This window comes from Sphaerodactylus townsendi, linkage group LG05 (genome assembly GCF_021028975.2).
Source record: "Sphaerodactylus townsendi isolate TG3544 linkage group LG05, MPM_Stown_v2.3, whole genome shotgun sequence".
Taxonomy (NCBI): Eukaryota; Metazoa; Chordata; class Lepidosauria; order Squamata; family Sphaerodactylidae; genus Sphaerodactylus; species Sphaerodactylus townsendi.
This window is the reverse complement of record NC_059429.1, coordinates 8126609-8192302: the sequence shown is the minus strand read 5'-3', so window position 1 is coordinate 8192302 and position 65694 is coordinate 8126609. Positions and strand designations below refer to the sequence as shown.

At 80.3% G+C, this 65694-nt stretch overlaps 1 protein-coding gene across 1 annotated transcript; it reads left to right on the top strand.

Annotated features, from left to right (window-relative positions):
• Positions 1–12994: 12994 nt before the first annotated feature.
• FSD1 (fibronectin type III and SPRY domain containing 1) lies at positions 12995–33315 on the top strand. Its single transcript, XM_048495768.1, has 11 exons — positions 12995–13123; positions 14753–14854; positions 15084–15106; positions 17405–17526; positions 19376–19585; positions 22717–22815; positions 24175–24334; positions 25265–25344; positions 26384–26635; positions 30567–30655; positions 32689–33315. Exons 1-11 carry the CDS (start codon positions 13073–13075, stop codon positions 32797–32799), a joined length of 1299 nt encoding a protein of 432 aa, XP_048351725.1. The 5' UTR covers positions 12995–13072; the 3' UTR covers positions 32800–33315.
• The last annotated feature ends 32379 nt before the right edge of the window (positions 33316–65694 follow it).

The following is a 65694-nucleotide window of genomic DNA, read 5'->3' as shown; positions in this document are numbered from 1 at the left end:
GGTGGGGGGGGGGGGGGGTGGGGGGGGGGGGGGGTGGGGGGGGGGGGGGGTGGGGGGGGGGGGGGGTGGGGGGGGGGGGGGGTGGGGGGGGGGGGGGGTGGGGGGGGGGGGGGGTGGGGGGGGGGGGGGGTGGGGGGGGGGGGGGGTGGGGGGGGGGGGGGGTGGGGGGGGGGGGGGGTGGGGGGGGGGGGGGGTGGGGGGGGGGGGGGGTGGGGGGGGGGGGGGGTGGGGGGGGGGGGGGGTGGGGGGGGGGGGGGGTGGGGGGGGGGGGGGGTGGGGGGGGGGGGGGGTGGGGGGGGGGGGGGGTGGGGGGGGGGGGGGGTGGGGGGGGGGGGGGGTGGGGGGGGGGGGGGGTGGGGGGGGGGGGGGGTGGGGGGGGGGGGGGGTGGGGGGGGGGGGGGGTGGGGGGGGGGGGGGGTGGGGGGGGGGGGGGGTGGGGGGGGGGGGGGGTGGGGGGGGGGGGGGGTGGGGGGGGGGGGGGGTGGGGGGGGGGGGGGGTGGGGGGGGGGGGGGGTGGGGGGGGGGGGGGGTGGGGGGGGGGGGGGGTGGGGGGGGGGGGGGGTGGGGGGGGGGGGGGGTGGGGGGGGGGGGGGGTGGGGGGGGGGGGGGGTGGGGGGGGGGGGGGGTGGGGGGGGGGGGGGGTGGGGGGGGGGGGGGGTGGGGGGGGGGGGGGGTGGGGGGGGGGGGGGGTGGGGGGGGGGGGGGGTGGGGGGGGGGGGGGGTGGGGGGGGGGGGGGGTGGGGGGGGGGGGGGGTGGGGGGGGGGGGGGGTGGGGGGGGGGGGGGGTGGGGGGGGGGGGGGGTGGGGGGGGGGGGGGGTGGGGGGGGGGGGGGGTGGGGGGGGGGGGGGGTGGGGGGGGGGGGGGGTGGGGGGGGGGGGGGGTGGGGGGGGGGGGGGGTGGGGGGGGGGGGGGGTGGGGGGGGGGGGGGGTGGGGGGGGGGGGGGGTGGGGGGGGGGGGGGGTGGGGGGGGGGGGGGGTGGGGGGGGGGGGGGGTGGGGGGGGGGGGGGGTGGGGGGGGGGGGGGGTGGGGGGGGGGGGGGGTGGGGGGGGGGGGGGGTGGGGGGGGGGGGGGGTGGGGGGGGGGGGGGGTGGGGGGGGGGGGGGGTGGGGGGGGGGGGGGGTGGGGGGGGGGGGGGGTGGGGGGGGGGGGGGGTGGGGGGGGGGGGGGGTGGGGGGGGGGGGGGGTGGGGGGGGGGGGGGGTGGGGGGGGGGGGGGGTGGGGGGGGGGGGGGGTGGGGGGGGGGGGGGGTGGGGGGGGGGGGGGGTGGGGGGGGGGGGGGGTGGGGGGGGGGGGGGGTGGGGGGGGGGGGGGGTGGGGGGGGGGGGGGGTGGGGGGGGGGGGGGGTGGGGGGGGGGGGGGGTGGGGGGGGGGGGGGGTGGGGGGGGGGGGGGGTGGGGGGGGGGGGGGGTGGGGGGGGGGGGGGGTGGGGGGGGGGGGGGGTGGGGGGGGGGGGGGGTGGGGGGGGGGGGGGGTGGGGGGGGGGGGGGGTGGGGGGGGGGGGGGGTGGGGGGGGGGGGGGGTGGGGGGGGGGGGGGGTGGGGGGGGGGGGGGGTGGGGGGGGGGGGGGGTGGGGGGGGGGGGGGGTGGGGGGGGGGGGGGGTGGGGGGGGGGGGGGGTGGGGGGGGGGGGGGGTGGGGGGGGGGGGGGGTGGGGGGGGGGGGGGGTGGGGGGGGGGGGGGGTGGGGGGGGGGGGGGGTGGGGGGGGGGGGGGGTGGGGGGGGGGGGGGGTGGGGGGGGGGGGGGGTGGGGGGGGGGGGGGGTGGGGGGGGGGGGGGGTGGGGGGGGGGGGGGGTGGGGGGGGGGGGGGGTGGGGGGGGGGGGGGGTGGGGGGGGGGGGGGGTGGGGGGGGGGGGGGGTGGGGGGGGGGGGGGGTGGGGGGGGGGGGGGGTGGGGGGGGGGGGGGGTGGGGGGGGGGGGGGGTGGGGGGGGGGGGGGGTGGGGGGGGGGGGGGGTGGGGGGGGGGGGGGGTGGGGGGGGGGGGGGGTGGGGGGGGGGGGGGGTGGGGGGGGGGGGGGGTGGGGGGGGGGGGGGGTGGGGGGGGGGGGGGGTGGGGGGGGGGGGGGGTGGGGGGGGGGGGGGGTGGGGGGGGGGGGGGGTGGGGGGGGGGGGGGGTGGGGGGGGGGGGGGGTGGGGGGGGGGGGGGGTGGGGGGGGGGGGGGGTGGGGGGGGGGGGGGGTGGGGGGGGGGGGGGGTGGGGGGGGGGGGGGGTGGGGGGGGGGGGGGGTGGGGGGGGGGGGGGGTGGGGGGGGGGGGGGGTGGGGGGGGGGGGGGGTGGGGGGGGGGGGGGGTGGGGGGGGGGGGGGGTGGGGGGGGGGGGGGGTGGGGGGGGGGGGGGGTGGGGGGGGGGGGGGGTGGGGGGGGGGGGGGGTGGGGGGGGGGGGGGGTGGGGGGGGGGGGGGGTGGGGGGGGGGGGGGGTGGGGGGGGGGGGGGGTGGGGGGGGGGGGGGGTGGGGGGGGGGGGGGGTGGGGGGGGGGGGGGGTGGGGGGGGGGGGGGGTGGGGGGGGGGGGGGGTGGGGGGGGGGGGGGGTGGGGGGGGGGGGGGGTGGGGGGGGGGGGGGGTGGGGGGGGGGGGGGGTGGGGGGGGGGGGGGGTGGGGGGGGGGGGGGGTGGGGGGGGGGGGGGGTGGGGGGGGGGGGGGGTGGGGGGGGGGGGGGGTGGGGGGGGGGGGGGGTGGGGGGGGGGGGGGGTGGGGGGGGGGGGGGGTGGGGGGGGGGGGGGGTGGGGGGGGGGGGGGGTGGGGGGGGGGGGGGGTGGGGGGGGGGGGGGGTGGGGGGGGGGGGGGGTGGGGGGGGGGGGGGGTGGGGGGGGGGGGGGGTGGGGGGGGGGGGGGGTGGGGGGGGGGGGGGGTGGGGGGGGGGGGGGGTGGGGGGGGGGGGGGGTGGGGGGGGGGGGGGGTGGGGGGGGGGGGGGGTGGGGGGGGGGGGGGGTGGGGGGGGGGGGGGGTGGGGGGGGGGGGGGGTGGGGGGGGGGGGGGGTGGGGGGGGGGGGGGGTGGGGGGGGGGGGGGGTGGGGGGGGGGGGGGGTGGGGGGGGGGGGGGGTGGGGGGGGGGGGGGGTGGGGGGGGGGGGGGGTGGGGGGGGGGGGGGGTGGGGGGGGGGGGGGGTGGGGGGGGGGGGGGGTGGGGGGGGGGGGGGGTGGGGGGGGGGGGGGGTGGGGGGGGGGGGGGGTGGGGGGGGGGGGGGGTGGGGGGGGGGGGGGGTGGGGGGGGGGGGGGGTGGGGGGGGGGGGGGGTGGGGGGGGGGGGGGGTGGGGGGGGGGGGGGGTGGGGGGGGGGGGGGGTGGGGGGGGGGGGGGGTGGGGGGGGGGGGGGGTGGGGGGGGGGGGGGGTGGGGGGGGGGGGGGGTGGGGGGGGGGGGGGGTGGGGGGGGGGGGGGGTGGGGGGGGGGGGGGGTGGGGGGGGGGGGGGGTGGGGGGGGGGGGGGGTGGGGGGGGGGGGGGGTGGGGGGGGGGGGGGGTGGGGGGGGGGGGGGGTGGGGGGGGGGGGGGGTGGGGGGGGGGGGGGGTGGGGGGGGGGGGGGGTGGGGGGGGGGGGGGGTGGGGGGGGGGGGGGGTGGGGGGGGGGGGGGGTGGGGGGGGGGGGGGGTGGGGGGGGGGGGGGGTGGGGGGGGGGGGGGGTGGGGGGGGGGGGGGGTGGGGGGGGGGGGGGGTGGGGGGGGGGGGGGGTGGGGGGGGGGGGGGGTGGGGGGGGGGGGGGGTGGGGGGGGGGGGGGGTGGGGGGGGGGGGGGGTGGGGGGGGGGGGGGGTGGGGGGGGGGGGGGGTGGGGGGGGGGGGGGGTGGGGGGGGGGGGGGGTGGGGGGGGGGGGGGGTGGGGGGGGGGGGGGGTGGGGGGGGGGGGGGGTGGGGGGGGGGGGGGGTGGGGGGGGGGGGGGGTGGGGGGGGGGGGGGGTGGGGGGGGGGGGGGGTGGGGGGGGGGGGGGGTGGGGGGGGGGGGGGGTGGGGGGGGGGGGGGGTGGGGGGGGGGGGGGGTGGGGGGGGGGGGGGGTGGGGGGGGGGGGGGGTGGGGGGGGGGGGGGGTGGGGGGGGGGGGGGGTGGGGGGGGGGGGGGGTGGGGGGGGGGGGGGGTGGGGGGGGGGGGGGGTGGGGGGGGGGGGGGGTGGGGGGGGGGGGGGGTGGGGGGGGGGGGGGGTGGGGGGGGGGGGGGGTGGGGGGGGGGGGGGGTGGGGGGGGGGGGGGGTGGGGGGGGGGGGGGGTGGGGGGGGGGGGGGGTGGGGGGGGGGGGGGGTGGGGGGGGGGGGGGGTGGGGGGGGGGGGGGGTGGGGGGGGGGGGGGGTGGGGGGGGGGGGGGGTGGGGGGGGGGGGGGGTGGGGGGGGGGGGGGGTGGGGGGGGGGGGGGGTGGGGGGGGGGGGGGGTGGGGGGGGGGGGGGGTGGGGGGGGGGGGGGGTGGGGGGGGGGGGGGGTGGGGGGGGGGGGGGGTGGGGGGGGGGGGGGGTGGGGGGGGGGGGGGGTGGGGGGGGGGGGGGGTGGGGGGGGGGGGGGGTGGGGGGGGGGGGGGGTGGGGGGGGGGGGGGGTGGGGGGGGGGGGGGGTGGGGGGGGGGGGGGGTGGGGGGGGGGGGGGGTGGGGGGGGGGGGGGGTGGGGGGGGGGGGGGGTGGGGGGGGGGGGGGGTGGGGGGGGGGGGGGGTGGGGGGGGGGGGGGGTGGGGGGGGGGGGGGGTGGGGGGGGGGGGGGGTGGGGGGGGGGGGGGGTGGGGGGGGGGGGGGGTGGGGGGGGGGGGGGGTGGGGGGGGGGGGGGGTGGGGGGGGGGGGGGGTGGGGGGGGGGGGGGGTGGGGGGGGGGGGGGGTGGGGGGGGGGGGGGGTGGGGGGGGGGGGGGGTGGGGGGGGGGGGGGGTGGGGGGGGGGGGGGGTGGGGGGGGGGGGGGGTGGGGGGGGGGGGGGGTGGGGGGGGGGGGGGGTGGGGGGGGGGGGGGGTGGGGGGGGGGGGGGGTGGGGGGGGGGGGGGGTGGGGGGGGGGGGGGGTGGGGGGGGGGGGGGGTGGGGGGGGGGGGGGGTGGGGGGGGGGGGGGGTGGGGGGGGGGGGGGGTGGGGGGGGGGGGGGGTGGGGGGGGGGGGGGGTGGGGGGGGGGGGGGGTGGGGGGGGGGGGGGGTGGGGGGGGGGGGGGGTGGGGGGGGGGGGGGGTGGGGGGGGGGGGGGGTGGGGGGGGGGGGGGGTGGGGGGGGGGGGGGGTGGGGGGGGGGGGGGGTGGGGGGGGGGGGGGGTGGGGGGGGGGGGGGGTGGGGGGGGGGGGGGGTGGGGGGGGGGGGGGGTGGGGGGGGGGGGGGGTGGGGGGGGGGGGGGGTGGGGGGGGGGGGGGGTGGGGGGGGGGGGGGGTGGGGGGGGGGGGGGGTGGGGGGGGGGGGGGGTGGGGGGGGGGGGGGGTGGGGGGGGGGGGGGGTGGGGGGGGGGGGGGGTGGGGGGGGGGGGGGGTGGGGGGGGGGGGGGGTGGGGGGGGGGGGGGGTGGGGGGGGGGGGGGGTGGGGGGGGGGGGGGGTGGGGGGGGGGGGGGGTGGGGGGGGGGGGGGGTGGGGGGGGGGGGGGGTGGGGGGGGGGGGGGGTGGGGGGGGGGGGGGGTGGGGGGGGGGGGGGGTGGGGGGGGGGGGGGGTGGGGGGGGGGGGGGGTGGGGGGGGGGGGGGGTGGGGGGGGGGGGGGGTGGGGGGGGGGGGGGGTGGGGGGGGGGGGGGGTGGGGGGGGGGGGGGGTGGGGGGGGGGGGGGGTGGGGGGGGGGGGGGGTGGGGGGGGGGGGGGGTGGGGGGGGGGGGGGGTGGGGGGGGGGGGGGGTGGGGGGGGGGGGGGGTGGGGGGGGGGGGGGGTGGGGGGGGGGGGGGGTGGGGGGGGGGGGGGGTGGGGGGGGGGGGGGGTGGGGGGGGGGGGGGGTGGGGGGGGGGGGGGGTGGGGGGGGGGGGGGGTGGGGGGGGGGGGGGGTGGGGGGGGGGGGGGGTGGGGGGGGGGGGGGGTGGGGGGGGGGGGGGGTGGGGGGGGGGGGGGGTGGGGGGGGGGGGGGGTGGGGGGGGGGGGGGGTGGGGGGGGGGGGGGGTGGGGGGGGGGGGGGGTGGGGGGGGGGGGGGGTGGGGGGGGGGGGGGGTGGGGGGGGGGGGGGGTGGGGGGGGGGGGGGGTGGGGGGGGGGGGGGGTGGGGGGGGGGGGGGGTGGGGGGGGGGGGGGGTGGGGGGGGGGGGGGGTGGGGGGGGGGGGGGGTGGGGGGGGGGGGGGGTGGGGGGGGGGGGGGGTGGGGGGGGGGGGGGGTGGGGGGGGGGGGGGGTGGGGGGGGGGGGGGGTGGGGGGGGGGGGGGGTGGGGGGGGGGGGGGGTGGGGGGGGGGGGGGGTGGGGGGGGGGGGGGGTGGGGGGGGGGGGGGGTGGGGGGGGGGGGGGGTGGGGGGGGGGGGGGGTGGGGGGGGGGGGGGGTGGGGGGGGGGGGGGGTGGGGGGGGGGGGGGGTGGGGGGGGGGGGGGGTGGGGGGGGGGGGGGGTGGGGGGGGGGGGGGGTGGGGGGGGGGGGGGGTGGGGGGGGGGGGGGGTGGGGGGGGGGGGGGGTGGGGGGGGGGGGGGGTGGGGGGGGGGGGGGGTGGGGGGGGGGGGGGGTGGGGGGGGGGGGGGGTGGGGGGGGGGGGGGGTGGGGGGGGGGGGGGGTGGGGGGGGGGGGGGGTGGGGGGGGGGGGGGGTGGGGGGGGGGGGGGGTGGGGGGGGGGGGGGGTGGGGGGGGGGGGGGGTGGGGGGGGGGGGGGGTGGGGGGGGGGGGGGGTGGGGGGGGGGGGGGGTGGGGGGGGGGGGGGGTGGGGGGGGGGGGGGGTGGGGGGGGGGGGGGGTGGGGGGGGGGGGGGGTGGGGGGGGGGGGGGGTGGGGGGGGGGGGGGGTGGGGGGGGGGGGGGGTGGGGGGGGGGGGGGGTGGGGGGGGGGGGGGGTGGGGGGGGGGGGGGGTGGGGGGGGGGGGGGGTGGGGGGGGGGGGGGGTGGGGGGGGGGGGGGGTGGGGGGGGGGGGGGGTGGGGGGGGGGGGGGGTGGGGGGGGGGGGGGGTGGGGGGGGGGGGGGGTGGGGGGGGGGGGGGGTGGGGGGGGGGGGGGGTGGGGGGGGGGGGGGGTGGGGGGGGGGGGGGGTGGGGGGGGGGGGGGGTGGGGGGGGGGGGGGGTGGGGGGGGGGGGGGGTGGGGGGGGGGGGGGGTGGGGGGGGGGGGGGGTGGGGGGGGGGGGGGGTGGGGGGGGGGGGGGGTGGGGGGGGGGGGGGGTGGGGGGGGGGGGGGGTGGGGGGGGGGGGGGGTGGGGGGGGGGGGGGGTGGGGGGGGGGGGGGGTGGGGGGGGGGGGGGGTGGGGGGGGGGGGGGGTGGGGGGGGGGGGGGGTGGGGGGGGGGGGGGGTGGGGGGGGGGGGGGGTGGGGGGGGGGGGGGGTGGGGGGGGGGGGGGGTGGGGGGGGGGGGGGGTGGGGGGGGGGGGGGGTGGGGGGGGGGGGGGGTGGGGGGGGGGGGGGGTGGGGGGGGGGGGGGGTGGGGGGGGGGGGGGGTGGGGGGGGGGGGGGGTGGGGGGGGGGGGGGGTGGGGGGGGGGGGGGGTGGGGGGGGGGGGGGGTGGGGGGGGGGGGGGGTGGGGGGGGGGGGGGGTGGGGGGGGGGGGGGGTGGGGGGGGGGGGGGGTGGGGGGGGGGGGGGGTGGGGGGGGGGGGGGGTGGGGGGGGGGGGGGGTGGGGGGGGGGGGGGGTGGGGGGGGGGGGGGGTGGGGGGGGGGGGGGGTGGGGGGGGGGGGGGGTGGGGGGGGGGGGGGGTGGGGGGGGGGGGGGGTGGGGGGGGGGGGGGGTGGGGGGGGGGGGGGGTGGGGGGGGGGGGGGGTGGGGGGGGGGGGGGGTGGGGGGGGGGGGGGGTGGGGGGGGGGGGGGGTGGGGGGGGGGGGGGGTGGGGGGGGGGGGGGGTGGGGGGGGGGGGGGGTGGGGGGGGGGGGGGGTGGGGGGGGGGGGGGGTGGGGGGGGGGGGGGGTGGGGGGGGGGGGGGGTGGGGGGGGGGGGGGGTGGGGGGGGGGGGGGGTGGGGGGGGGGGGGGGTGGGGGGGGGGGGGGGTGGGGGGGGGGGGGGGTGGGGGGGGGGGGGGGTGGGGGGGGGGGGGGGTGGGGGGGGGGGGGGGTGGGGGGGGGGGGGGGTGGGGGGGGGGGGGGGTGGGGGGGGGGGGGGGTGGGGGGGGGGGGGGGTGGGGGGGGGGGGGGGTGGGGGGGGGGGGGGGTGGGGGGGGGGGGGGGTGGGGGGGGGGGGGGGTGGGGGGGGGGGGGGGTGGGGGGGGGGGGGGGTGGGGGGGGGGGGGGGTGGGGGGGGGGGGGGGTGGGGGGGGGGGGGGGTGGGGGGGGGGGGGGGTGGGGGGGGGGGGGGGTGGGGGGGGGGGGGGGTGGGGGGGGGGGGGGGTGGGGGGGGGGGGGGGTGGGGGGGGGGGGGGGTGGGGGGGGGGGGGGGTGGGGGGGGGGGGGGGTGGGGGGGGGGGGGGGTGGGGGGGGGGGGGGGTGGGGGGGGGGGGGGGTGGGGGGGGGGGGGGGTGGGGGGGGGGGGGGGTGGGGGGGGGGGGGGGTGGGGGGGGGGGGGGGTGGGGGGGGGGGGGGGTGGGGGGGGGGGGGGGTGGGGGGGGGGGGGGGTGGGGGGGGGGGGGGGTGGGGGGGGGGGGGGGTGGGGGGGGGGGGGGGTGGGGGGGGGGGGGGGTGGGGGGGGGGGGGGGTGGGGGGGGGGGGGGGTGGGGGGGGGGGGGGGTGGGGGGGGGGGGGGGTGGGGGGGGGGGGGGGTGGGGGGGGGGGGGGGTGGGGGGGGGGGGGGGTGGGGGGGGGGGGGGGTGGGGGGGGGGGGGGGTGGGGGGGGGGGGGGGTGGGGGGGGGGGGGGGTGGGGGGGGGGGGGGGTGGGGGGGGGGGGGGGTGGGGGGGGGGGGGGGTGGGGGGGGGGGGGGGTGGGGGGGGGGGGGGGTGGGGGGGGGGGGGGGTGGGGGGGGGGGGGGGTGGGGGGGGGGGGGGGTGGGGGGGGGGGGGGGTGGGGGGGGGGGGGGGTGGGGGGGGGGGGGGGTGGGGGGGGGGGGGGGTGGGGGGGGGGGGGGGTGGGGGGGGGGGGGGGTGGGGGGGGGGGGGGGTGGGGGGGGGGGGGGGTGGGGGGGGGGGGGGGTGGGGGGGGGGGGGGGTGGGGGGGGGGGGGGGTGGGGGGGGGGGGGGGTGGGGGGGGGGGGGGGTGGGGGGGGGGGGGGGTGGGGGGGGGGGGGGGTGGGGGGGGGGGGGGGTGGGGGGGGGGGGGGGTGGGGGGGGGGGGGGGTGGGGGGGGGGGGGGGTGGGGGGGGGGGGGGGTGGGGGGGGGGGGGGGTGGGGGGGGGGGGGGGTGGGGGGGGGGGGGGGTGGGGGGGGGGGGGGGTGGGGGGGGGGGGGGGTGGGGGGGGGGGGGGGTGGGGGGGGGGGGGGGTGGGGGGGGGGGGGGGTGGGGGGGGGGGGGGGTGGGGGGGGGGGGGGGTGGGGGGGGGGGGGGGTGGGGGGGGGGGGGGGTGGGGGGGGGGGGGGGTGGGGGGGGGGGGGGGTGGGGGGGGGGGGGGGTGGGGGGGGGGGGGGGTGGGGGGGGGGGGGGGTGGGGGGGGGGGGGGGTGGGGGGGGGGGGGGGTGGGGGGGGGGGGGGGTGGGGGGGGGGGGGGGTGGGGGGGGGGGGGGGTGGGGGGGGGGGGGGGTGGGGGGGGGGGGGGGTGGGGGGGGGGGGGGGTGGGGGGGGGGGGGGGTGGGGGGGGGGGGGGGTGGGGGGGGGGGGGGGTGGGGGGGGGGGGGGGTGGGGGGGGGGGGGGGTGGGGGGGGGGGGGGGTGGGGGGGGGGGGGGGTGGGGGGGGGGGGGGGTGGGGGGGGGGGGGGGTGGGGGGGGGGGGGGGTGGGGGGGGGGGGGGGTGGGGGGGGGGGGGGGTGGGGGGGGGGGGGGGTGGGGGGGGGGGGGGGTGGGGGGGGGGGGGGGTGGGGGGGGGGGGGGGTGGGGGGGGGGGGGGGTGGGGGGGGGGGGGGGTGGGGGGGGGGGGGGGTGGGGGGGGGGGGGGGTGGGGGGGGGGGGGGGTGGGGGGGGGGGGGGGTGGGGGGGGGGGGGGGTGGGGGGGGGGGGGGGTGGGGGGGGGGGGGGGTGGGGGGGGGGGGGGGTGGGGGGGGGGGGGGGTGGGGGGGGGGGGGGGTGGGGGGGGGGGGGGGTGGGGGGGGGGGGGGGTGGGGGGGGGGGGGGGTGGGGGGGGGGGGGGGTGGGGGGGGGGGGGGGTGGGGGGGGGGGGGGGTGGGGGGGGGGGGGGGTGGGGGGGGGGGGGGGTGGGGGGGGGGGGGGGTGGGGGGGGGGGGGGGTGGGGGGGGGGGGGGGTGGGGGGGGGGGGGGGTGGGGGGGGGGGGGGGTGGGGGGGGGGGGGGGTGGGGGGGGGGGGGGGTGGGGGGGGGGGGGGGTGGGGGGGGGGGGGGGTGGGGGGGGGGGGGGGTGGGGGGGGGGGGGGGTGGGGGGGGGGGGGGGTGGGGGGGGGGGGGGGTGGGGGGGGGGGGGGGTGGGGGGGGGGGGGGGTGGGGGGGGGGGGGGGTGGGGGGGGGGGGGGGTGGGGGGGGGGGGGGGTGGGGGGGGGGGGGGGTGGGGGGGGGGGGGGGTGGGGGGGGGGGGGGGTGGGGGGGGGGGGGGGTGGGGGGGGGGGGGGGTGGGGGGGGGGGGGGGTGGGGGGGGGGGGGGGTGGGGGGGGGGGGGGGTGGGGGGGGGGGGGGGTGGGGGGGGGGGGGGGTGGGGGGGGGGGGGGGTGGGGGGGGGGGGGGGTGGGGGGGGGGGGGGGTGGGGGGGGGGGGGGGTGGGGGGGGGGGGGGGTGGGGGGGGGGGGGGGTGGGGGGGGGGGGGGGTGGGGGGGGGGGGGGGTGGGGGGGGGGGGGGGTGGGGGGGGGGGGGGGTGGGGGGGGGGGGGGGTGGGGGGGGGGGGGGGTGGGGGGGGGGGGGGGTGGGGGGGGGGGGGGGTGGGGGGGGGGGGGGGTGGGGGGGGGGGGGGGTGGGGGGGGGGGGGGGTGGGGGGGGGGGGGGGTGGGGGGGGGGGGGGGTGGGGGGGGGGGGGGGTGGGGGGGGGGGGGGGTGGGGGGGGGGGGGGGTGGGGGGGGGGGGGGGTGGGGGGGGGGGGGGGTGGGGGGGGGGGGGGGTGGGGGGGGGGGGGGGTGGGGGGGGGGGGGGGTGGGGGGGGGGGGGGGTGGGGGGGGGGGGGGGTGGGGGGGGGGGGGGGTGGGGGGGGGGGGGGGTGGGGGGGGGGGGGGGTGGGGGGGGGGGGGGGTGGGGGGGGGGGGGGGTGGGGGGGGGGGGGGGTGGGGGGGGGGGGGGGTGGGGGGGGGGGGGGGTGGGGGGGGGGGGGGGTGGGGGGGGGGGGGGGTGGGGGGGGGGGGGGGTGGGGGGGGGGGGGGGTGGGGGGGGGGGGGGGTGGGGGGGGGGGGGGGTGGGGGGGGGGGGGGGTGGGGGGGGGGGGGGGTGGGGGGGGGGGGGGGTGGGGGGGGGGGGGGGTGGGGGGGGGGGGGGGTGGGGGGGGGGGGGGGTGGGGGGGGGGGGGGGTGGGGGGGGGGGGGGGTGGGGGGGGGGGGGGGTGGGGGGGGGGGGGGGTGGGGGGGGGGGGGGGTGGGGGGGGGGGGGGGTGGGGGGGGGGGGGGGTGGGGGGGGGGGGGGGTGGGGGGGGGGGGGGGTGGGGGGGGGGGGGGGTGGGGGGGGGGGGGGGTGGGGGGGGGGGGGGGTGGGGGGGGGGGGGGGTGGGGGGGGGGGGGGGTGGGGGGGGGGGGGGGTGGGGGGGGGGGGGGGTGGGGGGGGGGGGGGGTGGGGGGGGGGGGGGGTGGGGGGGGGGGGGGGTGGGGGGGGGGGGGGGTGGGGGGGGGGGGGGGTGGGGGGGGGGGGGGGTGGGGGGGGGGGGGGGTGGGGGGGGGGGGGGGTGGGGGGGGGGGGGGGTGGGGGGGGGGGGGGGTGGGGGGGGGGGGGGGTGGGGGGGGGGGGGGGTGGGGGGGGGGGGGGGTGGGGGGGGGGGGGGGTGGGGGGGGGGGGGGGTGGGGGGGGGGGGGGGTGGGGGGGGGGGGGGGTGGGGGGGGGGGGGGGTGGGGGGGGGGGGGGGTGGGGGGGGGGGGGGGTGGGGGGGGGGGGGGGTGGGGGGGGGGGGGGGTGGGGGGGGGGGGGGGTGGGGGGGGGGGGGGGTGGGGGGGGGGGGGGGTGGGGGGGGGGGGGGGTGGGGGGGGGGGGGGGTGGGGGGGGGGGGGGGTGGGGGGGGGGGGGGGTGGGGGGGGGGGGGGGTGGGGGGGGGGGGGGGTGGGGGGGGGGGGGGGTGGGGGGGGGGGGGGGTGGGGGGGGGGGGGGGTGGGGGGGGGGGGGGGTGGGGGGGGGGGGGGGTGGGGGGGGGGGGGGGTGGGGGGGGGGGGGGGTGGGGGGGGGGGGGGGTGGGGGGGGGGGGGGGTGGGGGGGGGGGGGGGTGGGGGGGGGGGGGGGTGGGGGGGGGGGGGGGGGGGGGGGGCGGGGGTGGGGGGGGGGGGGGGGGGGGGGGGAGGGGGGGGGGGGGGGGGGAGGGGGGGGGGGGCAGGGGGGAAGAGGGGGGGGGGGGGTGGGGGGAGAGGGGGGTGGGTGGGGGGGGGAGGGGGGGGGGAGGGGGGTCGGGGGGGGGGGGGGGGGGGGGGGGGGGGGGGGAGGCGGGGGGGGGGGGGGGGGGGGGGGGGGGCTGGAGGGAGGGGGGGGCGGGGGGGGGGGCAGGGGGGGGGGGGGCGGAGAGGGGGGGAGGTGGGGGTGGGGGGGGGGGGGGCTTCAGAGGATCATCTTCAGAGGATCCTCTGAAGATGCCAGCCACAGATGCAGGCGAAACGTCAGGAGAGAGTGCTGCTAGAACACGGCCATACAGCCCGGAAACCACACAGCACCCAAGAGAAATTATTAATGCCCCGCTCCCGGAATGCCCAGCCACGCCCCCGTCGTGCCCCCCCAGCCCCATTGGCGCTTCGCCACTGTTTGAATCCCACCACCATGGGAACCTCTTACTAAAATTTTTGGATCCCACCACTGCTCCTGCCCCATTCCTTCCTCTCAGGCCAATTCGGACCGAGTGCAGCAGGACCTGGAATCTGAGTTTCTGTCGCTCTACACCTTGCTGGATGAGCTGAAGGAAGGGATGCTGATGAAAATTAAGCAGGACCGAGCCAGCCGGACCTATGAGCTGCAGGTAAGCACCCTGCTGAAATGAACCATGGTTCCCTCTGGTCCACTACCCTCTGACCAACAGTGCACCATGATAATGAGAGGTTTCTCTGCTGCTGTCAGAGGGCGATTCCGCACATGAGTAAAATAGGTTCGACCCAGTTCCCTGAGAAGAGTACTGACCTAGGTCGAAGCCATTGTTGTTCCCCACTGCAACCAGCTTGATCCCAGCTCGGAGGGCGGGATCATCCTGTGCCTCTTCGCCGCTCCGTTCTGATTGGCTACTGTTCTACGGCCATGTTCCATCTATCCCCACACACGTTTAAAAAAAACTGCCACAGGAATGGAGGGACGAAGGTGGCGTTTTTTGATTGGCCAGCTGTACGCATGCCCGAAACCCTCAGCTGTGATTGGCTGAATGGGGGACTCCTGGCACCAGAGATTCCGCACTTTACTGGAATCGAGCTGAGTTCGAGCGTGGTTCCCTGAAAAAGTAGTCGTTCCCAACTGGAGTCGGAAATTTGACCGTTGCACGGGGCGAAGCTGGTACAAAACCACGTCGATCCCAGTGGTTGTGCGGAGCACTTAGGTCGAACGCAGCTCGAACTTAGGTCGATAACGCAAGTGTGGAATCGACCAGAGACAGACTGCCTCTGAACATAGCAGTTCAGAACAATATCAGGACCACATCCTGTTTCCCATCATGGTCTATCTACAAGATGCCCCCGGAGAGCCCATAAGCCAGGTGGGGGAATCGTTGTCACCTCTAGGTTAGGAAAGCCCTGAAGATTTGTGAGTGGCGCCTGGGGAAGACGGGGGTTTGGAGAGGTCAGGAACATCGGTGGAGTATAACTTCTACAGAATCCACCTTGCAAAGTGGACTCTTTTTTTCCAGTGGGAACTGATGTCTAATTAATTAACTGTAATCCCGGGAGGTCTGCAGGCTGGCAACCCTACACGCAGGCCTTCTGGTTGTCCCCCGCAACACTGGTGGTCTTCAGAATTATACTGCCTCTGACAATGGAGGCTTCATTTAGTCTCCACAATTAATAGAATCATGCCGCTGGAAGAAGAAGAAGAGTTGGATTTATACCCCCCCCCCTTTCTCTCCTGTAGGAGACTCAAGGGGGTCTACAATCTCCTTTCCCTTCCCCACCCCACAACAAACACCCCGTGATGTGGGTGGGACTGAGAGAGCTCCGAAGAACTGTGACTAGCCCAAGGTCACCCAGCTGGCACGTGTTGGAGTGCACAAGCTAATCTGGTTCCCCAGATAAGCCTCCACAGCTCAAGTGGCAGAGCAGGGAATCAAACCGGGTCTTCCAGATTAGAGTGCACCTGCTCTTAACCGCTTCGCCCTTTCTGCTCCTATGAGGGGCTATGCAGACCATCTAGCCAAACCCCCTGCTCAGTGCACGATCAGCATTCTTGAAGAGTGTTCATCCATTCTCTTCTCCTGGCAAACACGGAGTAGCCCAGCCCAGCCTAGGGGACCGATGAACTGATTTCCACAATGGAAGTTAAAAGAGCTATAAAACCAAGAGTAAAACACAAGCCTGAGGAAATATAGTCCCTCACAGAGAAGGGATTTCTACGGTACATCAAGGGAATCACTGATCAAAAGGGAAAACTGATGGGAAAATATGTCTTTCAGAACCAGCTCTCTGCTTGCACCAAAGCCTTGGAGAGTTCGGAAGAACTCCTGGAAACAGCCAACCAAACCCTCCAGGGGGTGGAAAACCACGATTTCAACCAGGTAAAGCAGGGCCACCTGCTGCGGATGTTTTGCTGGGTGGGGCGGGGGACCGTGGAGGAGGGCCCACAGCGCATTCACCCCACAATTAGGGGTCCCCAACCTTTTCCGGGGTGGTAGGTGCTCTGAAACACCAGGCAAACGACACTGCAATGTGCCCTCTTTTGGATGAATTTCTGTGACGTTCCTTTCCTTTCTTTTTGTTTCCTGTCTTCCTCGCTACGTTTCAAAGGCTGCTAAACAGATCAAGGACAGGTACGTGCCACGAGGCGCCACCGCCGCCTCCTTATCCGCAGAGTTTTGACGCCACAAAAGGCAGGGCTGTTCTGTTGTTTTCGGAGACCCTGTGGGAGGCGGGGGGGAACCCCTCATATGCTGTACAGGATCCGGAAGTTCTGCTTTGTTGTTCACCCCTAAAAAGAGAGGTTGGAACTCCCCACCCCAACCCAGAAATCCCTCCTGCATGGAGTCAGTGTAGTGGAGCAGTTTGAGGTACGGGACGAGGGTCTCGGAGACGGCGGGTTCAGTTATCCACTTTGCCATAAAGATTTGCTAGGGTGAACTTGAGCCCAGTGGCGTAGCCAGTGGTGGGATCCAAAAATTTTAGTAACAGGTTCCCATGGTGGTGGGATTCAAACTGTGGCGTAGTGCCAATAGGGCTGGGCGGGGCATGACGGGGGTGTGGCCGGGCATTCCTGGGCGGGGCTGTGGCAAGGACGCAGCCACTGCGCCGGTCCTTGGGCGGGAAACAAATACACGCAGGCGCGGGCTGCCACGCACGCCGGTGCACCTCCTGCTAGACTGCTTCAAGTTCTGCGTGCTACTGCTGAGAGGAGGGGCGAAACTAAGGCAAAAATCACGTGGCAAAATCACCCATTAGTAACCCCCTCTCGGCACACACAAATAATGAGTAACCTACTCTCGGGAACCTGTGAGAACCTGCTGGATCCCACCTCTGGGCGTAGCGCCTGTGCGGGAGTATGGCCAGAGCAGGAGGGGGCGGGGAGGGGGCATTCCAGGGCGGGGCGGGGCGGGGGCGGAGGACACCGGCATGCCCCAGGCACAGTTCCCCCTCGCTCTGCCCCTGCTTGAGCCAGTCACACATTATCGGTCTCCGTTACCTCGCTGGGCTGTTGTGAGAATAAAACGGGGAAAACGAGAGCCATGTATACTACTCTAGGCCCATGGAAGAAGGGGGGGAATGAAAACGCACTAGACTGGTAGAGTTGTGAGCTCTGTTCTGGGAAATACCTGGAGATTTTGTGGGCGGAGCCTGGAGGGTGGAGTTTGGGGAGGGACCTTAGCAGGTTACAATTCCACACAGTTCATCATCCAAAGCAGCAGAGGTGGGATCCAGCAGGTTCTCACAGGTTCCCGAGAGTAGGTGACTAATTATTTGTGTGTGCCGGGAGGGGGTTACCAATTGGTGATTTTGCCACGTGATTTTTGCCTTAGTTACGCCCCTCCTCTCAGCAGTAGCGCGCAGAACTGGAAGCAGTCTAGCAGGAGGTGCACCGGCGTGCGTGGCAGCCTGCGCCTGCGTGCATTCGTTTCCCGCCCAAGGACCGGCGCAGCGGCTGCGTCCTTGCCACAGCCCCGCCCAGGAATGCCCCGCCCCTGGAATGCCCGGCCACGCCCCCGGAATGCCCCACCCAGCCCCATTGGCAATACACCACAGTTTGAATCCCACCACCATGGGAACCTGTTACTAAATTTTTGATCCCACCACTGCAAAGTAGCTGTTTTCTCCAGGGGAATGGATCTCTGTTGCCTGGAGATCCGTTCTAGTTCAACGAGATCTCCAGGCCACAACTGTAGGTTGGCAACACTATAAAATTGAGCAATTAATGCTGCTTAGTGGAAAGGCACATGCTTGGCAACCCTTTGCTGTTTTTCCTGAGTTCTGACATTCCGGGGCTGCGTTCTCTTGGGCCTGAGCCACTTGAGTGCTTTGCATGTTGTATAGCAGTGGTGGCAAACCTATGGCACGGGTGCCAGAGGTGGCACTCAGAGCCCTTTCTGTGGGCACGCGCAGAGTGCCCCCCCCCACACATCTAGGCTGGCCTGGGCTGCTGGGCTCGATTATTAGCATTAAACCTAATACCTAGTTTGGGGAAAGCAGTGTAGGTAACCCTATTAAGCGCTGTTAAACCCCACTGATTTACATGGGAAGAACTAAAGCGCGATCCTTTATCTGGGAGTAAGCTCGGTTGCTGGCCATGGGGCTTGCTTCTGAGTAAACCCTCCTAGGGTCGTGATTCACCCGTTGGAAGAGTTGCATGCTTGCTTCAAAGCAAAGCCACCGACTACAACCAAGCTTACTCCCAAGCAACGCACGCCTCAGTATTCAGGTTAAATTGCTGTGTTGGCGCTTTGCGATGAATAAGTGGTTTTTGGGTTGCAATTTGGGCACTCGGTCTCGAAAAGGTTCGCCATCACTGTTGTATAGCCTTCCCTCGGGAACCCAGACCGTCCCGGGAGTCCTGGGCAGGTGTGTTTCCATGATCCCTCTTTCATCCCTCTTCTCCTGTCTCTCATTGGGCCCACTCACAGCATCACCATGGCCCCCGCCTTCCGGCTCTCTCTCAAGGCCAAAGTCAGCGACAACATGAGCCATTTGATGGTGGACTTTGCCCAAGAGCGTCGCATCCTGCAATCCCTGAAATTCCTGCCAGGTACGTAGGAAAGTGTGCAACAGGTACTGTCACAAATATTTCACCCATCCGTACTCCAACTCACTAGCGTAAGAAAAAACAGTTGTGCTCCTAGAGGAGTAAGGAAAAAGAATACTTTGTACAACAATTTACAACAATTGTAAGGAGCAGCAGTGGCGTAGGAGGTTAAGAGCTCGTGTATCTAATCTGGAGGAACCGGGTTTGATTCCCCGCTCTGCCGCCTGAGCTGTGGAGGCTTATCTGGGGAATTCAGATTAGCCTGGGCACTCCCACACACGCCAGCTGGGTGACCTTGGGCTAGTCACAGCTTTTCGGAGCTCTCTCAGCCCCATCTACCTCACAGGGTGTTTGTTGTGAGGGGGGAAGGGCAAGGAGATTGTCAGCCCCTTTGAGTCTCCTGCAGGAGAGAAAGGGGGGATATAAATCCAAACTCCTCTTCTTCTTCTTCTTCTTCTTCTTCTTCTTCTTCTTCTTCTTCTTCTTCTTCTTCTTCTTCTTCTTCTTCTTCTTCTTCTTCTTCTTCTTCTTCTTCCTTCTTTATTTATTTATTTGTTTGTTTGTTTGTTTGTTTGTTTGTTTGTTTATTTATTATATTTATATACCGCCCTATCCCCTGAGGGCTCTGGGCGGTGAACAACACATTAATATTACACAAGCAATAAATAATTAATATAAATAACATCATTAAAAACATAACATTACAGCGCTCTGCAAAAACCACTCGGCGTCCAGTATTAAAACTATCAATAAAACCCCTCCCAGAGAGGGAGACGGTAGATCCAGGTGTTCACAGCTCCCAGAATGTTAAAAAGGGAGAGGCACTTGTATTTGTACATTTCTACATTTGTACACTTGTACACTTGTATTTGTACATTTCAGATTGGCTTGACAAAGGACTGCCGAAATAAAAACCTAATCTAGAGGTTGTATAGCCGTACCTGACGGTGTACTTACCAAAAGTTTGTTCATATGTTTGTGATAGAAAGATAATGTTGAAATGATACTCACCTAGTGAGTTGGAGTACGCATGGGTGTAATATTTGTGGAGGTACGTAGGAAAGGCTGCGCAGGCATGGAGGATGGCAGAGGCGTATCTGCAATGGGACATCTGGGTGGCTCGCCCCAGGCCAGGAGTGGGGGGCAGGGAATTTCAGGGCGGGGCGTGTCGGGGGCAGGGAGGGCACGCGTGGGCAGTTCCCCCTCCCTTCGTCATTGGTGGATGGTATGTAGCAAACCACTTGGGCATCCCAAGTTCTCCCAAACCTTGATCATTCAGGCTGCCTCCCAACATTCTCTTCCGCACTAGGCATTTGCACAGAAACGTTTTATGCCCCGTTTGTATGGGGGACTGGAGACTTCCTCACTTCTCTTCGTTGATGTGGGGATGCTGCTTTTTCCCAGGTGTTCGTAGAGATGGCACTGAGGTGGGCATGGTTGTGGGGCATCCGCTGAGGTCCATGAGGCCACCCCACCATATATGCATGTAAGGAGCCACTTAGAACCAGGCTATGGCATCCCCTGGCCACCAGTGGGGATGGAAAGGCAGGGTGGCCAGATTCAGGTTGGGAAACACCTGGTGATTTCTGGATGGATTCACGGTTGCTTCACTAAACTTACTCCTGAGTAACGCACACCTCGGAGCCAACCGTTTTTTCTAAACTAAAACCTCAGTATTCAGGTTAAATTGCCGTGTTGGCACTTTGCGATAAATCAGTGGGTTTGGGGTTGCAATTTGGGCACTCGGTCTCGAAAAGGTTCGCCATCACTGCCTATCTAATCTCAGCCTGGTGGCATAAGATGGCAGCAAATGACCTAGCCTTTACCCTGTGCTCCCTTTCTCCTAACCTAGTCCCCAGCGCCCCTGAGATAGACACCGCCGAATCCTTGGTGGCTGACAACTGTGTGACGCTTGCGTGGCGGATGCCTGAGGAAGACAGCAAAATCGACCATTACGTGCTAGAGTATCGCAGAACCAACTTCGAGGGGCCGCCACGAGTCAAAGAAGATCAGCCTTGGATGGTCATAGAAGGAATTAAGCAAACCGAGTATACCCTGTCAGGTGAGGCTGGTTGGCAGGTGACATGCCCACACCATACCTTTAAAATGGGTTTAATTGCAAGTTCCTTCGTGAAAAAGCTCCCTGGACATTGGAAAAACAGCATGTCAGGAAAACACTAGGCTTACACTCCTATCTCTGATAAGATCTCTGTTCATAGAAGTGTTTTTTTTAAGAGGTGAAAAAGCGAAATGTGTCACAATTGGCACCAGAGTCGGGACACACAAAAATATCTTCACACAATGGTGGATTCCGCACAGGGCAAATATGACAATACAAACTGATGGGGGTGGGGCTTCACACAGGTCCCATCCCCAAAACAAGTCTGCCCAGTGGTGGGATCCAAAAATTTGAGTAACAAATTCCCATGGTGGTGGGATTCAAACTGTGGCGTAGTGCCAATAGGGCTGGGCGGGGCACGACGGGGGCGTGGCCGGGCATTCTGGGGGCGGAGCATTCCTGGGCGGGGCTGTGGCAAGGACGCAGCCGCTGCACCGGTCCTTGGGCAGGAAACGAATGCACGCAGGCGCAGGCTGCCACGCACGCCGGTGCGCCTCCTGCTAGACTGCTTCAAGTTCTGCGCGCTACTGCTGAGAGGAGGGGCGTAACTCAGGCAAAAATCACGGGGCAAAATCACCAATTAGTAACCCCCTCTCGGCACACACAATAATGAGTAACCTACTCTCGGGAACCTGTGAGAACCTGCTGGATCCCACCTCTGACTGCGACCCGTTGTATATTTGCTGCGTGGAATTGACCAGTGCCTTGGACTGTGTTATCAAATTATAGCGATCATTTTAACAACATGCCCATGAGCCTTTGCTCAATATGTAATTTGCATATGTAGCAAAGGCTGATGGGTATGTTGCTGAAATGATCGCCACAGCTTGAAAACGTAATCCAAGGCACTGACTTTGGAGATCAGGAACACGGCCCTGTCTCCCTGCTTTTAGCAGGCTCAGCTCTGCCTTCGGATATCTTTTCCAGTCATTTTTGAAATGCTCACCATAACGTGAAGCAATCGTTCGAGACAGGACTAGGCCTGCTAAAAGTAATGGGATAAGGCCATGCCCTGGATCTGCAGGTGTAACCTCTATCTGTGGGTTCTGTGGGGCAGAACTTGGAATGAGCTGCAACAACAAATTTTAAAAACAATATGGTTTACTTTCTTAACATATAACATATAACATCAACATTTCAAGGTCCTGTTCAGGTTGCATTTTCAAGTCCTGATATTTACAGTCTACTGATACTGCCAAGTCCAATTCTTCTTTGCAAGTGGGTTGGCTCCTGAAGACTCCAAGGGCTTGGTGAACAGGATTCAACATGAGGAAGGTTTCCAGGAGAACTCTCACCCATTACAACCACAAAAACCCTTAACAAGGTGTTAAGGGCTTATACAACCAAGGTCCGAGTCTGGTAGCCTTGTCTCCTCCAACTACATGAGCTCTGCAGCCTTCTCCTGCTTTGGGTCTCCACCCCTTTCTGGGTCAACCCATTCTGAGCATGGGGGTTCCACAGGCAGGCCAGGGGTTTGGGGCTGAGGGTGAGGGAAGCCCAACTCTGCACACTTTGCAGGGGAGTGGGCTGGGGCGTTCCCAGCTCCCTGCAGCGGGGGGGGGGGGGTTCCTGGAGGGGGCTTTGCCCCTGGGAGCTGTTTGGACCCTGTATGCTTCTGGTGCAGGATATCCTCTTCATATCAGACCCATGATTTAAGATTGGCACCAATCATCTCTCTAAGCCTTCCAAATCTCAAGGAAGCAAACCTAAGAAAATCATTCACTTCCCTGAGATATCAGACGTTTAAGTCAGAACATTTACTGGGGAGATTTGCTAAAATACCAAGAGAGCTACGAGTATGCAGATGTAGCTTAAATCAGTGTGAGGGAGTGTGAGGGAGTAAGGGGTGGAATGCAAGGGAGGGGGCCCGGCATTTGGATATGGCTCACCCACCCTAGCAGAGGGAGGGGGAGGGGAAGGGGTGGCAAGCAACGGAGGGGAGGGAGGGGAGGCATACAAGGGAAGGGGAGGGAGGGGAGGGAGGGAGTAAGGGGTGGCATGCAAGGGAAGGGGCCCGGCATTTGGACATGGCCCACCCACCCTAGCAGAGGGAGGGGGAGGGGAAGGGGTGGCATGCAAGGGAGGGGAGGGAGGGGAGGCATACAAGGGAAGGGGAGGGAGGGAGTAAGGGGTGGCATGCAAGGGAAGGGGCCCGGCATTTGGACATGGCCCACCCACCCTAGCAGGGGAGGGGGAGGGGTGGCATGCAAGGGAGGGGAGGGAGGGGAGGCATACAAGGGAAGGGGAGGGAGGGAGTAAGGGGTGGCATGCAAGGGAGGGGGAGACTTCATTGCCCGTTTTATTCTGCTATCCGTAACAAATATATCAACACTACACACTTCATTGCCCATTTTATTCTGCTATCTGTAACAAATATATCAATGATATCCTGTCAGGCCTGACAGGCAGCAAGGAGGAGAAAGTTTGCTTTCTGATGGCTGATGTGGATGCTGAGGTTACATCCAAAGTAGCGATGTTTATGTTTCTAGCAGCAAAAATCAGAGAGTTCAACTGATGTTCAAACCACAAAAGCTAAGCTGTAATACAGGTGGTTAAAGATTCCTAAAATTACAATCCTGTTATAACTAAATTTATGATATTCCGCTTAATGTTATATAACCGCGTTGCTTCTGTACTCTAATGCTTGAAAAACTCTCACAACATGTTTTATACTTTATTAGTTTAAGGCTAATAAACACTCTCTAAGCCAGGGGTCTGCAACCATGCTGGCAGGGGCTGATGGGATTTGTAGTCCATGAACATCTGGAGAACCGCAGGTTGCGGACCCCATCCCCAGTTGCTGTGCAGACGTTACCCAGGGCTGCCCGGGAGAGCTTCCCCTGAAGGGCGGCCCCTAATCTGTGTGGCACCAATCCAGTGGCAATGCAGCTGACAGGGACTGTTGATTGACATCCATCTCACCCTTGCTCTGTTCCGTGATATCAAGATTGTGGCTGAGGGGGCACAGCAGCTGATCCCAGCAAAAAATGGTCCCCCCTCCCCCTCCCCCCGGTCTGACTGTAAGCTTTCCTGGTATCACCTCCCGCTGATGTTCTGTTCTTCCATCTCTGCAGGTCTGAAATTTGACATGAAATATATGAACTTCCGTGTGAAAGCTTGCAACAAGGCCGTCGCTGGAGAGTTCTCAGAGCCCGTCACCCTGGAGACAAGAGGTCCATAAACTGGGGGAGGGGAGGGCTTGCCCCATACAAAGTAGGTGATGGCACAGAGTGAGCGAGGCTAATTCCAATTGGGGTAGACCTGCCCACTTGTGATTGCAAGCTCCGTCCAGAAGAGAACTAAACAGCAGCTGTTTCCCAGAGAGCCCAACCACTGTTCGCTCAGGAGCGGCTGCAAGCCGCGTTAAAACAAAACAATTGCAGATAGTGTGATTCTTGAAAAAACCAGGTGTGTGTGGGGGACACACACACACAGAGCGGACTCGCGTTAGGAGTAGGATCCGTGCGAAGTTCCCCCCTCCAAAACGGGTTTTATACCATTGTTAGCCCGCGTTTATTGGCTCGTGCAGAAAGGGCCTCTCGGACAGACCATAGGAACATAAAAACAAGCCTGCTGGATCAAACCAGAGTCCATCTAGTCCAGCTCTCTGCTACTCGCAGTGGCCCACCAGGTGCCTTTGGGAGCTCACCTGCAGGATGGGAAAGCAATGGCCTTCTGCGGCTGTTGCTCCCAATCACCTGGACTGTTAAGGCATTTGCAATCTCAGATCAAAGAGGATCAAGATTGGTAGCCATAAATCGACTTCATAAATCTGTCCAAGCCCCTTTTAAAGCTATCCAGGTTAGTGGCCATCACCACCTCCTGTGGCAGCATATTCCAAACACCAATCACACATCGCGTGAAGAGGTGTTTCCTTTTATTAGTCCTGTTTACACCATCCATCTTATCTCTCTGTTTAGCAACCTTTGTTCTTTGAAGCTCACCTACAAGCAAAGTAGTGATTCAGAGGAAAGCAAAAGCATCCAGAGAAAGGCAGTTAGCAGTTAACATAACAATCTAGAGCCATGGTGGGGAACCTATGGCACTCCAGATGTTCATGGACTACAAATCCCATCAGCCCCTGCCAGCATGGCCAATTCCCATGGCTGGTGGGAATTGTAGTCCATGAACATCTGGAGCGCCATAGGTTCCCCACCATGGCTCTAGAGCAGATGTCTGCAACCTGCAGATCTCCAGATGTTCATGGACTACAAATCCCATCAGCCCCTGCCAGCATGGCCAATTCCCATGGCTGATGGGAATTGTAGTCCATGAACATCTGGAGATCTGCAGGTTGCAGACATCTGCTCTAGAGCCATGGTGAGGAACCTATGGCACTCCAGATGTTCATGGACTACAATTCCCATCAGCCCCTGCCAGCATGGCCAATTCCCATGGCTGATGGGAATTGTAGTCCATGAACATCTGCTCTAGAGACACAGATGCCCGATCCGGAGACATGCCGAGAACTGACCAGGGATCCCAGATCCCCTAAGAGTCGCTCCAATGGGACTTTCGTCTCTTCCCCCCAGCTTTTATGTTCCGCCTGGATGGCAGCACGAGCCACCAAAACCTCAAAGTGGAAGACCTCAGCGTGGAATGGGATGCCATGGGCGGGAAGGTGCAAGACATCAAAGCTCGGGAAAAGGAGGGAAAGGGTCGCACAGCCTCTCCGGTCAACTCGCCTGCCAGGTAAAGCCAGTTCGCTCTTCCCCGGGGCTATTTATTATTTATTGACTTTCTCCATTTTCCACCCCTTCTCTGTCCACAACGGGGATCCAAAGTGGCCTGCGCTATTCTCATCAACTCCCATTTTATTCCCGCAACGACTCTGCGAGGTAGGTTGGGCTGAAAGCTTGTGACCGGCCCAAAGTCACCCAAACAAAGTAGGGATTTGAACCCCGTTCCAACATCCTAGTCAGACACTCTCACCACTACGTGGGCAAGTATCTCTTTCAGAGGTGAATCAGCTGTTGAGGAGCATCTGCAAGTGACCGGGTTTGTTTCCCAAAAAGTCGACCCAGTTTAAAATGGCAAAAGGTGGAACGGGTTATGGGCTCCCCCGAGTTCTTGTTTCTGTGATGCCCAGTTTGGATCAAAACCGCAGTGCAGGCAAAGAAGAGGCTTTGACCTGCAGCCCAGGCTGTTCTCTTCGCCTGGAACAGATCCAGGGTCTACTGCTTGACCCATTGAGACATGACTGATTCATACACAGGATGGGGATCCCAAACTCATTGTCAGTGGCGTACCGCCCATTGGGCAAAGTGGGCAGTTGTCCAAGGTGCAGAAATTTTTCATCACGTGGGGGTGCCTGATTTCTAAGCCCCGCCCACTATGGCTAAGCCCTGCCCACTCTGTACGGTGGCCCACAAGCCACCAGAGGCAGAGCAGGAGGACGGGGAGCTCCGCCTCTGGTGAACTTGGGCTGCTGGGGCCGTCCGGGAAGGGTGAGTGCTGCGGCCGGGCTGCTCCGCCCATTGGGGGGTATCAAACTCAGGTTTTGCCCAGGGCGCCAGTTTGCCTAGGTACACCACTGCTCATTGTATGTACTCTGTGATGTGTTAATCCCAGTACCAAAGGATGAAGCCCAGCTGTCTCCTGAACATTCCTCTGTTCCTGCAGGTGTGTGCAGTCACCAAAAAGGTTGCCGTCAGGCCGTGGAGGGAGGGACCGTTTCACCGCCGAGTCCTACACAGTGCTAGGTAAGAAGAACTTTGGCTTCCTAATAGCTCTGGGTTTAAAAAAACATTTGGCCCCATCTACTGGAGCTGGCAACCAGCACAGATAAAGCCAGGTATAAAATGGTGGGCAGTGGGCAGAATGGAAGAATCTGGAAAGGGAAGCCAGGTACACTGGAGCAGGACAAAGCAAAGATCGGCCAACGAAACACGAGGAGCTGAAGCAGAAAGCGCTGGGCTATGGATAATGTCAAAGGAATGACTTTGGCTCCTTTCGCACATGCAGAATAATGCCCTTTCAATCCACTTCCAATGCGCTTTGCAGCTGGCCGGAACAGCAAAGTGCACTTGCAAACAATTGTGAAAGTGGGGTGCTGTGTAGTTTCCGGGCTGTATGGCCGTGTTCTAGCAGCATTCTCTCCTGACGTTTCGCCTGCATCCGTGGCTGGCATCTTCAGAGGATCTGATAGTAGGAAAGGAAGCGAGTGGAGTATGTATACCTGTAAGTAAAGGTCAATAGGTGAGGGCATCTGAATAGGAGTGGCCTGGCAAGTGAGTAACAATGAAGTGTAGCATGTGAGTAACAATGGAGATAGCAAGGTCAATAGGTGAGGCATCTCCAATGCTATCTCCATTGTTACTCAAATGCTACACTTCATTGTTACTCCCAAATCGTCTAAAGCAGGGGTCTGCAACCTATGGCTCTCCAAATGTTTATGGACTACAATTCCCATCAGCCCCTGCCAGCATGGCCAAGTGGCAGGGCTGATGGGAATTGTAGTCCATGAACATTTGGAGAGCCGAAGGTGGCAGACCCCTGGTCTAAAGCTTCAAAGGTCAAAACCAACACCTTGAATTGACCCTGGAAACAAGTCGGCAGCTAGCATAGGTGGACCTAAACTGGAGTAACGTAGTCCCTATGACTCACTTCAGTCAACATCCATGATGCTGCATTCTGGACCAACCGAAGTGGTCAAACTCTTCTCCAGAGCAATCCCACAAAGCGTTAACTGCAGTGATCTTACGCTCCCTCTGGTGTGACCGTTTTCTCGCTCCGTTGTAGGAGACGTCTTGATCGACGGCGGCGATCATTACTGGGAAGTGCGCTACGACCGGGATAGCAAAGCTTTTGCCGTTGGGGTGGCCTACAGGACTCTGGGCAAGTTTGACCAGTTGGGCAAGACGCCTTCATCGTGGTGCCTCCATCTGAACAACTGGCTGCAAGTCAGCTTCACGGCAAAGCATAACAACAAAGCCAAGATCTTAGATGTGCCGGTGCCCGACGTCATTGGCATCTACTGTCATTTCCACGAAGGTGATATCGGGGTTGCTTGCACCAAACCCTTCTGATTGGTTTGCAAATGTCGGGTCTACCCATTTCCCCCGTTGTAATGGAGCACGGTCCACTGTGTGACTTGTGAGAGAAGACCCACAGGGAATCAGGTCTGCCTGGAAGATAATTGCTTTGTAATCAAAGATCTGAAAATATGAAACAGTCTCCTCATTAGTCAGAGGACTGTTATATAAAAAGGCCTATAGGCCTGTAGCACTCCAGATGTTATGGACTACAATTCCCCTCAGCCCCTGCCAGCATGGCCAATTAGTGCTCAATAAAGACAGTATAGGGTAGGGGTGGCCAAGCTATGGCACTCCAAATGTTCGTGGACTACAATTCCCCTCAGCCCCTGCCAGCATGACCAATTGGTGCTCAATAAACACGGCATAGGGTAGGGGTGGCCAACTTATGGCACTCCAGATGTTCATGGACTACAATTCCCCTCAGTCCCTGCCAGTATGGCCAATTGGTGCTCAATAAACACAGTATAGGGTAGGGGTGGCCAAACTATGGCACTCCAGATAGCCAATTGGTGCTCAATAAACACAGCATAGGGTAGGGGTGGCCAACTTATGGCACTCCAGATGTTCGTGAACTACAATTCCCCTCAGCCCCTGTCAGCATGGCCAATTGGTGCTCAATAAACACAGCATAGGGTAGGGGTGGCCAACCTATGGCACTCCAGATGTCCATGGACTACAATTCCCATCAGCCCCTGCCAACATGGCCAATTGGTGCTCAATAAACACAGTATAAGGTAGGGGTGGCCAATCTATGGCACTCCAGATGTTTGTGGACTACAATTCCCCTCAGCCCCTGCCAGCATGGCCAATTGGAGCTCAATAAACACAGTATAGAGTAGGGGTGGCCAACCTGCGGCTCTCCAGATGTTCAATTGGCCATGCTGGCAGGGGATGATGGGAATTGTAGTCCATAACATCTGGAGCGCCAAAGGTTTGCCACCACTGGCCTACAGGGACACGGGGTCACCCATGTCCCTGGGCACACGCCTTTTGGCCTGGCGCCCTCCCATGACCAAACAGTGCACACTCCAGCCAAACGCCACCAAGCCCTTCCCCCACCACCTGCCAACCTGAAGGGAGGCGACGGGGCGGGGCTCGGCAGCAGGTGGTTGCGGCGCCCACCTGGGCCACCTGCCGCCACCGAGCCCCGCCACCGGCCTCCATGCAGGCCGGCTTTTGGGCAAAAGCCAGACTGCATGGAGGACGGGGGCAGGGCTGGGGTGTGGACCCGCCCCCAGACCCGCCCCCAAGTGCAGGGGGTGGGGGCCGCCCAGAGAAGGAATTGTCTCCGGGCGCCATTTCCCCCCGATATGCCTCCGAAATTGGTCCACCCGTTCCTGTTGTCTCGCAGAAACTGCAGAGACAGCTTTTTCCCAGCCAGGTTCTTGGGACCAGAGCTGGGAGGAATTGAACCAGAGATGTCTGGCACGTGTTCTGCCCAAGTCTGGCATCAAGGGCAGCATAGCGGCTAATTCCCTGAGTCCTGTAGTTCTACAGACATCACACAGTTGACCAGAAATCCATGGCCTGTCCTCTTCCATGCATAACAGTCAGCCCGCTCGTCCTGTAAGGTCGTAGAGTTGATCTCCCATTATCCTGCCGGCAGAGGCATCTAGAGGAAAAGGAGAATGACGTCGTCTCCTTGCTGATGCAGGGTACGAGCAAGAAAAGTGCATGTTTCGCTCCCTCTTCTGGGAAAGTGGGTGCACAGCTGTCCTCTGACTGGCTGACTCTGTCAACAGACTCAGCCAATGAGCTATGACCCTGCCTTTCCATCATTATCTTAAATACGTGGGTCCCCCTCTCCCCTTATCACCCTGGGAGAGCACTGTGTTCCTCGGGAAGTGATCTCTTGATGGACCCCAGCCCCAAGAATACCCGCTAGCCTTGATCAGGGCCAGAACATTTTCTGTTCTGGTCCCACCTGGTGGAACTCTCTGGCGGCTGAGACCAGGGCAGGGACGTAGTGTGATGGAAAATAGTTAGCCGAACTATGTATTCGCTAGAAACATTTTGATATTATGCAACCAGTATTATTAGAAAGCTGAAGTAGGTGAACATGGAGTTTACAGACTTCATCTCCAAAAGGGGGCGTGTCGTGATGGATGGATGGATGGATGGATGGATGGATGGATGGATGGATGGATGGATGGATGGATGGATGGATGGATGGATGGATGGATGGATGGATGGATGGATGGATGGATGGATGGATGGATGGATGGATGGATGGATGGATGGATGGATGGATGGATGGATGGATGGATGGATGGATGGATGGATGGATGGATGGATGGATGGATGGATGGATGGATGATGGGTGTAATTTTAGTCTTCCCCAATCGGCAATATGGATTTAGTAAATACTAAGCACCATATGAATGTTTGTGAATTCCTTGTGAGTTTTAGTTGGCTTTTATTGACTTTAATTCGGATATGTATTGTAAATGATGTTGTTTGAATGTTGTTAGCCAATCTGAGCCTGCCTTTCAGCCAGGAAAGGGCAGCCTATTAAGTAGAATAAAATAAATCAATAACTAGAGAAATGGGCAGGAACTGAACAGACCAATAGAATGGCTAGAAAGGGCCAATTCCAATTGCTTTAACAGTAAGCAGGCATCAATTACGGTTGATTCCTCCAACGCATGATGCTGCTAAAGCCATTGAAGGATGTCGTTAGCAACTCCATTGTGAGTTCCTTGGCTCGGAGAGCTGTCTATGCATCTAAGAAAGCACCACGTGCATTAGTGTAATTCATAATCATTATTAATAACTAGCGGGTCCGGCCACGCGTTGCTGTGGCTGAGTCTGGTGAAGTGGAAAAGAAAGAAAAGGGGAAGCGAACGGTTCGAACATGTGTCATTGCACAATGATTGCAAGGGAGGGGAGGGGCAAGGGGCCCCTCGCTCCCCTCCCTCTCTCCCGTTCCCTTGCATGGCAACCCAGCTGGTCCCTCCCTAACGTTCCCCTTCCTCTGCTAGGGTGGGTGGGCCATGTGCAGGTGGCTAATCCTGTCCCTTTCACTCCCTTCCCTTGCAGGCGAATTATCTAGCGTAAAACACGCTGGGAGGCATGAGCTACGTTGTGTTCAAATTTCAGAGCGTTTGGTCCAGCAAACCCCTGGACCCTCCCTCACCTTCCCCTTCCTCCGCTAGGATGGGTGGGTCATGTCCAGATGGCGGCCCCAACCCTTTCACTCCATAAGGCAGTGGTTTTCAAGGAAGGCATGGTTGGTTCCCTTGTATCAGAGGGTGTTGTTTTGACCGCCAGCAGATGGCGCTGTTGCGGAACAGAACTGTGGTTCCAACTGTCACAGGTGTGGCATGTACACAATAACATGCACAGTTGTGACATGTACACAACAGGAGGTGTGGAAACAGTATGGAAACCTGGCCACATGCAAAATCGACGTTGTGTGAAAATTTCAAAGCAATCGGTCCAGTAGTTTGGGAGATTACCTGTCAGCAGAAAAACGCACTGATAGATTTTTATATAGATAGATTATACGTCAATAGATTCTCACCCAACCATTCCAAGTAGCCTCACTGTATATCAGTGGCATAGTACCAAGGGGACGGGGGGCATGACACACCGGGGGGGCGCGGGGGCGGGTAGGGGCATGACAAGGGCACAGGGTGCACGCATATCCCGGGCGCAGTTTCCCCTTGCTCCGGTCCTGCTGTATATTAGAAGGCATGTCAGAATTATGAAGCAGCTATCACGAATTTCTGACCGAGCTGTTTTTGCAACTCTTGTGATAGCTGCAGTCAAGACACCCCCAAATCGGCCCCTTCTGTTGCTTCCCGTGGCCTCCAACTCGCCCCTGCGCCTCCTTATCACTTCCGGACGAGCCCGGCTTCATGTTTACCTATCTCCTTTGTTTGCAGGTTTCCTCTCCTTCTACAATGCCAAAACAAAGCAACTGCTTCATACGTTTCGGGCCAAGTTCACTCAACCAGTTCTTCCAGCCTTCATGGTGAGAAACCTCTAATGGAGGAAATGGGTGTGCTGGTTCTCTAGAGTCCAGCACCTGATGAGCTGCTGTTTATATTATTTGCAGAAGTATTTTCTGTATTTATTGATTTGAAATATTGATAGGCCGGTGTAACCTCAGCTTGTGGGTTCTGTGGGGAAGAACTTGGAAGGAGTTGTAAAGAACCAAATTTAAACAAAACAGTTTACTTCTCTTTACAAATAACATTAAACATCAACATTTAACATTACAATTCAAGGTCCTGTTCAGGTTGCATTTTCAAGTCCTTCTAGTTACAGTCTACTGATACTGCCAAGTCCAATTCTTCTTTGCAAGTGGGTTGGCTCCTGAAGACTCCAAGGGCTTGGTGAACAGGATGCAACATGATGAAGGTTTCCAGGAGAACTCTCACCCGTTACAACCACAAAAAGAAAGCCCTGAAACAATAAACTCCAACATTTACAACATAGCAAAAACAACTACCTTCCCAGTAGTTCCCAAAAATATTGCAATTACCTTAACAAGGTGTTAAGGGCTTATAGAACCAAGGTCCGAGTCTGGTAGCCTTGTCTTCTCCAAAGAGCTCTGCAGCCTTTCTGCTGCTCTGAATCTCCACCCCCTTACTGGTTCAACCCATTCTGGGCATGGGGGTTACACCGGCTTTTCTCCGAGGCATTCTGGGGCCGAAGATGAGTAACAGCAGAGTGAAAAACCATATAAACGATATAATAAAACCACTATTAAAAGCGGCACATTAAAAACCATCCTGACCTCATGCCTGTGGAGAGAAGCTGGACCTCAACAGTTAGTAGAACGGACCTAATTTCCAGCCCTGTGAAAATTCTGCAGTGATGACCAAATGCTCTCTCTTCCCCCTGTCATTTTCACTTCTACGGTACTGAAGCAGGAACTCCAAACTTGGCAATCTGAGGAGGATGTTTCATGCAATTAACCGAAATATTAAATACGTTCTATCAATTTATTTCTTCTTATAGCATGTGAATAAGTCTCCTTTGTTTTTCAAATTTGTTGTCTTAATCACACTGGCGTATTTAGGGGGGGGGACAAGTCAGGCTGTAAGCCCCGGGCACTACTTCCCTAGGGGCGCCTAGACAACCCCTTTGTAAAGCAGGAAGCTGCCACAAAGGAGAAGTTCTTCCATAATCAAAGGGCTGCCACTAAAAAGGTCCCTTTTGCTGTACCTACTAAACAAGTTTCTTTGATTGGTGGGACAGTCAGGGATGGACCCTCAAAAGGGTAGCCCCATCTACTAATAGCTCCCATTGAAAACAATGGGGAATGGGGGCACCTCCTTTGGGGGTCCATAACTTTGGACCCCCTGAACCAAACATTACCAAACTTGGCTGTTATCATCAGGAGTGTCTTCTGAGGGTACCCTGCAATGTTGGGGTCGCTAGCATTAAAAATGCGCCCCCTGCTGGCCAGCAAAGTAAAAATACACAAAAAAATTTAATGACCCGCATGTAAGTCGAGGGGAGCTTTTTCAGCATTAAAAATGTGCTGAAAAATTCGACTTATACATGAGTATATACAGTAGGTCATCCCAGGCCACCAGGGATCACTTAAAGTGTGACAGCATATCACTGGGTAGCTAATCAGATAGGGCTGCAAGTTGATGGAGGAGAAGTCGATCTATGGCTACCAATCTTGATCCTCCTTGATCTGAGTTTGCAAAGGCCTTAGCAGACCAGGTGCTCGGGAACAGCAGCAGAAGGCCATTGCTTTCACATCCTGCAGGTGAGCTCCCAAAGGCACCTGGTGGGCCACTGTGAGTAGCAGAGTGCTGGACTAGATGGACTCTGGTCTGATCCAGCAGGCTCTTTCTGATGCTCTTATGTTCTTATGATATTCTTTGAGGGCAATTGAGGATAAGTGAGGGCATTACATGTGAATAGGTCAGTGTTTTTCTCAATGTTTTTGATGCTGTCTGGCAATAAATACACAGAGTTTTCACAACTAAATGGCCTCCTGCAGACTCTTTCCAGTCATCTCTTGACCTCTCTTCCTTTCCGTAGGTTTGGTGCGGCAGTTTCCACGTCTATCCCGGCTTGCAAGTCCCCAGCGCCGTCAAATGCCTTCAGAAGAGGAACAGCGCCACGAGCAGTTCCAATGCCAGTTTGTCTTAGGATCACGCTACAGCACTCGGTTTGCAGGATCCAGCCTCCCTCGCCACAAGAGAGGCCCGGATTGCCCAGATAAGCACGGGAAAAGACTTCTCCTCCAGAGTTCTTTTCACATCCCTGCTGGTTCTCAGATCTGCACCTCCCTCCACCCCCGCAGCCAAAGCAGAGGACCTGGAGCGCAAACAACACGCCATGAATGTATTGGATTATTAATTTATGATTGTAAAACACTGTCTCGTATTGCCAATCCCAGAGTCCTGCCCCCTCCTCTACCAAATTTTCACTTTGGCCTTCTACGGAAGCAGGGAGAGCACAGGTGCTGGGAAGTCCGGAAGCTCAGTTTTAAAAGAATAGCATTTTCAAGCAAGGCAGAAATTTAAAATTCAGCAGCGATCTAAATGTTGCGCCAAGAAAATCATGTAGATGAAGCTTTTTTGCGTAATAATTTAATTGTCAGGGACCGGTCACTCTCTTCCTTAGCCACAGGTGTCAAACTCGCGGCCCTCCCGATGTTATGGGCTACATGGGGTGGGGGGGGGGGGGGGTGGGGGGGGGGGGGGGTGGGGGGGGGGGGGGGTGGGGGGGGGGGGGGGTGGGGGGGGGGGGGGGTGGGGGGGGGGGGGGGTGGGGGGGGGGGGGGGTGGGGGGGGGGGGGGGTGGGGGGGGGGGGGGGTGGGGGGGGGGGGGGGTGGGGGGGGGGGGGGGTGGGGGGGGGGGGGGGTGGGGGGGGGGGGGGGTGGGGGGGGGGGGGGGTGGGGGGGGGGGGGGGTGGGGGGGGGGGGGGGTGGGGGGGGGGGGGGGTGGGGGGGGGGGGGGGTGGGGGGGGGGGGGGGTGGGGGGGGGGGGGGGTGGGGGGGGGGGGGGGTGGGGGGGGGGGGGGGTGGGGGGGGGGGGGGGTGGGGGGGGGGGGGGGTGGGGGGGGGGGGGGGTGGGGGGGGGGGGGGGTGGGGGGGGGGGGGGGTGGGGGGGGGGGGGGGTGGGGGGGGGGGGGGGTGGGGGGGGGGGGGGGTGGGGGGGGGGGGGGGTGGGGGGGGGGGGGGGTGGGGGGGGGGGGGGGTGGGGGGGGGGGGGGGTGGGGGGGGGGGGGGGTGGGGGGGGGGGGGGGTGGGGGGGGGGGGGGGTGGGGGGGGGGGGGGGTGGGGGGGGGGGGGGGTGGGGGGGGGGGGGGGTGGGGGGGGGGGGGGGTGGGGGGGGGGGGGGGTGGGGGGGGGGGGGGGTGGGGGGGGGGGGGGGTGGGGGGGGGGGGGGGTGGGGGGGGGGGGGGGTGGGGGGGGGGGGGGGTGGGGGGGGGGGGGGGTGGGGGGGGGGGGGGGTGGGGGGGGGGGGGGGTGGGGGGGGGGGGGGGTGGGGGGGGGGGGGGGTGGGGGGGGGGGGGGGTGGGGGGGGGGGGGGGTGGGGGGGGGGGGGGGTGGGGGGGGGGGGGGGTGGGGGGGGGGGGGGGTGGGGGGGGGGGGGGGTGGGGGGGGGGGGGGGTGGGGGGGGGGGGGGGTGGGGGGGGGGGGGGGTGGGGGGGGGGGGGGGTGGGGGGGGGGGGGGGTGGGGGGGGGGGGGGGTGGGGGGGGGGGGGGGTGGGGGGGGGGGGGGGTGGGGGGGGGGGGGGGTGGGGGGGGGGGGGGGTGGGGGGGGGGGGGGGTGGGGGGGGGGGGGGGTGGGGGGGGGGGGGGGTGGGGGGGGGGGGGGGTGGGGGGGGGGGGGGGTGGGGGGGGGGGGGGGTGGGGGGGGGGGGGGGTGGGGGGGGGGGGGGGTGGGGGGGGGGGGGGGTGGGGGGGGGGGGGGGTGGGGGGGGGGGGGGGTGGGGGGGGGGGGGGGTGGGGGGGGGGGGGGGTGGGGGGGGGGGGGGGTGGGGGGGGGGGGGGGTGGGGGGGGGGGGGGGTGGGGGGGGGGGGGGGTGGGGGGGGGGGGGGGTGGGGGGGGGGGGGGGTGGGGGGGGGGGGGGGTGGGGGGGGGGGGGGGTGGGGGGGGGGGGGGGTGGGGGGGGGGGGGGGTGGGGGGGGGGGGGGGTGGGGGGGGGGGGGGGTGGGGGGGGGGGGGGGTGGGGGGGGGGGGGGGTGGGGGGGGGGGGGGGTGGGGGGGGGGGGGGGTGGGGGGGGGGGGGGGTGGGGGGGGGGGGGGGTGGGGGGGGGGGGGGGTGGGGGGGGGGGGGGGTGGGGGGGGGGGGGGGTGGGGGGGGGGGGGGGTGGGGGGGGGGGGGGGTGGGGGGGGGGGGGGGTGGGGGGGGGGGGGGGTGGGGGGGGGGGGGGGTGGGGGGGGGGGGGGGTGGGGGGGGGGGGGGGTGGGGGGGGGGGGGGGTGGGGGGGGGGGGGGGTGGGGGGGGGGGGGGGTGGGGGGGGGGGGGGGTGGGGGGGGGGGGGGGTGGGGGGGGGGGGGGGTGGGGGGGGGGGGGGGTGGGGGGGGGGGGGGGTGGGGGGGGGGGGGGGTGGGGGGGGGGGGGGGTGGGGGGGGGGGGGGGTGGGGGGGGGGGGGGGTGGGGGGGGGGGGGGGTGGGGGGGGGGGGGGGTGGGGGGGGGGGGGGGTGGGGGGGGGGGGGGGTGGGGGGGGGGGGGGGTGGGGGGGGGGGGGGGTGGGGGGGGGGGGGGGTGGGGGGGGGGGGGGGTGGGGGGGGGGGGGGGTGGGGGGGGGGGGGGGTGGGGGGGGGGGGGGGTGGGGGGGGGGGGGGGTGGGGGGGGGGGGGGGTGGGGGGGGGGGGGGGTGGGGGGGGGGGGGGGTGGGGGGGGGGGGGGGTGGGGGGGGGGGGGGGTGGGGGGGGGGGGGGGTGGGGGGGGGGGGGGGTGGGGGGGGGGGGGGGTGGGGGGGGGGGGGGGTGGGGGGGGGGGGGGGTGGGGGGGGGGGGGGGTGGGGGGGGGGGGGGGTGGGGGGGGGGGGGGGTGGGGGGGGGGGGGGGTGGGGGGGGGGGGGGGTGGGGGGGGGGGGGGGTGGGGGGGGGGGGGGGTGGGGGGGGGGGGGGGTGGGGGGGGGGGGGGGTGGGGGGGGGGGGGGGTGGGGGGGGGGGGGGGTGGGGGGGGGGGGGGGTGGGGGGGGGGGGGGGTGGGGGGGGGGGGGGGTGGGGGGGGGGGGGGGTGGGGGGGGGGGGGGGTGGGGGGGGGGGGGGGTGGGGGGGGGGGGGGGTGGGGGGGGGGGGGGGTGGGGGGGGGGGGGGGTGGGGGGGGGGGGGGGTGGGGGGGGGGGGGGGTGGGGGGGGGGGGGGGTGGGGGGGGGGGGGGGTGGGGGGGGGGGGGGGTGGGGGGGGGGGGGGGTGGGGGGGGGGGGGGGTGGGGGGGGGGGGGGGTGGGGGGGGGGGGGGGTGGGGGGGGGGGGGGGTGGGGGGGGGGGGGGGTGGGGGGGGGGGGGGGTGGGGGGGGGGGGGGGTGGGGGGGGGGGGGGGTGGGGGGGGGGGGGGGTGGGGGGGGGGGGGGGTGGGGGGGGGGGGGGGTGGGGGGGGGGGGGGGTGGGGGGGGGGGGGGGTGGGGGGGGGGGGGGGTGGGGGGGGGGGGGGGTGGGGGGGGGGGGGGGTGGGGGGGGGGGGGGGTGGGGGGGGGGGGGGGTGGGGGGGGGGGGGGGTGGGGGGGGGGGGGGGTGGGGGGGGGGGGGGGTGGGGGGGGGGGGGGGTGGGGGGGGGGGGGGGTGGGGGGGGGGGGGGGTGGGGGGGGGGGGGGGTGGGGGGGGGGGGGGGTGGGGGGGGGGGGGGGTGGGGGGGGGGGGGGGTGGGGGGGGGGGGGGGTGGGGGGGGGGGGGGGTGGGGGGGGGGGGGGGTGGGGGGGGGGGGGGGTGGGGGGGGGGGGGGGTGGGGGGGGGGGGGGGTGGGGGGGGGGGGGGGTGGGGGGGGGGGGGGGTGGGGGGGGGGGGGGGTGGGGGGGGGGGGGGGTGGGGGGGGGGGGGGGTGGGGGGGGGGGGGGGTGGGGGGGGGGGGGGGTGGGGGGGGGGGGGGGTGGGGGGGGGGGGGGGTGGGGGGGGGGGGGGGTGGGGGGGGGGGGGGGTGGGGGGGGGGGGGGGTGGGGGGGGGGGGGGGTGGGGGGGGGGGGGGGTGGGGGGGGGGGGGGGTGGGGGGGGGGGGGGGTGGGGGGGGGGGGGGGTGGGGGGGGGGGGGGGTGGGGGGGGGGGGGGGTGGGGGGGGGGGGGGGTGGGGGGGGGGGGGGGTGGGGGGGGGGGGGGGTGGGGGGGGGGGGGGGTGGGGGGGGGGGGGGGTGGGGGGGGGGGGGGGTGGGGGGGGGGGGGGGTGGGGGGGGGGGGGGGTGGGGGGGGGGGGGGGTGGGGGGGGGGGGGGGTGGGGGGGGGGGGGGGTGGGGGGGGGGGGGGGTGGGGGGGGGGGGGGGTGGGGGGGGGGGGGGGTGGGGGGGGGGGGGGGTGGGGGGGGGGGGGGGTGGGGGGGGGGGGGGGTGGGGGGGGGGGGGGGTGGGGGGGGGGGGGGGTGGGGGGGGGGGGGGGTGGGGGGGGGGGGGGGTGGGGGGGGGGGGGGGTGGGGGGGGGGGGGGGTGGGGGGGGGGGGGGGTGGGGGGGGGGGGGGGTGGGGGGGGGGGGGGGTGGGGGGGGGGGGGGGTGGGGGGGGGGGGGGGTGGGGGGGGGGGGGGGTGGGGGGGGGGGGGGGTGGGGGGGGGGGGGGGTGGGGGGGGGGGGGGGTGGGGGGGGGGGGGGGTGGGGGGGGGGGGGGGTGGGGGGGGGGGGGGGTGGGGGGGGGGGGGGGTGGGGGGGGGGGGGGGTGGGGGGGGGGGGGGGTGGGGGGGGGGGGGGGTGGGGGGGGGGGGGGGTGGGGGGGGGGGGGGGTGGGGGGGGGGGGGGGTGGGGGGGGGGGGGGGTGGGGGGGGGGGGGGGTGGGGGGGGGGGGGGGTGGGGGGGGGGGGGGGTGGGGGGGGGGGGGGGTGGGGGGGGGGGGGGGTGGGGGGGGGGGGGGGTGGGGGGGGGGGGGGGTGGGGGGGGGGGGGGGTGGGGGGGGGGGGGGGTGGGGGGGGGGGGGGGTGGGGGGGGGGGGGGGTGGGGGGGGGGGGGGGTGGGGGGGGGGGGGGGTGGGGGGGGGGGGGGGTGGGGGGGGGGGGGGGTGGGGGGGGGGGGGGGTGGGGGGGGGGGGGGGTGGGGGGGGGGGGGGGTGGGGGGGGGGGGGGGTGGGGGGGGGGGGGGGTGGGGGGGGGGGGGGGTGGGGGGGGGGGGGGGTGGGGGGGGGGGGGGGTGGGGGGGGGGGGGGGTGGGGGGGGGGGGGGGTGGGGGGGGGGGGGGGTGGGGGGGGGGGGGGGTGGGGGGGGGGGGGGGTGGGGGGGGGGGGGGGTGGGGGGGGGGGGGGGTGGGGGGGGGGGGGGGTGGGGGGGGGGGGGGGTGGGGGGGGGGGGGGGTGGGGGGGGGGGGGGGTGGGGGGGGGGGGGGGTGGGGGGGGGGGGGGGTGGGGGGGGGGGGGGGTGGGGGGGGGGGGGGGTGGGGGGGGGGGGGGGTGGGGGGGGGGGGGGGTGGGGGGGGGGGGGGGTGGGGGGGGGGGGGGGTGGGGGGGGGGGGGGGTGGGGGGGGGGGGGGGTGGGGGGGGGGGGGGGTGGGGGGGGGGGGGGGTGGGGGGGGGGGGGGGTGGGGGGGGGGGGGGGTGGGGGGGGGGGGGGGTGGGGGGGGGGGGGGGTGGGGGGGGGGGGGGGTGGGGGGGGGGGGGGGTGGGGGGGGGGGGGGGTGGGGGGGGGGGGGGGTGGGGGGGGGGGGGGGTGGGGGGGGGGGGGGGTGGGGGGGGGGGGGGGTGGGGGGGGGGGGGGGTGGGGGGGGGGGGGGGTGGGGGGGGGGGGGGGTGGGGGGGGGGGGGGGTGGGGGGGGGGGGGGGTGGGGGGGGGGGGGGGTGGGGGGGGGGGGGGGTGGGGGGGGGGGGGGGTGGGGGGGGGGGGGGGTGGGGGGGGGGGGGGGTGGGGGGGGGGGGGGGTGGGGGGGGGGGGGGGTGGGGGGGGGGGGGGGTGGGGGGGGGGGGGGGTGGGGGGGGGGGGGGGTGGGGGGGGGGGGGGGTGGGGGGGGGGGGGGGTGGGGGGGGGGGGGGGTGGGGGGGGGGGGGGGTGGGGGGGGGGGGGGGTGGGGGGGGGGGGGGGTGGGGGGGGGGGGGGGTGGGGGGGGGGGGGGGTGGGGGGGGGGGGGGGTGGGGGGGGGGGGGGGTGGGGGGGGGGGGGGGTGGGGGGGGGGGGGGGTGGGGGGGGGGGGGGGTGGGGGGGGGGGGGGGTGGGGGGGGGGGGGGGTGGGGGGGGGGGGGGGTGGGGGGGGGGGGGGGTGGGGGGGGGGGGGGGTGGGGGGGGGGGGGGGTGGGGGGGGGGGGGGGTGGGGGGGGGGGGGGGTGGGGGGGGGGGGGGGTGGGGGGGGGGGGGGGTGGGGGGGGGGGGGGGTGGGGGGGGGGGGGGGTGGGGGGGGGGGGGGGTGGGGGGGGGGGGGGGTGGGGGGGGGGGGGGGTGGGGGGGGGGGGGGGTGGGGGGGGGGGGGGGTGGGGGGGGGGGGGGGTGGGGGGGGGGGGGGGTGGGGGGGGGGGGGGGTGGGGGGGGGGGGGGGTGGGGGGGGGGGGGGGTGGGGGGGGGGGGGGGTGGGGGGGGGGGGGGGTGGGGGGGGGGGGGGGTGGGGGGGGGGGGGGGTGGGGGGGGGGGGGGGTGGGGGGGGGGGGGGGTGGGGGGGGGGGGGGGTGGGGGGGGGGGGGGGTGGGGGGGGGGGGGGGTGGGGGGGGGGGGGGGTGGGGGGGGGGGGGGGTGGGGGGGGGGGGGGGTGGGGGGGGGGGGGGGTGGGGGGGGGGGGGGGTGGGGGGGGGGGGGGGTGGGGGGGGGGGGGGGTGGGGGGGGGGGGGGGTGGGGGGGGGGGGGGGTGGGGGGGGGGGGGGGTGGGGGGGGGGGGGGGTGGGGGGGGGGGGGGGTGGGGGGGGGGGGGGGTGGGGGGGGGGGGGGGTGGGGGGGGGGGGGGGTGGGGGGGGGGGGGGGTGGGGGGGGGGGGGGGTGGGGGGGGGGGGGGGTGGGGGGGGGGGGGGGTGGGGGGGGGGGGGGGTGGGGGGGGGGGGGGGTGGGGGGGGGGGGGGGTGGGGGGGGGGGGGGGTGGGGGGGGGGGGGGGTGGGGGGGGGGGGGGGTGGGGGGGGGGGGGGGTGGGGGGGGGGGGGGGTGGGGGGGGGGGGGGGTGGGGGGGGGGGGGGGTGGGGGGGGGGGGGGGTGGGGGGGGGGGGGGGTGGGGGGGGGGGGGGGTGGGGGGGGGGGGGGGTGGGGGGGGGGGGGGGTGGGGGGGGGGGGGGGTGGGGGGGGGGGGGGGTGGGGGGGGGGGGGGGTGGGGGGGGGGGGGGGTGGGGGGGGGGGGGGGTGGGGGGGGGGGGGGGTGGGGGGGGGGGGGGGTGGGGGGGGGGGGGGGTGGGGGGGGGGGGGGGTGGGGGGGGGGGGGGGTGGGGGGGGGGGGGGGTGGGGGGGGGGGGGGGTGGGGGGGGGGGGGGGTGGGGGGGGGGGGGGGTGGGGGGGGGGGGGGGTGGGGGGGGGGGGGGGTGGGGGGGGGGGGGGGTGGGGGGGGGGGGGGGTGGGGGGGGGGGGGGGTGGGGGGGGGGGGGGGTGGGGGGGGGGGGGGGTGGGGGGGGGGGGGGGTGGGGGGGGGGGGGGGTGGGGGGGGGGGGGGGTGGGGGGGGGGGGGGGTGGGGGGGGGGGGGGGTGGGGGGGGGGGGGGGTGGGGGGGGGGGGGGGTGGGGGGGGGGGGGGGTGGGGGGGGGGGGGGGTGGGGGGGGGGGGGGGTGGGGGGGGGGGGGGGTGGGGGGGGGGGGGGGTGGGGGGGGGGGGGGGTGGGGGGGGGGGGGGGTGGGGGGGGGGGGGGGTGGGGGGGGGGGGGGGTGGGGGGGGGGGGGGGTGGGGGGGGGGGGGGGTGGGGGGGGGGGGGGGTGGGGGGGGGGGGGGGTGGGGGGGGGGGGGGGTGGGGGGGGGGGGGGGTGGGGGGGGGGGGGGGTGGGGGGGGGGGGGGGTGGGGGGGGGGGGGGGTGGGGGGGGGGGGGGGTGGGGGGGGGGGGGGGTGGGGGGGGGGGGGGGTGGGGGGGGGGGGGGGTGGGGGGGGGGGGGGGTGGGGGGGGGGGGGGGTGGGGGGGGGGGGGGGTGGGGGGGGGGGGGGGTGGGGGGGGGGGGGGGTGGGGGGGGGGGGGGGTGGGGGGGGGGGGGGGTGGGGGGGGGGGGGGGTGGGGGGGGGGGGGGGTGGGGGGGGGGGGGGGTGGGGGGGGGGGGGGGTGGGGGGGGGGGGGGGTGGGGGGGGGGGGGGGTGGGGGGGGGGGGGGGTGGGGGGGGGGGGGGGTGGGGGGGGGGGGGGGTGGGGGGGGGGGGGGGTGGGGGGGGGGGGGGGTGGGGGGGGGGGGGGGTGGGGGGGGGGGGGGGTGGGGGGGGGGGGGGGTGGGGGGGGGGGGGGGTGGGGGGGGGGGGGGGTGGGGGGGGGGGGGGGTGGGGGGGGGGGGGGGTGGGGGGGGGGGGGGGTGGGGGGGGGGGGGGGTGGGGGGGGGGGGGGGTGGGGGGGGGGGGGGGTGGGGGGGGGGGGGGGTGGGGGGGGGGGGGGGTGGGGGGGGGGGGGGGTGGGGGGGGGGGGGGGTGGGGGGGGGGGGGGGTGGGGGGGGGGGGGGGTGGGGGGGGGGGGGGGTGGGGGGGGGGGGGGGTGGGGGGGGGGGGGGGTGGGGGGGGGGGGGGGTGGGGGGGGGGGGGGGTGGGGGGGGGGGGGGGTGGGGGGGGGGGGGGGTGGGGGGGGGGGGGGGTGGGGGGGGGGGGGGGTGGGGGGGGGGGGGGGTGGGGGGGGGGGGGGGTGGGGGGGGGGGGGGGTGGGGGGGGGGGGGGGTGGGGGGGGGGGGGGGTGGGGGGGGGGGGGGGTGGGGGGGGGGGGGGGTGGGGGGGGGGGGGGGTGGGGGGGGGGGGGGGTGGGGGGGGGGGGGGGTGGGGGGGGGGGGGGGTGGGGGGGGGGGGGGGTGGGGGGGGGGGGGGGTGGGGGGGGGGGGGGGTGGGGGGGGGGGGGGGTGGGGGGGGGGGGGGGTGGGGGGGGGGGGGGGTGGGGGGGGGGGGGGGTGGGGGGGGGGGGGGGTGGGGGGGGGGGGGGGTGGGGGGGGGGGGGGGTGGGGGGGGGGGGGGGTGGGGGGGGGGGGGGGTGGGGGGGGGGGGGGGTGGGGGGGGGGGGGGGTGGGGGGGGGGGGGGGTGGGGGGGGGGGGGGGTGGGGGGGGGGGGGGGTGGGGGGGGGGGGGGGTGGGGGGGGGGGGGGGTGGGGGGGGGGGGGGGTGGGGGGGGGGGGGGGTGGGGGGGGGGGGGGGTGGGGGGGGGGGGGGGTGGGGGGGGGGGGGGGTGGGGGGGGGGGGGGGTGGGGGGGGGGGGGGGTGGGGGGGGGGGGGGGTGGGGGGGGGGGGGGGTGGGGGGGGGGGGGGGTGGGGGGGGGGGGGGGTGGGGGGGGGGGGGGGTGGGGGGGGGGGGGGGTGGGGGGGGGGGGGGGTGGGGGGGGGGGGGGGTGGGGGGGGGGGGGGGTGGGGGGGGGGGGGGGTGGGGGGGGGGGGGGGTGGGGGGGGGGGGGGGTGGGGGGGGGGGGGGGTGGGGGGGGGGGGGGGTGGGGGGGGGGGGGGGTGGGGGGGGGGGGGGGTGGGGGGGGGGGGGGGTGGGGGGGGGGGGGGGTGGGGGGGGGGGGGGGTGGGGGGGGGGGGGGGTGGGGGGGGGGGGGGGTGGGGGGGGGGGGGGGTGGGGGGGGGGGGGGGTGGGGGGGGGGGGGGGTGGGGGGGGGGGGGGGTGGGGGGGGGGGGGGGTGGGGGGGGGGGGGGGTGGGGGGGGGGGGGGGTGGGGGGGGGGGGGGGTGGGGGGGGGGGGGGGTGGGGGGGGGGGGGGGTGGGGGGGGGGGGGGGTGGGGGGGGGGGGGGGTGGGGGGGGGGGGGGGTGGGGGGGGGGGGGGGTGGGGGGGGGGGGGGGTGGGGGGGGGGGGGGGTGGGGGGGGGGGGGGGTGGGGGGGGGGGGGGGTGGGGGGGGGGGGGGGTGGGGGGGGGGGGGGGTGGGGGGGGGGGGGGGTGGGGGGGGGGGGGGGTGGGGGGGGGGGGGGGTGGGGGGGGGGGGGGGTGGGGGGGGGGGGGGGTGGGGGGGGGGGGGGGTGGGGGGGGGGGGGGGTGGGGGGGGGGGGGGGTGGGGGGGGGGGGGGGTGGGGGGGGGGGGGGGTGGGGGGGGGGGGGGGTGGGGGGGGGGGGGGGTGGGGGGGGGGGGGGGTGGGGGGGGGGGGGGGTGGGGGGGGGGGGGGGTGGGGGGGGGGGGGGGTGGGGGGGGGGGGGGGTGGGGGGGGGGGGGGGTGGGGGGGGGGGGGGGTGGGGGGGGGGGGGGGTGGGGGGGGGGGGGGGTGGGGGGGGGGGGGGGTGGGGGGGGGGGGGGGTGGGGGGGGGGGGGGGTGGGGGGGGGGGGGGGTGGGGGGGGGGGGGGGTGGGGGGGGGGGGGGGTGGGGGGGGGGGGGGGTGGGGGGGGGGGGGGGTGGGGGGGGGGGGGGGTGGGGGGGGGGGGGGGTGGGGGGGGGGGGGGGTGGGGGGGGGGGGGGGTGGGGGGGGGGGGGGGTGGGGGGGGGGGGGGGTGGGGGGGGGGGGGGGTGGGGGGGGGGGGGGGTGGGGGGGGGGGGGGGTGGGGGGGGGGGGGGGTGGGGGGGGGGGGGGGTGGGGGGGGGGGGGGGTGGGGGGGGGGGGGGGTGGGGGGGGGGGGGGGTGGGGGGGGGGGGGGGTGGGGGGGGGGGGGGGTGGGGGGGGGGGGGGGTGGGGGGGGGGGGGGGTGGGGGGGGGGGGGGGTGGGGGGGGGGGGGGGTGGGGGGGGGGGGGGGTGGGGGGGGGGGGGGGTGGGGGGGGGGGGGGGTGGGGGGGGGGGGGGGTGGGGGGGGGGGGGGGTGGGGGGGGGGGGGGGTGGGGGGGGGGGGGGGTGGGGGGGGGGGGGGGTGGGGGGGGGGGGGGGTGGGGGGGGGGGGGGGTGGGGGGGGGGGGGGGTGGGGGGGGGGGGGGGTGGGGGGGGGGGGGGGTGGGGGGGGGGGGGGGTGGGGGGGGGGGGGGGTGGGGGGGGGGGGGGGTGGGGGGGGGGGGGGGTGGGGGGGGGGGGGGGTGGGGGGGGGGGGGGGTGGGGGGGGGGGGGGGTGGGGGGGGGGGGGGGTGGGGGGGGGGGGGGGTGGGGGGGGGGGGGGGTGGGGGGGGGGGGGGGTGGGGGGGGGGGGGGGTGGGGGGGGGGGGGGGTGGGGGGGGGGGGGGGTGGGGGGGGGGGGGGGTGGGGGGGGGGGGGGGTGGGGGGGGGGGGGGGTGGGGGGGGGGGGGGGTGGGGGGGGGGGGGGGTGGGGGGGGGGGGGGGTGGGGGGGGGGGGGGGTGGGGGGGGGGGGGGGTGGGGGGGGGGGGGGGTGGGGGGGGGGGGGGGTGGGGGGGGGGGGGGGTGGGGGGGGGGGGGGGTGGGGGGGGGGGGGGGTGGGGGGGGGGGGGGGTGGGGGGGGGGGGGGGTGGGGGGGGGGGGGGGTGGGGGGGGGGGGGGGTGGGGGGGGGGGGGGGTGGGGGGGGGGGGGGGTGGGGGGGGGGGGGGGTGGGGGGGGGGGGGGGTGGGGGGGGGGGGGGGTGGGGGGGGGGGGGGGTGGGGGGGGGGGGGGGTGGGGGGGGGGGGGGGTGGGGGGGGGGGGGGGTGGGGGGGGGGGGGGGTGGGGGGGGGGGGGGGTGGGGGGGGGGGGGGGTGGGGGGGGGGGGGGGTGGGGGGGGGGGGGGGTGGGGGGGGGGGGGGGTGGGGGGGGGGGGGGGTGGGGGGGGGGGGGGGTGGGGGGGGGGGGGGGTGGGGGGGGGGGGGGGTGGGGGGGGGGGGGGGTGGGGGGGGGGGGGGGTGGGGGGGGGGGGGGGTGGGGGGGGGGGGGGGTGGGGGGGGGGGGGGGTGGGGGGGGGGGGGGGTGGGGGGGGGGGGGGGTGGGGGGGGGGGGGGGTGGGGGGGGGGGGGGGTGGGGGGGGGGGGGGGTGGGGGGGGGGGGGGGTGGGGGGGGGGGGGGGTGGGGGGGGGGGGGGGTGGGGGGGGGGGGGGGTGGGGGGGGGGGGGGGTGGGGGGGGGGGGGGGTGGGGGGGGGGGGGGGTGGGGGGGGGGGGGGGTGGGGGGGGGGGGGGGTGGGGGGGGGGGGGGGTGGGGGGGGGGGGGGGTGGGGGGGGGGGGGGGTGGGGGGGGGGGGGGGTGGGGGGGGGGGGGGGTGGGGGGGGGGGGGGGTGGGGGGGGGGGGGGGTGGGGGGGGGGGGGGGTGGGGGGGGGGGGGGGTGGGGGGGGGGGGGGGTGGGGGGGGGGGGGGGTGGGGGGGGGGGGGGGTGGGGGGGGGGGGGGGTGGGGGGGGGGGGGGGTGGGGGGGGGGGGGGGTGGGGGGGGGGGGGGGTGGGGGGGGGGGGGGGTGGGGGGGGGGGGGGGTGGGGGGGGGGGGGGGTGGGGGGGGGGGGGGGTGGGGGGGGGGGGGGGTGGGGGGGGGGGGGGGTGGGGGGGGGGGGGGGTGGGGGGGGGGGGGGGTGGGGGGGGGGGGGGGTGGGGGGGGGGGGGGGTGGGGGGGGGGGGGGGTGGGGGGGGGGGGGGGTGGGGGGGGGGGGGGGTGGGGGGGGGGGGGGGTGGGGGGGGGGGGGGGTGGGGGGGGGGGGGGGTGGGGGGGGGGGGGGGTGGGGGGGGGGGGGGGTGGGGGGGGGGGGGGGTGGGGGGGGGGGGGGGTGGGGGGGGGGGGGGGTGGGGGGGGGGGGGGGTGGGGGGGGGGGGGGGTGGGGGGGGGGGGGGGTGGGGGGGGGGGGGGGTGGGGGGGGGGGGGGGTGGGGGGGGGGGGGGGTGGGGGGGGGGGGGGGTGGGGGGGGGGGGGGGTGGGGGGGGGGGGGGGTGGGGGGGGGGGGGGGTGGGGGGGGGGGGGGGTGGGGGGGGGGGGGGGTGGGGGGGGGGGGGGGTGGGGGGGGGGGGGGGTGGGGGGGGGGGGGGGTGGGGGGGGGGGGGGGTGGGGGGGGGGGGGGGTGGGGGGGGGGGGGGGTGGGGGGGGGGGGGGGTGGGGGGGGGGGGGGGTGGGGGGGGGGGGGGGTGGGGGGGGGGGGGGGTGGGGGGGGGGGGGGGTGGGGGGGGGGGGGGGTGGGGGGGGGGGGGGGTGGGGGGGGGGGGGGGTGGGGGGGGGGGGGGGTGGGGGGGGGGGGGGGTGGGGGGGGGGGGGGGTGGGGGGGGGGGGGGGTGGGGGGGGGGGGGGGTGGGGGGGGGGGGGGGTGGGGGGGGGGGGGGGTGGGGGGGGGGGGGGGTGGGGGGGGGGGGGGGTGGGGGGGGGGGGGGGTGGGGGGGGGGGGGGGTGGGGGGGGGGGGGGGTGGGGGGGGGGGGGGGTGGGGGGGGGGGGGGGTGGGGGGGGGGGGGGGTGGGGGGGGGGGGGGGTGGGGGGGGGGGGGGGTGGGGGGGGGGGGGGGTGGGGGGGGGGGGGGGTGGGGGGGGGGGGGGGTGGGGGGGGGGGGGGGTGGGGGGGGGGGGGGGTGGGGGGGGGGGGGGGTGGGGGGGGGGGGGGGTGGGGGGGGGGGGGGGTGGGGGGGGGGGGGGGTGGGGGGGGGGGGGGGTGGGGGGGGGGGGGGGTGGGGGGGGGGGGGGGTGGGGGGGGGGGGGGGTGGGGGGGGGGGGGGGTGGGGGGGGGGGGGGGTGGGGGGGGGGGGGGGTGGGGGGGGGGGGGGGTGGGGGGGGGGGGGGGTGGGGGGGGGGGGGGGTGGGGGGGGGGGGGGGTGGGGGGGGGGGGGGGTGGGGGGGGGGGGGGGTGGGGGGGGGGGGGGGTGGGGGGGGGGGGGGGTGGGGGGGGGGGGGGGTGGGGGGGGGGGGGGGTGGGGGGGGGGGGGGGTGGGGGGGGGGGGGGGTGGGGGGGGGGGGGGGTGGGGGGGGGGGGGGGTGGGGGGGGGGGGGGGTGGGGGGGGGGGGGGGTGGGGGGGGGGGGGGGTGGGGGGGGGGGGGGGTGGGGGGGGGGGGGGGTGGGGGGGGGGGGGGGTGGGGGGGGGGGGGGGTGGGGGGGGGGGGGGGTGGGGGGGGGGGGGGGTGGGGGGGGGGGGGGGTGGGGGGGGGGGGGGGTGGGGGGGGGGGGGGGTGGGGGGGGGGGGGGGTGGGGGGGGGGGGGGGTGGGGGGGGGGGGGGGTGGGGGGGGGGGGGGGTGGGGGGGGGGGGGGGTGGGGGGGGGGGGGGGTGGGGGGGGGGGGGGGTGGGGGGGGGGGGGGGTGGGGGGGGGGGGGGGTGGGGGGGGGGGGGGGTGGGGGGGGGGGGGGGTGGGGGGGGGGGGGGGTGGGGGGGGGGGGGGGTGGGGGGGGGGGGGGGTGGGGGGGGGGGGGGGTGGGGGGGGGGGGGGGTGGGGGGGGGGGGGGGTGGGGGGGGGGGGGGGTGGGGGGGGGGGGGGGTGGGGGGGGGGGGGGGTGGGGGGGGGGGGGGGTGGGGGGGGGGGGGGGTGGGGGGGGGGGGGGGTGGGGGGGGGGGGGGGTGGGGGGGGGGGGGGGTGGGGGGGGGGGGGGGTGGGGGGGGGGGGGGGTGGGGGGGGGGGGGGGTGGGGGGGGGGGGGGGTGGGGGGGGGGGGGGGTGGGGGGGGGGGGGGGTGGGGGGGGGGGGGGGTGGGGGGGGGGGGGGGTGGGGGGGGGGGGGGGTGGGGGGGGGGGGGGGTGGGGGGGGGGGGGGGTGGGGGGGGGGGGGGGTGGGGGGGGGGGGGGGTGGGGGGGGGGGGGGGTGGGGGGGGGGGGGGGTGGGGGGGGGGGGGGGTGGGGGGGGGGGGGGGTGGGGGGGGGGGGGGGTGGGGGGGGGGGGGGGTGGGGGGGGGGGGGGGTGGGGGGGGGGGGGGGTGGGGGGGGGGGGGGGTGGGGGGGGGGGGGGGTGGGGGGGGGGGGGGGTGGGGGGGGGGGGGGGTGGGGGGGGGGGGGGGTGGGGGGGGGGGGGGGTGGGGGGGGGGGGGGGTGGGGGGGGGGGGGGGTGGGGGGGGGGGGGGGTGGGGGGGGGGGGGGGTGGGGGGGGGGGGGGGTGGGGGGGGGGGGGGGTGGGGGGGGGGGGGGGTGGGGGGGGGGGGGGGTGGGGGGGGGGGGGGGTGGGGGGGGGGGGGGGTGGGGGGGGGGGGGGGTGGGGGGGGGGGGGGGTGGGGGGGGGGGGGGGTGGGGGGGGGGGGGGGTGGGGGGGGGGGGGGGTGGGGGGGGGGGGGGGTGGGGGGGGGGGGGGGTGGGGGGGGGGGGGGGTGGGGGGGGGGGGGGGTGGGGGGGGGGGGGGGTGGGGGGGGGGGGGGGTGGGGGGGGGGGGGGGTGGGGGGGGGGGGGGGTGGGGGGGGGGGGGGGTGGGGGGGGGGGGGGGTGGGGGGGGGGGGGGGTGGGGGGGGGGGGGGGTGGGGGGGGGGGGGGGTGGGGGGGGGGGGGGGTGGGGGGGGGGGGGGGTGGGGGGGGGGGGGGGTGGGGGGGGGGGGGGGTGGGGGGGGGGGGGGGTGGGGGGGGGGGGGGGTGGGGGGGGGGGGGGGTGGGGGGGGGGGGGGGTGGGGGGGGGGGGGGGTGGGGGGGGGGGGGGGTGGGGGGGGGGGGGGGTGGGGGGGGGGGGGGGTGGGGGGGGGGGGGGGTGGGGGGGGGGGGGGGTGGGGGGGGGGGGGGGTGGGGGGGGGGGGGGGTGGGGGGGGGGGGGGGTGGGGGGGGGGGGGGGTGGGGGGGGGGGGGGGTGGGGGGGGGGGGGGGTGGGGGGGGGGGGGGGTGGGGGGGGGGGGGGGTGGGGGGGGGGGGGGGTGGGGGGGGGGGGGGGTGGGGGGGGGGGGGGGTGGGGGGGGGGGGGGGTGGGGGGGGGGGGGGGTGGGGGGGGGGGGGGGTGGGGGGGGGGGGGGGTGGGGGGGGGGGGGGGTGGGGGGGGGGGGGGGTGGGGGGGGGGGGGGGTGGGGGGGGGGGGGGGTGGGGGGGGGGGGGGGTGGGGGGGGGGGGGGGTGGGGGGGGGGGGGGGTGGGGGGGGGGGGGGGTGGGGGGGGGGGGGGGTGGGGGGGGGGGGGGGTGGGGGGGGGGGGGGGTGGGGGGGGGGGGGGGTGGGGGGGGGGGGGGGTGGGGGGGGGGGGGGGTGGGGGGGGGGGGGGGTGGGGGGGGGGGGGGGTGGGGGGGGGGGGGGGTGGGGGGGGGGGGGGGTGGGGGGGGGGGGGGGTGGGGGGGGGGGGGGGTGGGGGGGGGGGGGGGTGGGGGGGGGGGGGGGTGGGGGGGGGGGGGGGTGGGGGGGGGGGGGGGTGGGGGGGGGGGGGGGTGGGGGGGGGGGGGGGTGGGGGGGGGGGGGGGTGGGGGGGGGGGGGGGTGGGGGGGGGGGGGGGTGGGGGGGGGGGGGGGTGGGGGGGGGGGGGGGTGGGGGGGGGGGGGGGTGGGGGGGGGGGGGGGTGGGGGGGGGGGGGGGTGGGGGGGGGGGGGGGTGGGGGGGGGGGGGGGTGGGGGGGGGGGGGGGTGGGGGGGGGGGGGGGTGGGGGGGGGGGGGGGTGGGGGGGGGGGGGGGTGGGGGGGGGGGGGGGTGGGGGGGGGGGGGGGTGGGGGGGGGGGGGGGTGGGGGGGGGGGGGGGTGGGGGGGGGGGGGGGTGGGGGGGGGGGGGGGTGGGGGGGGGGGGGGGTGGGGGGGGGGGGGGGTGGGGGGGGGGGGGGGTGGGGGGGGGGGGGGGTGGGGGGGGGGGGGGGTGGGGGGGGGGGGGGGTGGGGGGGGGGGGGGGTGGGGGGGGGGGGGGGTGGGGGGGGGGGGGGGTGGGGGGGGGGGGGGGTGGGGGGGGGGGGGGGTGGGGGGGGGGGGGGGTGGGGGGGGGGGGGGGTGGGGGGGGGGGGGGGTGGGGGGGGGGGGGGGTGGGGGGGGGGGGGGGTGGGGGGGGGGGGGGGTGGGGGGGGGGGGGGGTGGGGGGGGGGGGGGGTGGGGGGGGGGGGGGGTGGGGGGGGGGGGGGGTGGGGGGGGGGGGGGGTGGGGGGGGGGGGGGGTGGGGGGGGGGGGGGGTGGGGGGGGGGGGGGGTGGGGGGGGGGGGGGGTGGGGGGGGGGGGGGGTGGGGGGGGGGGGGGGTGGGGGGGGGGGGGGGTGGGGGGGGGGGGGGGTGGGGGGGGGGGGGGGTGGGGGGGGGGGGGGGTGGGGGGGGGGGGGGGTGGGGGGGGGGGGGGGTGGGGGGGGGGGGGGGTGGGGGGGGGGGGGGGTGGGGGGGGGGGGGGGTGGGGGGGGGGGGGGGTGGGGGGGGGGGGGGGTGGGGGGGGGGGGGGGTGGGGGGGGGGGGGGGTGGGGGGGGGGGGGGGTGGGGGGGGGGGGGGGTGGGGGGGGGGGGGGGTGGGGGGGGGGGGGGGTGGGGGGGGGGGGGGGTGGGGGGGGGGGGGGGTGGGGGGGGGGGGGGGTGGGGGGGGGGGGGGGTGGGGGGGGGGGGGGGTGGGGGGGGGGGGGGGTGGGGGGGGGGGGGGGTGGGGGGGGGGGGGGGTGGGGGGGGGGGGGGGTGGGGGGGGGGGGGGGTGGGGGGGGGGGGGGGTGGGGGGGGGGGGGGGTGGGGGGGGGGGGGGGTGGGGGGGGGGGGGGGTGGGGGGGGGGGGGGGTGGGGGGGGGGGGGGGTGGGGGGGGGGGGGGGTGGGGGGGGGGGGGGGTGGGGGGGGGGGGGGGTGGGGGGGGGGGGGGGTGGGGGGGGGGGGGGGTGGGGGGGGGGGGGGGTGGGGGGGGGGGGGGGTGGGGGGGGGGGGGGGTGGGGGGGGGGGGGGGTGGGGGGGGGGGGGGGTGGGGGGGGGGGGGGGTGGGGGGGGGGGGGGGTGGGGGGGGGGGGGGGTGGGGGGGGGGGGGGGTGGGGGGGGGGGGGGGTGGGGGGGGGGGGGGGTGGGGGGGGGGGGGGGTGGGGGGGGGGGGGGGTGGGGGGGGGGGGGGGTGGGGGGGGGGGGGGGTGGGGGGGGGGGGGGGTGGGGGGGGGGGGGGGTGGGGGGGGGGGGGGGTGGGGGGGGGGGGGGGTGGGGGGGGGGGGGGGTGGGGGGGGGGGGGGGTGGGGGGGGGGGGGGGTGGGGGGGGGGGGGGGTGGGGGGGGGGGGGGGTGGGGGGGGGGGGGGGTGGGGGGGGGGGGGGGTGGGGGGGGGGGGGGGTGGGGGGGGGGGGGGGTGGGGGGGGGGGGGGGTGGGGGGGGGGGGGGGTGGGGGGGGGGGGGGGTGGGGGGGGGGGGGGGTGGGGGGGGGGGGGGGTGGGGGGGGGGGGGGGTGGGGGGGGGGGGGGGTGGGGGGGGGGGGGGGTGGGGGGGGGGGGGGGTGGGGGGGGGGGGGGGTGGGGGGGGGGGGGGGTGGGGGGGGGGGGGGGTGGGGGGGGGGGGGGGTGGGGGGGGGGGGGGGTGGGGGGGGGGGGGGGTGGGGGGGGGGGGGGGTGGGGGGGGGGGGGGGTGGGGGGGGGGGGGGGTGGGGGGGGGGGGGGGTGGGGGGGGGGGGGGGTGGGGGGGGGGGGGGGTGGGGGGGGGGGGGGGTGGGGGGGGGGGGGGGTGGGGGGGGGGGGGGGTGGGGGGGGGGGGGGGTGGGGGGGGGGGGGGGTGGGGGGGGGGGGGGGTGGGGGGGGGGGGGGGTGGGGGGGGGGGGGGGTGGGGGGGGGGGGGGGTGGGGGGGGGGGGGGGTGGGGGGGGGGGGGGGTGGGGGGGGGGGGGGGTGGGGGGGGGGGGGGGTGGGGGGGGGGGGGGGTGGGGGGGGGGGGGGGTGGGGGGGGGGGGGGGTGGGGGGGGGGGGGGGTGGGGGGGGGGGGGGGTGGGGGGGGGGGGGGGTGGGGGGGGGGGGGGGTGGGGGGGGGGGGGGGTGGGGGGGGGGGGGGGTGGGGGGGGGGGGGGGTGGGGGGGGGGGGGGGTGGGGGGGGGGGGGGGTGGGGGGGGGGGGGGGTGGGGGGGGGGGGGGGTGGGGGGGGGGGGGGGTGGGGGGGGGGGGGGGTGGGGGGGGGGGGGGGTGGGGGGGGGGGGGGGTGGGGGGGGGGGGGGGTGGGGGGGGGGGGGGGTGGGGGGGGGGGGGGGTGGGGGGGGGGGGGGGTGGGGGGGGGGGGGGGTGGGGGGGGGGGGGGGTGGGGGGGGGGGGGGGTGGGGGGGGGGGGGGGTGGGGGGGGGGGGGGGTGGGGGGGGGGGGGGGTGGGGGGGGGGGGGGGTGGGGGGGGGGGGGGGTGGGGGGGGGGGGGGGTGGGGGGGGGGGGGGGTGGGGGGGGGGGGGGGTGGGGGGGGGGGGGGGTGGGGGGGGGGGGGGGTGGGGGGGGGGGGGGGTGGGGGGGGGGGGGGGTGGGGGGGGGGGGGGGTGGGGGGGGGGGGGGGTGGGGGGGGGGGGGGGTGGGGGGGGGGGGGGGTGGGGGGGGGGGGGGGTGGGGGGGGGGGGGGGTGGGGGGGGGGGGGGGTGGGGGGGGGGGGGGGTGGGGGGGGGGGGGGGTGGGGGGGGGGGGGGGTGGGGGGGGGGGGGGGTGGGGGGGGGGGGGGGTGGGGGGGGGGGGGGGTGGGGGGGGGGGGGGGTGGGGGGGGGGGGGGGTGGGGGGGGGGGGGGGTGGGGGGGGGGGGGGGTGGGGGGGGGGGGGGGTGGGGGGGGGGGGGGGTGGGGGGGGGGGGGGGTGGGGGGGGGGGGGGGTGGGGGGGGGGGGGGGTGGGGGGGGGGGGGGGTGGGGGGGGGGGGGGGTGGGGGGGGGGGGGGGTGGGGGGGGGGGGGGGTGGGGGGGGGGGGGGGTGGGGGGGGGGGGGGGTGGGGGGGGGGGGGGGTGGGGGGGGGGGGGGGTGGGGGGGGGGGGGGGTGGGGGGGGGGGGGGGTGGGGGGGGGGGGGGGTGGGGGGGGGGGGGGGTGGGGGGGGGGGGGGGTGGGGGGGGGGGGGGGTGGGGGGGGGGGGGGGTGGGGGGGGGGGGGGGTGGGGGGGGGGGGGGGTGGGGGGGGGGGGGGGTGGGGGGGGGGGGGGGTGGGGGGGGGGGGGGGTGGGGGGGGGGGGGGGTGGGGGGGGGGGGGGGTGGGGGGGGGGGGGGGTGGGGGGGGGGGGGGGTGGGGGGGGGGGGGGGTGGGGGGGGGGGGGGGTGGGGGGGGGGGGGGGTGGGGGGGGGGGGGGGTGGGGGGGGGGGGGGGTGGGGGGGGGGGGGGGTGGGGGGGGGGGGGGGTGGGGGGGGGGGGGGGTGGGGGGGGGGGGGGGTGGGGGGGGGGGGGGGTGGGGGGGGGGGGGGGTGGGGGGGGGGGGGGGTGGGGGGGGGGGGGGGTGGGGGGGGGGGGGGGTGGGGGGGGGGGGGGGTGGGGGGGGGGGGGGGTGGGGGGGGGGGGGGGTGGGGGGGGGGGGGGGTGGGGGGGGGGGGGGGTGGGGGGGGGGGGGGGTGGGGGGGGGGGGGGGTGGGGGGGGGGGGGGGTGGGGGGGGGGGGGGGTGGGGGGGGGGGGGGGTGGGGGGGGGGGGGGGTGGGGGGGGGGGGGGGTGGGGGGGGGGGGGGGTGGGGGGGGGGGGGGGTGGGGGGGGGGGGGGGTGGGGGGGGGGGGGGGTGGGGGGGGGGGGGGGTGGGGGGGGGGGGGGGTGGGGGGGGGGGGGGGTGGGGGGGGGGGGGGGTGGGGGGGGGGGGGGGTGGGGGGGGGGGGGGGTGGGGGGGGGGGGGGGTGGGGGGGGGGGGGGGTGGGGGGGGGGGGGGGTGGGGGGGGGGGGGGGTGGGGGGGGGGGGGGGTGGGGGGGGGGGGGGGTGGGGGGGGGGGGGGGTGGGGGGGGGGGGGGGTGGGGGGGGGGGGGGGTGGGGGGGGGGGGGGGTGGGGGGGGGGGGGGGTGGGGGGGGGGGGGGGTGGGGGGGGGGGGGGGTGGGGGGGGGGGGGGGTGGGGGGGGGGGGGGGTGGGGGGGGGGGGGGGTGGGGGGGGGGGGGGGTGGGGGGGGGGGGGGGTGGGGGGGGGGGGGGGTGGGGGGGGGGGGGGGTGGGGGGGGGGGGGGGTGGGGGGGGGGGGGGGTGGGGGGGGGGGGGGGTGGGGGGGGGGGGGGGTGGGGGGGGGGGGGGGTGGGGGGGGGGGGGGGTGGGGGGGGGGGGGGGTGGGGGGGGGGGGGGGTGGGGGGGGGGGGGGGTGGGGGGGGGGGGGGGTGGGGGGGGGGGGGGGTGGGGGGGGGGGGGGGTGGGGGGGGGGGGGGGTGGGGGGGGGGGGGGGTGGGGGGGGGGGGGGGTGGGGGGGGGGGGGGGTGGGGGGGGGGGGGGGTGGGGGGGGGGGGGGGTGGGGGGGGGGGGGGGTGGGGGGGGGGGGGGGTGGGGGGGGGGGGGGGTGGGGGGGGGGGGGGGTGGGGGGGGGGGGGGGTGGGGGGGGGGGGGGGTGGGGGGGGGGGGGGGTGGGGGGGGGGGGGGGTGGGGGGGGGGGGGGGTGGGGGGGGGGGGGGGTGGGGGGGGGGGGGGGTGGGGGGGGGGGGGGGTGGGGGGGGGGGGGGGTGGGGGGGGGGGGGGGTGGGGGGGGGGGGGGGTGGGGGGGGGGGGGGGTGGGGGGGGGGGGGGGTGGGGGGGGGGGGGGGTGGGGGGGGGGGGGGGTGGGGGGGGGGGGGGGTGGGGGGGGGGGGGGGTGGGGGGGGGGGGGGGTGGGGGGGGGGGGGGGTGGGGGGGGGGGGGGGTGGGGGGGGGGGGGGGTGGGGGGGGGGGGGGGTGGGGGGGGGGGGGGGTGGGGGGGGGGGGGGGTGGGGGGGGGGGGGGGTGGGGGGGGGGGGGGGTGGGGGGGGGGGGGGGTGGGGGGGGGGGGGGGTGGGGGGGGGGGGGGGTGGGGGGGGGGGGGGGTGGGGGGGGGGGGGGGTGGGGGGGGGGGGGGGTGGGGGGGGGGGGGGGTGGGGGGGGGGGGGGGTGGGGGGGGGGGGGGGTGGGGGGGGGGGGGGGTGGGGGGGGGGGGGGGTGGGGGGGGGGGGGGGTGGGGGGGGGGGGGGGTGGGGGGGGGGGGGGGTGGGGGGGGGGGGGGGTGGGGGGGGGGGGGGGTGGGGGGGGGGGGGGGTGGGGGGGGGGGGGGGTGGGGGGGGGGGGGGGTGGGGGGGGGGGGGGGTGGGGGGGGGGGGGGGTGGGGGGGGGGGGGGGTGGGGGGGGGGGGGGGTGGGGGGGGGGGGGGGTGGGGGGGGGGGGGGGTGGGGGGGGGGGGGGGTGGGGGGGGGGGGGGGTGGGGGGGGGGGGGGGTGGGGGGGGGGGGGGGTGGGGGGGGGGGGGGGTGGGGGGGGGGGGGGGTGGGGGGGGGGGGGGGTGGGGGGGGGGGGGGGTGGGGGGGGGGGGGGGTGGGGGGGGGGGGGGGTGGGGGGGGGGGGGGGTGGGGGGGGGGGGGGGTGGGGGGGGGGGGGGGTGGGGGGGGGGGGGGGTGGGGGGGGGGGGGGGTGGGGGGGGGGGGGGGTGGGGGGGGGGGGGGGTGGGGGGGGGGGGGGGTGGGGGGGGGGGGGGGTGGGGGGGGGGGGGGGTGGGGGGGGGGGGGGGTGGGGGGGGGGGGGGGTGGGGGGGGGGGGGGGTGGGGGGGGGGGGGGGTGGGGGGGGGGGGGGGTGGGGGGGGGGGGGGGTGGGGGGGGGGGGGGGTGGGGGGGGGGGGGGGTGGGGGGGGGGGGGGGTGGGGGGGGGGGGGGGTGGGGGGGGGGGGGGGTGGGGGGGGGGGGGGGTGGGGGGGGGGGGGGGTGGGGGGGGGGGGGGGTGGGGGGGGGGGGGGGTGGGGGGGGGGGGGGGTGGGGGGGGGGGGGGGTGGGGGGGGGGGGGGGTGGGGGGGGGGGGGGGTGGGGGGGGGGGGGGGTGGGGGGGGGGGGGGGTGGGGGGGGGGGGGGGTGGGGGGGGGGGGGGGTGGGGGGGGGGGGGGGTGGGGGGGGGGGGGGGTGGGGGGGGGGGGGGGTGGGGGGGGGGGGGGGTGGGGGGGGGGGGGGGTGGGGGGGGGGGGGGGTGGGGGGGGGGGGGGGTGGGGGGGGGGGGGGGTGGGGGGGGGGGGGGGTGGGGGGGGGGGGGGGTGGGGGGGGGGGGGGGTGGGGGGGGGGGGGGGTGGGGGGGGGGGGGGGTGGGGGGGGGGGGGGGTGGGGGGGGGGGGGGGTGGGGGGGGGGGGGGGTGGGGGGGGGGGGGGGTGGGGGGGGGGGGGGGTGGGGGGGGGGGGGGGTGGGGGGGGGGGGGGGTGGGGGGGGGGGGGGGTGGGGGGGGGGGGGGGTGGGGGGGGGGGGGGGTGGGGGGGGGGGGGGGTGGGGGGGGGGGGGGGTGGGGGGGGGGGGGGGTGGGGGGGGGGGGGGGTGGGGGGGGGGGGGGGTGGGGGGGGGGGGGGGTGGGGGGGGGGGGGGGTGGGGGGGGGGGGGGGTGGGGGGGGGGGGGGGTGGGGGGGGGGGGGGGTGGGGGGGGGGGGGGGTGGGGGGGGGGGGGGGTGGGGGGGGGGGGGGGTGGGGGGGGGGGGGGGTGGGGGGGGGGGGGGGTGGGGGGGGGGGGGGGTGGGGGGGGGGGGGGGTGGGGGGGGGGGGGGGTGGGGGGGGGGGGGGGTGGGGGGGGGGGGGGGTGGGGGGGGGGGGGGGTGGGGGGGGGGGGGGGTGGGGGGGGGGGGGGGTGGGGGGGGGGGGGGGTGGGGGGGGGGGGGGGTGGGGGGGGGGGGGGGTGGGGGGGGGGGGGGGTGGGGGGGGGGGGGGGTGGGGGGGGGGGGGGGTGGGGGGGGGGGGGGGTGGGGGGGGGGGGGGGTGGGGGGGGGGGGGGGTGGGGGGGGGGGGGGGTGGGGGGGGGGGGGGGTGGGGGGGGGGGGGGGTGGGGGGGGGGGGGGGTGGGGGGGGGGGGGGGTGGGGGGGGGGGGGGGTGGGGGGGGGGGGGGGTGGGGGGGGGGGGGGGTGGGGGGGGGGGGGGGTGGGGGGGGGGGGGGGTGGGGGGGGGGGGGGGTGGGGGGGGGGGGGGGTGGGGGGGGGGGGGGGTGGGGGGGGGGGGGGGTGGGGGGGGGGGGGGGTGGGGGGGGGGGGGGGTGGGGGGGGGGGGGGGTGGGGGGGGGGGGGGGTGGGGGGGGGGGGGGGTGGGGGGGGGGGGGGGTGGGGGGGGGGGGGGGTGGGGGGGGGGGGGGGTGGGGGGGGGGGGGGGTGGGGGGGGGGGGGGGTGGGGGGGGGGGGGGGTGGGGGGGGGGGGGGGTGGGGGGGGGGGGGGGTGGGGGGGGGGGGGGGTGGGGGGGGGGGGGGGTGGGGGGGGGGGGGGGTGGGGGGGGGGGGGGGTGGGGGGGGGGGGGGGTGGGGGGGGGGGGGGGTGGGGGGGGGGGGGGGTGGGGGGGGGGGGGGGTGGGGGGGGGGGGGGGTGGGGGGGGGGGGGGGTGGGGGGGGGGGGGGGTGGGGGGGGGGGGGGGTGGGGGGGGGGGGGGGTGGGGGGGGGGGGGGGTGGGGGGGGGGGGGGGTGGGGGGGGGGGGGGGTGGGGGGGGGGGGGGGTGGGGGGGGGGGGGGGTGGGGGGGGGGGGGGGTGGGGGGGGGGGGGGGTGGGGGGGGGGGGGGGTGGGGGGGGGGGGGGGTGGGGGGGGGGGGGGGTGGGGGGGGGGGGGGGTGGGGGGGGGGGGGGGTGGGGGGGGGGGGGGGTGGGGGGGGGGGGGGGTGGGGGGGGGGGGGGGTGGGGGGGGGGGGGGGTGGGGGGGGGGGGGGGTGGGGGGGGGGGGGGGTGGGGGGGGGGGGGGGTGGGGGGGGGGGGGGGTGGGGGGGGGGGGGGGTGGGGGGGGGGGGGGGTGGGGGGGGGGGGGGGTGGGGGGGGGGGGGGGTGGGGGGGGGGGGGGGTGGGGGGGGGGGGGGGTGGGGGGGGGGGGGGGTGGGGGGGGGGGGGGGTGGGGGGGGGGGGGGGTGGGGGGGGGGGGGGGTGGGGGGGGGGGGGGGTGGGGGGGGGGGGGGGTGGGGGGGGGGGGGGGTGGGGGGGGGGGGGGGTGGGGGGGGGGGGGGGTGGGGGGGGGGGGGGGTGGGGGGGGGGGGGGGTGGGGGGGGGGGGGGGTGGGGGGGGGGGGGGGTGGGGGGGGGGGGGGGTGGGGGGGGGGGGGGGTGGGGGGGGGGGGGGGTGGGGGGGGGGGGGGGTGGGGGGGGGGGGGGGTGGGGGGGGGGGGGGGTGGGGGGGGGGGGGGGTGGGGGGGGGGGGGGGTGGGGGGGGGGGGGGGTGGGGGGGGGGGGGGGTGGGGGGGGGGGGGGGTGGGGGGGGGGGGGGGTGGGGGGGGGGGGGGGTGGGGGGGGGGGGGGGTGGGGGGGGGGGGGGGTGGGGGGGGGGGGGGGTGGGGGGGGGGGGGGGTGGGGGGGGGGGGGGGTGGGGGGGGGGGGGGGTGGGGGGGGGGGGGGGTGGGGGGGGGGGGGGGTGGGGGGGGGGGGGGGTGGGGGGGGGGGGGGGTGGGGGGGGGGGGGGGTGGGGGGGGGGGGGGGTGGGGGGGGGGGGGGGTGGGGGGGGGGGGGGGTGGGGGGGGGGGGGGGTGGGGGGGGGGGGGGGTGGGGGGGGGGGGGGGTGGGGGGGGGGGGGGGTGGGGGGGGGGGGGGGTGGGGGGGGGGGGGGGTGGGGGGGGGGGGGGGTGGGGGGGGGGGGGGGTGGGGGGGGGGGGGGGTGGGGGGGGGGGGGGGTGGGGGGGGGGGGGGGTGGGGGGGGGGGGGGGTGGGGGGGGGGGGGGGTGGGGGGGGGGGGGGGTGGGGGGGGGGGGGGGTGGGGGGGGGGGGGGGTGGGGGGGGGGGGGGGTGGGGGGGGGGGGGGGTGGGGGGGGGGGGGGGTGGGGGGGGGGGGGGGTGGGGGGGGGGGGGGGTGGGGGGGGGGGGGGGTGGGGGGGGGGGGGGGTGGGGGGGGGGGGGGGTGGGGGGGGGGGGGGGTGGGGGGGGGGGGGGGTGGGGGGGGGGGGGGGTGGGGGGGGGGGGGGGTGGGGGGGGGGGGGGGTGGGGGGGGGGGGGGGTGGGGGGGGGGGGGGGTGGGGGGGGGGGGGGGTGGGGGGGGGGGGGGGTGGGGGGGGGGGGGGGTGGGGGGGGGGGGGGGTGGGGGGGGGGGGGGGTGGGGGGGGGGGGGGGTGGGGGGGGGGGGGGGTGGGGGGGGGGGGGGGTGGGGGGGGGGGGGGGTGGGGGGGGGGGGGGGTGGGGGGGGGGGGGGGTGGGGGGGGGGGGGGGTGGGGGGGGGGGGGGGTGGGGGGGGGGGGGGGTGGGGGGGGGGGGGGGTGGGGGGGGGGGGGGGTGGGGGGGGGGGGGGGTGGGGGGGGGGGGGGGTGGGGGGGGGGGGGGGTGGGGGGGGGGGGGGGTGGGGGGGGGGGGGGGTGGGGGGGGGGGGGGGTGGGGGGGGGGGGGGGTGGGGGGGGGGGGGGGTGGGGGGGGGGGGGGGTGGGGGGGGGGGGGGGTGGGGGGGGGGGGGGGTGGGGGGGGGGGGGGGTGGGGGGGGGGGGGGGTGGGGGGGGGGGGGGGTGGGGGGGGGGGGGGGTGGGGGGGGGGGGGGGTGGGGGGGGGGGGGGGTGGGGGGGGGGGGGGGTGGGGGGGGGGGGGGGTGGGGGGGGGGGGGGGTGGGGGGGGGGGGGGGTGGGGGGGGGGGGGGGTGGGGGGGGGGGGGGGTGGGGGGGGGGGGGGGTGGGGGGGGGGGGGGGTGGGGGGGGGGGGGGGTGGGGGGGGGGGGGGGTGGGGGGGGGGGGGGGTGGGGGGGGGGGGGGGTGGGGGGGGGGGGGGGTGGGGGGGGGGGGGGGTGGGGGGGGGGGGGGGTGGGGGGGGGGGGGGGTGGGGGGGGGGGGGGGTGGGGGGGGGGGGGGGTGGGGGGGGGGGGGGGTGGGGGGGGGGGGGGGTGGGGGGGGGGGGGGGTGGGGGGGGGGGGGGGTGGGGGGGGGGGGGGGTGGGGGGGGGGGGGGGTGGGGGGGGGGGGGGGTGGGGGGGGGGGGGGGTGGGGGGGGGGGGGGGTGGGGGGGGGGGGGGGTGGGGGGGGGGGGGGGTGGGGGGGGGGGGGGGTGGGGGGGGGGGGGGGTGGGGGGGGGGGGGGGTGGGGGGGGGGGGGGGTGGGGGGGGGGGGGGGTGGGGGGGGGGGGGGGTGGGGGGGGGGGGGGGTGGGGGGGGGGGGGGGTGGGGGGGGGGGGGGGTGGGGGGGGGGGGGGGTGGGGGGGGGGGGGGGTGGGGGGGGGGGGGGGTGGGGGGGGGGGGGGGTGGGGGGGGGGGGGGGTGGGGGGGGGGGGGGGTGGGGGGGGGGGGGGGTGGGGGGGGGGGGGGGTGGGGGGGGGGGGGGGTGGGGGGGGGGGGGGGTGGGGGGGGGGGGGGGTGGGGGGGGGGGGGGGTGGGGGGGGGGGGGGGTGGGGGGGGGGGGGGGTGGGGGGGGGGGGGGGTGGGGGGGGGGGGGGGTGGGGGGGGGGGGGGGTGGGGGGGGGGGGGGGTGGGGGGGGGGGGGGGTGGGGGGGGGGGGGGGTGGGGGGGGGGGGGGGTGGGGGGGGGGGGGGGTGGGGGGGGGGGGGGGTGGGGGGGGGGGGGGGTGGGGGGGGGGGGGGGTGGGGGGGGGGGGGGGTGGGGGGGGGGGGGGGTGGGGGGGGGGGGGGGTGGGGGGGGGGGGGGGTGGGGGGGGGGGGGGGTGGGGGGGGGGGGGGGTGGGGGGGGGGGGGGGTGGGGGGGGGGGGGGGTGGGGGGGGGGGGGGGTGGGGGGGGGGGGGGGTGGGGGGGGGGGGGGGTGGGGGGGGGGGGGGGTGGGGGGGGGGGGGGGTGGGGGGGGGGGGGGGTGGGGGGGGGGGGGGGTGGGGGGGGGGGGGGGTGGGGGGGGGGGGGGGTGGGGGGGGGGGGGGGTGGGGGGGGGGGGGGGTGGGGGGGGGGGGGGGTGGGGGGGGGGGGGGGTGGGGGGGGGGGGGGGTGGGGGGGGGGGGGGGTGGGGGGGGGGGGGGGTGGGGGGGGGGGGGGGTGGGGGGGGGGGGGGGTGGGGGGGGGGGGGGGTGGGGGGGGGGGGGGGTGGGGGGGGGGGGGGGTGGGGGGGGGGGGGGGTGGGGGGGGGGGGGGGTGGGGGGGGGGGGGGGTGGGGGGGGGGGGGGGTGGGGGGGGGGGGGGGTGGGGGGGGGGGGGGGTGGGGGGGGGGGGGGGTGGGGGGGGGGGGGGGTGGGGGGGGGGGGGGGTGGGGGGGGGGGGGGGTGGGGGGGGGGGGGGGTGGGGGGGGGGGGGGGTGGGGGGGGGGGGGGGTGGGGGGGGGGGGGGGTGGGGGGGGGGGGGGGTGGGGGGGGGGGGGGGTGGGGGGGGGGGGGGGTGGGGGGGGGGGGGGGTGGGGGGGGGGGGGGGTGGGGGGGGGGGGGGGTGGGGGGGGGGGGGGGTGGGGGGGGGGGGGGGTGGGGGGGGGGGGGGGTGGGGGGGGGGGGGGGTGGGGGGGGGGGGGGGTGGGGGGGGGGGGGGGTGGGGGGGGGGGGGGGTGGGGGGGGGGGGGGGTGGGGGGGGGGGGGGGTGGGGGGGGGGGGGGGTGGGGGGGGGGGGGGGTGGGGGGGGGGGGGGGTGGGGGGGGGGGGGGGTGGGGGGGGGGGGGGGTGGGGGGGGGGGGGGGTGGGGGGGGGGGGGGGTGGGGGGGGGGGGGGGTGGGGGGGGGGGGGGGTGGGGGGGGGGGGGGGTGGGGGGGGGGGGGGGTGGGGGGGGGGGGGGGTGGGGGGGGGGGGGGGTGGGGGGGGGGGGGGGTGGGGGGGGGGGGGGGTGGGGGGGGGGGGGGGTGGGGGGGGGGGGGGGTGGGGGGGGGGGGGGGTGGGGGGGGGGGGGGGTGGGGGGGGGGGGGGGTGGGGGGGGGGGGGGGTGGGGGGGGGGGGGGGTGGGGGGGGGGGGGGGTGGGGGGGGGGGGGGGTGGGGGGGGGGGGGGGTGGGGGGGGGGGGGGGTGGGGGGGGGGGGGGGTGGGGGGGGGGGGGGGTGGGGGGGGGGGGGGGTGGGGGGGGGGGGGGGTGGGGGGGGGGGGGGGTGGGGGGGGGGGGGGGTGGGGGGGGGGGGGGGTGGGGGGGGGGGGGGGTGGGGGGGGGGGGGGGTGGGGGGGGGGGGGGGTGGGGGGGGGGGGGGGTGGGGGGGGGGGGGGGTGGGGGGGGGGGGGGGTGGGGGGGGGGGGGGGTGGGGGGGGGGGGGGGTGGGGGGGGGGGGGGGTGGGGGGGGGGGGGGGTGGGGGGGGGGGGGGGTGGGGGGGGGGGGGGGTGGGGGGGGGGGGGGGTGGGGGGGGGGGGGGGTGGGGGGGGGGGGGGGTGGGGGGGGGGGGGGGTGGGGGGGGGGGGGGGTGGGGGGGGGGGGGGGTGGGGGGGGGGGGGGGTGGGGGGGGGGGGGGGTGGGGGGGGGGGGGGGTGGGGGGGGGGGGGGGTGGGGGGGGGGGGGGGTGGGGGGGGGGGGGGGTGGGGGGGGGGGGGGGTGGGGGGGGGGGGGGGTGGGGGGGGGGGGGGGTGGGGGGGGGGGGGGGTGGGGGGGGGGGGGGGTGGGGGGGGGGGGGGGTGGGGGGGGGGGGGGGTGGGGGGGGGGGGGGGTGGGGGGGGGGGGGGGTGGGGGGGGGGGGGGGTGGGGGGGGGGGGGGGTGGGGGGGGGGGGGGGTGGGGGGGGGGGGGGGTGGGGGGGGGGGGGGGTGGGGGGGGGGGGGGGTGGGGGGGGGGGGGGGTGGGGGGGGGGGGGGGTGGGGGGGGGGGGGGGTGGGGGGGGGGGGGGGTGGGGGGGGGGGGGGGTGGGGGGGGGGGGGGGTGGGGGGGGGGGGGGGTGGGGGGGGGGGGGGGTGGGGGGGGGGGGGGGTGGGGGGGGGGGGGGGTGGGGGGGGGGGGGGGTGGGGGGGGGGGGGGGTGGGGGGGGGGGGGGGTGGGGGGGGGGGGGGGTGGGGGGGGGGGGGGGTGGGGGGGGGGGGGGGTGGGGGGGGGGGGGGGTGGGGGGGGGGGGGGGTGGGGGGGGGGGGGGGTGGGGGGGGGGGGGGGTGGGGGGGGGGGGGGGTGGGGGGGGGGGGGGGTGGGGGGGGGGGGGGGTGGGGGGGGGGGGGGGTGGGGGGGGGGGGGGGTGGGGGGGGGGGGGGGTGGGGGGGGGGGGGGGTGGGGGGGGGGGGGGGTGGGGGGGGGGGGGGGTGGGGGGGGGGGGGGGTGGGGGGGGGGGGGGGTGGGGGGGGGGGGGGGTGGGGGGGGGGGGGGGTGGGGGGGGGGGGGGGTGGGGGGGGGGGGGGGTGGGGGGGGGGGGGGGTGGGGGGGGGGGGGGGTGGGGGGGGGGGGGGGTGGGGGGGGGGGGGGGTGGGGGGGGGGGGGGGTGGGGGGGGGGGGGGGTGGGGGGGGGGGGGGGTGGGGGGGGGGGGGGGTGGGGGGGGGGGGGGGTGGGGGGGGGGGGGGGTGGGGGGGGGGGGGGGTGGGGGGGGGGGGGGGTGGGGGGGGGGGGGGGTGGGGGGGGGGGGGGGTGGGGGGGGGGGGGGGTGGGGGGGGGGGGGGGTGGGGGGGGGGGGGGGTGGGGGGGGGGGGGGGTGGGGGGGGGGGGGGGTGGGGGGGGGGGGGGGTGGGGGGGGGGGGGGGTGGGGGGGGGGGGGGGTGGGGGGGGGGGGGGGTGGGGGGGGGGGGGGGTGGGGGGGGGGGGGGGTGGGGGGGGGGGGGGGTGGGGGGGGGGGGGGGTGGGGGGGGGGGGGGGTGGGGGGGGGGGGGGGTGGGGGGGGGGGGGGGTGGGGGGGGGGGGGGGTGGGGGGGGGGGGGGGTGGGGGGGGGGGGGGGTGGGGGGGGGGGGGGGTGGGGGGGGGGGGGGGTGGGGGGGGGGGGGGGTGGGGGGGGGGGGGGGTGGGGGGGGGGGGGGGTGGGGGGGGGGGGGGGTGGGGGGGGGGGGGGGTGGGGGGGGGGGGGGGTGGGGGGGGGGGGGGGTGGGGGGGGGGGGGGGTGGGGGGGGGGGGGGGTGGGGGGGGGGGGGGGTGGGGGGGGGGGGGGGTGGGGGGGGGGGGGGGTGGGGGGGGGGGGGGGTGGGGGGGGGGGGGGGTGGGGGGGGGGGGGGGTGGGGGGGGGGGGGGGTGGGGGGGGGGGGGGGTGGGGGGGGGGGGGGGTGGGGGGGGGGGGGGGTGGGGGGGGGGGGGGGTGGGGGGGGGGGGGGGTGGGGGGGGGGGGGGGTGGGGGGGGGGGGGGGTGGGGGGGGGGGGGGGTGGGGGGGGGGGGGGGTGGGGGGGGGGGGGGGTGGGGGGGGGGGGGGGTGGGGGGGGGGGGGGGTGGGGGGGGGGGGGGGTGGGGGGGGGGGGGGGTGGGGGGGGGGGGGGGTGGGGGGGGGGGGGGGTGGGGGGGGGGGGGGGTGGGGGGGGGGGGGGGTGGGGGGGGGGGGGGGTGGGGGGGGGGGGGGGTGGGGGGGGGGGGGGGTGGGGGGGGGGGGGGGTGGGGGGGGGGGGGGGTGGGGGGGGGGGGGGGTGGGGGGGGGGGGGGGTGGGGGGGGGGGGGGGTGGGGGGGGGGGGGGGTGGGGGGGGGGGGGGGTGGGGGGGGGGGGGGGTGGGGGGGGGGGGGGGTGGGGGGGGGGGGGGGTGGGGGGGGGGGGGGGTGGGGGGGGGGGGGGGTGGGGGGGGGGGGGGGTGGGGGGGGGGGGGGGTGGGGGGGGGGGGGGGTGGGGGGGGGGGGGGGTGGGGGGGGGGGGGGGTGGGGGGGGGGGGGGGTGGGGGGGGGGGGGGGTGGGGGGGGGGGGGGGTGGGGGGGGGGGGGGGTGGGGGGGGGGGGGGGTGGGGGGGGGGGGGGGTGGGGGGGGGGGGGGGTGGGGGGGGGGGGGGGTGGGGGGGGGGGGGGGTGGGGGGGGGGGGGGGTGGGGGGGGGGGGGGGTGGGGGGGGGGGGGGGTGGGGGGGGGGGGGGGTGGGGGGGGGGGGGGGTGGGGGGGGGGGGGGGTGGGGGGGGGGGGGGGTGGGGGGGGGGGGGGGTGGGGGGGGGGGGGGGTGGGGGGGGGGGGGGGTGGGGGGGGGGGGGGGTGGGGGGGGGGGGGGGTGGGGGGGGGGGGGGGTGGGGGGGGGGGGGGGTGGGGGGGGGGGGGGGTGGGGGGGGGGGGGGGTGGGGGGGGGGGGGGGTGGGGGGGGGGGGGGGTGGGGGGGGGGGGGGGTGGGGGGGGGGGGGGGTGGGGGGGGGGGGGGGTGGGGGGGGGGGGGGGTGGGGGGGGGGGGGGGTGGGGGGGGGGGGGGGTGGGGGGGGGGGGGGGTGGGGGGGGGGGGGGGTGGGGGGGGGGGGGGGTGGGGGGGGGGGGGGGTGGGGGGGGGGGGGGGTGGGGGGGGGGGGGGGTGGGGGGGGGGGGGGGTGGGGGGGGGGGGGGGTGGGGGGGGGGGGGGGTGGGGGGGGGGGGGGGTGGGGGGGGGGGGGGGTGGGGGGGGGGGGGGGTGGGGGGGGGGGGGGGTGGGGGGGGGGGGGGGTGGGGGGGGGGGGGGGTGGGGGGGGGGGGGGGTGGGGGGGGGGGGGGGTGGGGGGGGGGGGGGGTGGGGGGGGGGGGGGGTGGGGGGGGGGGGGGGTGGGGGGGGGGGGGGGTGGGGGGGGGGGGGGGTGGGGGGGGGGGGGGGTGGGGGGGGGGGGGGGTGGGGGGGGGGGGGGGTGGGGGGGGGGGGGGGTGGGGGGGGGGGGGGGTGGGGGGGGGGGGGGGTGGGGGGGGGGGGGGGTGGGGGGGGGGGGGGGTGGGGGGGGGGGGGGGTGGGGGGGGGGGGGGGTGGGGGGGGGGGGGGGTGGGGGGGGGGGGGGGTGGGGGGGGGGGGGGGTGGGGGGGGGGGGGGGTGGGGGGGGGGGGGGGTGGGGGGGGGGGGGGGTGGGGGGGGGGGGGGGTGGGGGGGGGGGGGGGTGGGGGGGGGGGGGGGTGGGGGGGGGGGGGGGTGGGGGGGGGGGGGGGTGGGGGGGGGGGGGGGTGGGGGGGGGGGGGGGTGGGGGGGGGGGGGGGTGGGGGGGGGGGGGGGTGGGGGGGGGGGGGGGTGGGGGGGGGGGGGGGTGGGGGGGGGGGGGGGTGGGGGGGGGGGGGGGTGGGGGGGGGGGGGGGTGGGGGGGGGGGGGGGTGGGGGGGGGGGGGGGTGGGGGGGGGGGGGGGTGGGGGGGGGGGGGGGTGGGGGGGGGGGGGGGTGGGGGGGGGGGGGGGTGGGGGGGGGGGGGGGTGGGGGGGGGGGGGGGTGGGGGGGGGGGGGGGTGGGGGGGGGGGGGGGTGGGGGGGGGGGGGGGTGGGGGGGGGGGGGGGTGGGGGGGGGGGGGGGTGGGGGGGGGGGGGGGTGGGGGGGGGGGGGGGTGGGGGGGGGGGGGGGTGGGGGGGGGGGGGGGTGGGGGGGGGGGGGGGT

Bases quoted from the DNA above. Each gene is read 5' to 3' on its own strand.
- FSD1 (XM_048495768.1), top strand. From the start codon at position 13,073: ATGCTGATGAAAATTAAGCAGGACCGAGCCAGCCGGACCTATGAGCTG. The intron at 13,124-14,752 runs GTAAGCACCCTG...TATGTCTTTCAG, and splicing joins GCCGGACCTATGAGCTGCAG to AACCAGCTCTCTGCTTGCAC. The intron at 25,345-26,383 runs GTAAGAAGAACT...GCTCCGTTGTAG, and splicing joins CGAGTCCTACACAGTGCTAG to GAGACGTCTTGATCGACGGC.